General features: G+C 35.9%; 2 protein-coding genes and 2 long non-coding RNA genes across 11 annotated transcripts; all 4 read left to right on the plus strand.

The window, feature by feature from the left end:
- Positions 1-8256: 8256 nt before the first annotated feature.
- LOC130466829 (uncharacterized) lies at positions 8257-10930 on the plus strand. The gene is made up of 4 exons (XR_008926971.1): positions 8257-8656; positions 8765-9750; positions 9842-9968; positions 10693-10930. It is a non-coding gene; the product is annotated as an uncharacterized lncRNA (long non-coding RNA).
- Positions 10931-13684: 2754 nt separating this feature from the next.
- Positions 13685-19828, plus strand: LOC110778544 (translation initiation factor IF3-4, chloroplastic). The gene is made up of 9 exons (XM_021983093.2): positions 13685-14128; positions 14228-14267; positions 14367-14426; positions 17261-17313; positions 17613-17668; positions 17761-17794; positions 17903-17975; positions 18081-18173; positions 19345-19828. The coding sequence occupies exons 1-9, from the start codon at positions 13860-13862 to the stop codon at positions 19591-19593; spliced, it is 927 nt and encodes a 308-aa protein (XP_021838785.1). The 5' UTR covers positions 13685-13859; the 3' UTR covers positions 19594-19828.
- Positions 19829-25963: 6135 nt separating this feature from the next.
- On the plus strand, positions 25964-31643 carry LOC110778545 (uncharacterized). 8 transcript variants are annotated; one of them, XM_056836578.1, is made up of 5 exons: positions 27545-29699; positions 29789-30140; positions 30233-30676; positions 30967-31021; positions 31122-31643. In XM_056836578.1, the coding sequence occupies exon 1, from the start codon at positions 27662-27664 to the stop codon at positions 28892-28894; it is 1233 nt and encodes a 410-aa protein (XP_056692556.1). In that variant the 5' UTR covers positions 27545-27661; the 3' UTR covers positions 28895-29699; positions 29789-30140; positions 30233-30676; positions 30967-31021; positions 31122-31643. The 8 variants fall into 8 exon arrangements, with proteins under 8 accessions (XP_056692560.1, XP_021838787.2, XP_021838786.2 ...); XM_056836581.1 differs by having other exon boundaries at positions 30233-30672; XM_056836582.1 differs by lacking the exons at positions 30967-31021; positions 31122-31643 and adding an exon at positions 25964-26197 and having other exon boundaries at positions 29542-29699; positions 30233-30774.
- A 712-nt stretch (positions 31644-32355) lies between these two features.
- On the plus strand, positions 32356-34823 carry LOC130466830 (uncharacterized). The gene is made up of 3 exons (XR_008926972.1): positions 32356-32625; positions 33580-33696; positions 34419-34823. It is a non-coding gene; the product is annotated as an uncharacterized lncRNA (long non-coding RNA).
- The last annotated feature ends 37266 nt before the right edge of the window (positions 34824-72089 follow it).

Consider the following 72089-nt stretch of genomic DNA (forward strand, 5'->3'; position numbering starts at 1 on the left):
AGACGTATAACCACAATACATGAATAAAATAAACAAGACACTTGACTTGACACTTGACTTCACTTGGCACTTAACTTCATTTTCGTTTAATTAATTTAGTTGGATACCAACGAGGGCTTGATCTATTGGTTAATATTAAGGGTTTGTGCACGATATATAGGCGCGGATAAGACCCTGTGCATCCTGGTCAATAGCATAGGGCCACCGAAAATTAAAGGGCCCATTATTTTGGCAACCCAGTATACATATTATAAAAAAACCCTAAACGCTGCTTTAATGATTCAGTTCATCTCCCCCAAATTAACATAAATTCCCCATATCAATGTCGTTTTCAACGCTCATAGTTTTCCTCTCCCCTAATTACTCCTTGACTCTTTATTTCCAATATTATCTCAATTTCAATAATCTAATTAATATTCAATTCTTCCATGTCCTAATACTCCGTAAGAACTTTCCACCAAACCTCTCTTGAATTTCAACAGAAGAATAGTCTCCGAATTGTTCATCAAATATTCAATTTCAAATGTATTTTCATCAGATTTGCTCATTAATGGAAGAATTATATATCCGATAATCATCTATTTTCATATCAAAGGTTAGATTATTTAGCTTTTAAATATTTCTACCATTTTCTACCAAATTATCAAATTTATTTCTAGGGGAAAAAAAAATCAGATTGGGGAAATTTTTTCTCCAATTCATTATTGTAATTTTCTAAATTTCGAGTGGTGGCTGGTGATTCTCTATTTGCTTAGAGTTGGAAAGGAGTGGGATTTTTTGAAGAACAACAAATCAACAAATATACAGAAGGTAATTTCGTGTTTATGAAATTATTAATTTTGTTCCTATTTTCATTAGTTTTAGGTTGCAAGCCTGCAAATGTTGTATTTTATTGTTGTAATTTCATATGCTTATTTTTTTTTATTGTAATTTTGTTTTTATATTAATTGATTATGGGATGTTATTTAAATTATAAATAAAGTTATTTAGTTTTTTTTGCTTAATTTGTAGGGATAAAATAGTTATACTTTTAAAGTAATATTTTGATTATCGCAATTTTGTTATACTAAGGGCCCCATTTTTAAGATTATGATAAAATAAGAACAGGGCCTCCGAAATATTTAAGACGGCCCACGTTTGAATTTCCCCTCACGACCCCCATTTGTAATTTTGTATTGTTGTTGTGACCCATTCTTACTAAAGATTTATAAGGATTAAGAACGAGTACTCCATCCCCGAGTTTTCGGCATCGCATAGATGATATCATGCACGACTCCAAGCCATAAAGTACTCCATAGTTGAGATCTCAAACTAAGGAAAGAATGCATGTTGATCTTACAACCTCAAGAAAAATCCACGGGCTACCATAATGTACTCAACCCACCTTTGTTCGATGCTCCAGACAACACTTGCCTAAAGCTTATTGCTTAAAGTTTATGTTACTAGTATTCTAATTTAGAAGTCACACTATTAACCAAACCAACATAGAACACAAAAAACTTTTTTTATTCTTTAGTTAACAAGTGATCAATGAACATTTGCGACAATTCGTTTTATTTCATCAGCGGATAAAATCCCTTCTAGCTGAACATGTCAAATAACAATACTGGCCATGAGGGTACCAACTAAAGCTATAAAGATTTAACCTTTCCGTTACTATAACAAGATTAACAAATAATTAATTAAAAAAGTAATAATATAAAATGATCGCAACATGCATGGAATAACTCATAATTAACTTTCACGTGCTTCTCTTTAACCACGTGAAATAATCGATCATACTCGAGTGAGTAATATAAATAAACTCTTTACAGGCAAATTTGCCAAAAAGGACCTTTTATAACTCAAATTTTGCGAGAAAGGACCTTATATAATTTTTTTTGTGAGAACACACCTTAAAGTAATTTTTTTTGCGAGAAAGGACCTAAGGGAAGTTTCCGGCATTGATTTAGCTTTTCCGGCCATTGACTTGCACGTGAGCAGCACGTGTGGCTTACGTTGGCTAAAGACATTGATTTTTCCGAGTCTTGAATTTTCAAGCTTGATTTTATTTCGATTTTTTTTTCAACTTTAAGTTTTAAAGCTTAGAATTTTGGAGGAAAATTGGGTGTGATTAGCAAAATAAAGCCACGCGTGCTTCTCACGTGCAAGTCAATGGCCGAAAAAGCTCAGTCAATGCCGGAAATTTATTTTTGGTTGTCTTTCGCAAAAAAAAAAATTACATTAAGGTGTGATTTCACAAAAAAAAAAATTATATAAGGTCCTTTCTCGCAAAAAAATTTACATTAAGGTATGTTTTCACAAAAAAAATTATATAAGGTCCTTTCTCGCAAAATTTGGGTTATAAAAGGTCCTTTTTAACAAATTTGCCCTCTTTACATGATTGCATCAATAATTCTATACACCTCATATAATAATTCATCAAATGATCCACAAAATCCACATGTAATTAAATCACTTAATCACAATAATGCATTCCAAAATCCACAGTTAATTCCTAGCACAATGCTATTATCATGTTCGTTCCTAAACATGGTACTATGTCTAAGTTCCATAAACATGCGTACCTTGTATAACAATATGAGAATTCACTTTTCTGCACTAATAGTCACCTAAATAGGACCCCCTAGTCTCATGCGAACCAAAAGGAATAAATTATAATGTAATCTTCTCAAAAATCCAGCAACGTTAAAAATATTTCAAACCCGTTTAATCATCATATTACCAAAGTTTAATCTCATATACCTCAAATAATAGTTAGCATAAACCCTAAGAGGTCTAGCTTCTAAATTTATAAAAAATCAATGATTCATGTTTGAAATTCTTTTCAAGTCAAAGTTTAATAAAAAAATCATAAACCCTAAGAGGTCTAACTTCTAAAATTATGAAAATCCAATCATTCATGTTTGAAATTCTTTTCAAATCAAAGTTTCATAAACAAATCAAGTTATGTCACCGTAATATAAAAAAAAAAAAATATGAAATTATATTATCATCATAAATTAAAAATATAATAAAATTAAGGTTTGAAGACAAAATAAAAACAGAAGGGGGGAGAGAAAAAACTACACACAAGCGAAAAATGAGAGTGGTGAAGAGTGGAAAACAAAGGTTGTTGTCACGCGGGTGAGATGCAAAGTTATAGCGGTGGAACACTAAAAATGGTGGTGAGTCAGTGTAGTCGGACATTGCATGTGCATAAGTGTCTATTCGGTGTTTTGGATTGGGTCTTAATCCAATCCAATCTAAATTAAAATTCGTTTTTGAAGTATTAAGTCTAATATATAATCGTATTCCAATTTCTACGAAATCCAAGTCGAACTTCTACCAATCCAATCCGACCCAATCTAAACTTTTGATCCTATCCGAAATCTGAATTAAAATTAACTACAACTCTTAATTCGAGTTTATAATTTGGAAACACAAATGTAAATACTGACCCAACCCGAATGTCTAAGTCCTTCATAAAACTAAATGATTATACTTCCTCCATTTTTTTTAATTGCACCATCTGAGATTTCACGTTTGCCAATGCACTATTTTAACTACTAGTATCTCTCATTATACATTTTAAAAAATTATAAAAATTTGATAATTTGAAAGTATATTTCGAGACGAATCTAACAAGATCCCACATGAGTATATTTTTCCTTACATATAAATCACAAAAAATAACTATATAAGAATAAGAGAATAGTGCTAAAACCAAGATGGTGCAATTATAAAAAAAACGGAGGAAATATAAGATAAACCGACCGATCAAATATAGCGCTACGTAAATCAAAATTATCCTCTGATAATTAAAATTATTCTGTTTTTCACAATAAGCTAAATAAAGTCAAAAGTTATGCGTCTTATATGCTAAACAATTAAGATTTCTTGTATTCGTTAGTAGAGTAATCTGACCCTGAATAACACGATTGCCATATGTACACGAACACCAGTTGAGGGAGATTTTCTAAAATTCAAGTAGTTTGTGACCAAATTGGACACAGGTAACTCAATACAACATTCTCCAGTACCAACAAACAGTATGTCAGATTGTTAGTATCAATAACGCAAATAACTCAACTTAGTAGTGTTTTGATATACAAATACCACCATAATCAGTAACAATACTAAATTAGTAATACCAATAAGAGTTATTGGCGTCCATTTTGGACACAAGCCACTTTTGACAAGACTTCCTCCTAGTCGAGGGGTGATTACAAATCAATAACCGTTATTGATGAATAGTACATATCAAAGAGAATAATCGTAAATAAATAGTCTTTCAAGATATTCACTTAACTAAATTTTATTCATTTAAGCTCAAGTTTTATTCATGTAATCTCAAATTTATTTATTTAATTTCAAATTCTATTTATTTAAGATATTTTTTCGTTTCTTTTTTCATTACCATCTTTTTTCTTACCGATTTAATTACATAAATTTCATGTTATTTGAACTATTCACAAATCCCGGTTATTGATTTTTAATTTCCTCTTAAGTAACTACGGAGTACTCGACTAGGAGAAATTGAAAATAAAAGAAATATAGGTATAAATTGTATAAAATGTATAAAAGCCCAATAAGATTTCTTATGTTCGTTAGTAGATAATCCGACTCTGAATAACCAATATAGAGTTGGCTCAAGTGGTAAGTAGCTTGAGGTCACTTAAGGAAAGTCTCGAGTTCGAGCCTCTCGTATGCAGAAACTCTTGTGGGAGTAGGGATGCCAATGGGGCGAGGCGGATACAGGTCCTCCATCCCCATCTCCACCTAAATTTTCATCCTCATCCCAGCCCCATCAACCATGGCGGGTACAAAATTCCTCCCCATCCCCGCCCAATGGGTATAAGCTAAAATCCATCCCCGCCCTACCACCTGACTGGATATCCATCATCGTTTTATTCCCGCCTCATACCCGCGCCAATACCCCCCTAATTTTTCTTATTTAGCAAACATTTGCTATATATACGGAGTAATGAAAATTTAACTTTAGAAAATAATACCTTATGACTAAAGTAAAATATATAATCGGAAAAAAACACCGCTCATACTATTTTTTTTTTTTAAATCTCACCTAAATTCGTATTATCACCTAAAAAATAAATCCACACCCACCCCATGACCAGTGGCGGGTATAAAGCGGGGCGAGTGGGGATGGGGCGAGGCGTCCACACCCGCCCCATCACCCATGGCTGGTACGATTTTTATACCCATCCCCGCTTCATCACCCGCCAAACCTACCCGCATTCCTGCCTACTTGGGACGAATACGGGTCAAATCTCCCATAAAATCCGCCACACTTACATCCCTATGTGGTAGACTCACCCACCATAAGCAAAATATATCTATACCTAATCTATAAAAAGGATAACCATTGATTATTATATGACAAGTGTCATCTCCATCTTATTGATTATTTTATGACAAGTGTCACCTCCATCTTTCATCCATAAATATATTTTTTTCCAATTTTTTCCTTTTGTGGTTGTTATACGAAGTACTTATTTTACACCTTCAACAACTCTTTCACTCTATCTTGCTCATTCAACATCAATTCACCATTTAATTTATACATTCGATAATTCAACCTCTTCCACTCCATTTCCCGCTTTAACACTCATAATTCACCATCTAATGTATACAGAGTACATTTTTTCGACTTTCAAATTTTACCTCTATATAAATCATATATTCGCACTAAAATCGGAAACCCTCAATAAAATTAGTACTTTAAAAGACGGCTTAATAACCACTACATAAGTGCCCGTTCAATAAGCTAGTTAAGCTTAAATAAACAATTCCACTTGCATGGACCCGGTCCACCATAAGATTACCATGGACCAGGGTAATTAGGTAATTTAACAGTGAGTAAATGATAGAAACTGTAGGTTCTGTAAGTAACTATATCTCCAGAATAATAACTAACATAATAATGATAAGAATAACTATCCTATCCAAAGAGTAACTATATCATATAGAAAAATAATTTTAACTGTAAAACAATTACTACTATATATTCATTATTGCGGACAAAAAGAGTAAATTATAGAAACTATAGGTTCTGCAAATTAACTATATTTTCAGAATAGTAACTATGAAATAAATAATAATAATATAGTAATTTCGATGAGAACAATTATTCTATGCAAAGATTAACTATATTATATAGAAAAATAACTTTAGCTATAAAAAAAATTACTATATTATAAAAATAAACAATATGATATACTACCTCCGTTCCTTAATGTTCTTTACGATTACTATTTGCACGGAATCCAATGCAATATTTAATGACTTATATATCCATTTTCGTATGTGAAAAAATTATAAAAAATTGATATTTTGAAAATACATAACGAGACCAATCTAACAAGATTTTACATGATAACATTTTGATGTATGTAACAGTGGGAATCCACGGTCAAAGTTTTCATACTTTAGACACATATTCCAAAGCGTAAAGAACATTAAGGAACAGAGGTAGTAGATGGTTTAGAGGCCATATAGTAATTTTTTCTATTATATATCACATAATTACTGAAATATAAAAGAGTAACTATATCAAAAGTAACAGTAATTATAACTCTTGAACAATAATAAAGAAAACATTAACTACTTGGTTAGTTGTTTTAGCTACGACATTCTAATTCTTTGCATCTATTAAATAAACCATGTTAAACTCAAATGTTTTTTGAACTAAAAAATACTAATCGACACGTCCACGTGGACCACGTCTCTTTGTTCCACCAACACATCATGTCCTTCCTCTACCACGTTCTTGGTTTCCATTGTTGTCAGGATTTTCTTCTTCTCCTCCTGCTTTTGTTTTCCTTGTAGAATTTATTCTTTGCACGATTTCAATTTTGGGTGCATCATCTTTGTATTTCTGAATCAATAATATTTAAACTAAGTTAATAATTTAACATTTAAATATGAAAAAATAACATAGTAACTATGTAAAACGTGTAGTTTCTATTATGCATCATATAGTAACTCTTACAATAAACGATGGTAAAATACTTGCAGAATTGCATATATAGTTATTGTTATTGTTATAGTCATATAGTTACTGTCAAAATAATATAGTCACTTTTATTAATAATAACATGGAGTACAAAGAGTGATCATAAAAAGAACATAATGATAAGATAATAACTATTAAAAATATATAGTTACTATTATACACGATATAGTAACTCTTAATATTAATGATAGTCATATACGAGCAAGGTTGTAGATATAGTTATTGTTATGATCATATAGTTGTTGTGATCATAACATAGTAACTCTTATTACTAATAACATAGAAGACAACAAAGAACATAAAAAGAACATTATAATATACATAAAAAAACTATACCAAACATATAGTTACTATAATACAAGATATAATACCTATAAATATTATTGATGGTCATTTAGTCACAGAGTTGCAGACATAGTTGATGTGATAATAATATAGTAACTCTATCCATAATACAGTAACTATATCATTAAAAATATAGAATAACATAAAAACATGCACATCTCTATTATATAAGCCAGCTCCTGAGGTCGTTTTTGTAAATTAACTTTTCATGTCCCCCATTAAATTTACAGAATTGTCCACCTTAAAATAATCCATTACACCCTTAAGGCCTTGGTAATTAAAAACAAATTAATTAAAAAAAAACTGCTATCCCAATTCAATTAGTAACCGAAAACACTCTGAACCGAAAACACTCAGAAAATCAAACCCTTCGAATCTCTCTCCAAATATTCAAAAACCCTCATTCAATCACCCCTAAATTGCAGAATTTCGTAATCCTTCCTTCAACCACCCCTAAATTGCTCATTCAATCACCCTTCATTCAATCGTTAATGGATATCCCTCAATCAATCACCCCTAAATGGCAGGATTTTGTAAACCCTACCCGAAAATTTCTGCTTATTCAATTGCATTGCAATGTTTAAATTCCAACTTCAAGAATATCGATTTCAAGCATATTCATCAAATTGCGGTCAAAGATCGGAACTAATAGGGGTTGGAAATTAATTTCTGTATTCGACGGAGAAATTGGAGATGCACCGCTGTTTCTTCACCAACATTGGAAACCGGAAACTCTGATTTTCCGACGACTAGGAAGCTGTGGCGAAATCAATAAATATTGTAAGCTTTATTTTCTGTAATTTGATTGAAACCTTTGAATCTCTCTTCCAAATCACCTGATTTGTTTTCCCCAAATTTGAAATCGAAATTCTTCGGATTTACTTCTTCTGTTGGTTTGTTTGTTCCCCTTTTCTTTATCTTCTTTCATTTCCTAGATTAATGCTTCATTTTGTTTGTTTTTTTGGTTGGAATTTAATCTGATTTTTTATTGGGTTCACTGTTGTTGATTGTGTTTGTTTAGCATTTTTGAGATGTGGTTTTATCATTTTAGGGTTTGAAATCACAAGTTTTAATTTTGAAATTAAGTTACGAATTCTTGAAATCATGGACCTAGCTTCTTCAATTCAATTCGATTTCGATCAAGTTGTGTGATTTCTCAGAATTATCATCGATGCTATGTTTGAATTTTCTGCGTTTTTCTCTCTCTCTTTAGCTGAAGAATCATGCGTTTGAATGGTGCCTGGATTTTCTATAGAACATACGGCCATGGACACGTGAAAGTTCTTCTTATAATTGGTAAATGACTAACTTTTGAGATTTTTAAAATGAAAAATGATTTTCGAAGGGGGGTTTTGTTCAATTTTTCTGCTAAATGTTGAAATTTTGATGATTTTGAACGATCAGGTTTAGCTGGGATACATGATTCATGGGGCCTCAAATCAGAGGGTTGGCTGGGACTGAGGTACCCAATGATGATGAATCAACGGTGGTCGGTTGATGATGCGAATGCAGGGAATGGGAGTATGGAGGTTTGTGCAGGGAACGGGTCTGGAGCTTGGCTCCTATGAAAGGTCCGAGTATACGTAATTTTTTTACAAGAATGGTTATTTTTTTTTTATTGAATTTGATGTTTATTTGTGGAATTGTTGAACAATTTTGAATTATGAGATGAACTCACATTAGGAGGTGGTAGTGGTGTCAAACAACAAACTTCAGGCTTCAGATTCAAAGATAACTTTAAACCGATGTCATATTAGAGCTGATTGTCTGATACAAGTGAATTTGATGCGATTTGAGATCCAATACAACAGAATAGCTGATTGTCTGCTAGGGTTTATGCTCGGACAATGTTTTTAGGTTGAAATAAGCCCTTGATTGAACTGAACTGAATAGTGAGAGAACTGCAATTTTTGCATTGTGTTTTTTTTTTGTTATTGATCACTATTCCAAACTTTGGATTTGTGACTTACACTAATGTGTTTGATGCCAATTTTTATATTTTAGTGTCGGCATTGAACAAAGCTGGGTACCCTGATATGTAAATCATAGTAGGAGAAGTAGGTTGGCCAACTCATGGTGATATACATACCAAATCTTTCTGAATTGTTGGTGGCAGACTGGCAGTTAAATAGGTTCCGAATCCGAATTAGTAAAAACTCGAGTCGGTTCAGTCAGTTTAAGATAATATTTTTTTCTGGGTTTACTTTGTTGCGTTTGTTCTGCTATTCCTCTTCAATTTGACGTCTAATTGGTTGTTGTTTAACCGTGTGCTGCCCCGTTTAAGCTCAACACAGACGCTGCTATCAAGGAGGGAGTGCTTAAAATGGGCGTGCAACAGCAATTTAAAAACTGGATGTTGCAAACAACCAGATACCGAGTTTTTAGCTCAGGTTCAGAACTTCTGAAATCATTTTGAAAATTTATACCTGCTGTATTTATCTGCTTAACGCTCAGCTGCTTATTTGACTTTTCTGTTTGCAGGTTTCTATGGTTTCAAGGCTAAAACATGACAATTTTGTTGAATTGCTTGGTTATTGTGTTGATGGCAACCTACGCATTCTTGCCTATGAGTTTGCATCAAATGGATCTCTGCATAACATCCTTCACGGTAAGCTGGATTCTTTGTTGCGTTGACTTTGGAGCCTAGAGGCCTTCAATATTTTTTGTCCATATTAAATTAGTGGTTTGTTGTATGCCAGAACTTTTGGGCCTTATTTTTGTCTTGAACCTTTTAGCTTTTGGTTCTTACAATTAGTTTTGATGCTAAGTTTGGATGTTTTCTCATGTAAGGAGTGATCATATCAGTTGTGTACTTAATGTGTTTGACCGTTACTCATTAGTTGGTTTAATATCTTGATTTCTAGGATTCATGATTACTATTCAATTAAAAAAAAGCCTAAAATTATATTTATTTCTCCTATTAACAATTCAGGACAATACATGAAGGAAGCATCTAAATGAACTTAAAAATGGGAGTTCTCCTACTGTATTTCACTGTGTATGTTGCAGTAAATCTATCTTGATTAATACTCCTAATTTGGGCATTATTCAAGAAGATTTTAATAGGGTTTTGCTCAAACTTTCATTTTTGGCATTTGATTCTGATTGGATAAAAAAGCTACTGAGTTTTTAGCATCCTCTGGCCTCCACCTAGCTTCATAGGGTTTTTTTTTTGTGCTTGCTCACCTTGACACTCGATCAAGTTTTGGTGACACTTGAAACAATTGAAATCCTAATTTCTAGCTGCTTGAGAGTTTAACATTGTCATATTTTTGACCTGACGTTTTCATTGTTTTGACTTCACAAAATTTGCTACAATCAATCAAATAAAGGTCTACTTAGTTATCTCCAAGGAGCTGAATTGGAAGAAGGAAGGAAGCCAGGATGATATCATTGGATGTTAAACAGCTACTAGAAGGAAGGTAACAAGTTGTCATTAAAGATGGTGCAAGGTGGGGATCAGGGCCTGCAACAATGTAATGCACAAGGGTCTGATGCTGGCCACTAACAGATTTTTTGATTGATGTAATTGTTGTGATTAGTTGAATATGAACTTAGATTGCAAAATTAACCTATAGTATGGCCTTCATGTTTTGGTCTTATGAACTTTGCGAATATTTTCTTGCCTAATATTTGTTGTGGTTTGTTGTAATAATACTATTTTAAGTTTTTTATATAATTTCGCACGCATCGTGTGCATATAAGACTAGTAACATAATAAACTAACATAGTACCTATTTCAAAAATATAGTAACTATATAAAACGTACAATAACTATTAAAGAAAATAAACATATGGTAACAAGTCATGATAAAATAAACATAATATCTATTTCAAACATATATTAACTATTTAAATAATATAGTACCTATATAAATAATATAGTAACTATTGAAGAAAATAAACATATGGTAACAAATCATGATAAAATAAACATAGTACCTATTTCAAACATATAGTAACTATATAAGACAAAGTAACTAATATAATAATATAGTAACTATTGTACACATATAGTAACTATTATAATCACACAACAACTAGCTTAACATATAGTGACTATTATTACAATATAGTAACTATTGTACAAATATAGTAACCATTATAATCATATAGTCACTATCTAAGAAGCAGACAAAAATATATACTCGAAATAACATAGTACATAATGTAATCGTATAGTAACTATTATTTATCAAAAAGTCACTATAAACAGTTCTTAACATAGTAACTATCTTAAACACATAATTATTGTTTCAAATTTATAATAACTTTCTAAAAAATATAGTAACTATTTTAAACACAAAGTTACTGTTTTAAAGTTATAGTAACTTTTTAAAAAATATAGTTACTCTAAAAACTACTACTAACATAAACACAACGAATATTCCAATGACTATTAAAAACATTATTTCGCAACATAAATTAAAGGTAACTATATCATTTATATACTAACTATGTGAAACACTAACCCTAATTTCACCCAAACAACAAACACTATTTCTACCTCTTGTGCTTTGTTGCATCAATTCTTAAAGTTCACAGCCTTTGTCTCTTTTTTCTAAATTTAAGGCATTATTTCTTCTTATACAAATGATATTGTAAAGTATTTTTGGAGATTCGTTACTAGATAGTGCAACTTTAGGACCTGGAATAACAAGTGATTGATACTTCGTATTATTTTCTTATACAAATATCAAATATATAGTAACTATATAAACCATATAGTAACTATATAAAACATATATAGTGACTATTATTAAAATATAGTAACTATTGAACACATATATAGTAACCATTATAATCATATAGTCACTATCTAAGAAGCGGACAAATACATACTCTAAATAACATAGTACATAACGTAATCGTATAGTAACTATTATTTATCTGAAAGTCACTATAAACTGTTCATAACATAATAACTATCTTAAATACATAGTTACTGTTTTAAACTTATAATAACTTTCTAAAAAATATAGTGACTATTTTAAACACATAGTTACTGTTTTAAAGTTATAGTAACTTTAAAAAAAAAAAATAGTTACTCTAAAATCTACTACTAACATAAACACAACGAACATTCCAGTGACTATTAAAAACACTACGGAGTATTTCGCAACATAAATTAAAGGTGACTATATCATTTACTACCTCCGTTCCTAAATGATCTTTACGGTTACTATTTGCACGGTAATTAAGGAATTTTGGTGAACATGTGATGGTGGGGTAACAAATGGAAAATGAGTGGCTATAAATTGTCCAACAATGTGAGTGGGTGAAAACTAATATTAAAGTATTGTGAGTGGGTAAGTTATGGTGGGCCAAATAAGAGTAAAAATGGAATAAAGTAGGAGTGTAAAGAACTTTCAGGAACGGACTAAAACGGAAAGCGTAAAGAACTTTTAGGAACGGAGGTAGTATATACTAACTATGTGAAACACTAACCCTAATTTCAACAAAACAACAAACATTTCGAATCACTCAACAAAATAATAACTATTGTACACATATAGTAACTGTTGTACACATATAGTAACCATTAAAATTATATAGTAACTATTGTACACATATAGTAACCATTAAAATTACATAGTACCTCTTTAAACCATATAGTTACTGTATTACTCATATAGTTACTATTTAAAATCGTGAAGTCACTGATCGAATTCGCGAAGTGAAAACGATACTTCGGTAAAACACAAACATTAATTTCTTCAAAACAACAAATATTTTCAATTTTAAATAAAAATAGACTAAAAATTCTTTAAAAAACAACAAACCGAGATGTGATCTCTAAAAATTCTTGCGAAGATTTGTAGGCGAACGCAAATTCTTCGATTCGATTTCGGCAACGACGAACCTCCTTCTTGATCTACTACTTCCTCCAATTTTTCCTCATCTAATAGATCCAATCATAAGAATTATAAGATAATTACGAATAAAATTGAACAAAACCTAGAAATTTGGGCTAAATTTTGAAAAGTATAGAGAGAAAATGAAGAGAGAGAAAATGAAAGAGAATGAACAGAATGTAGATCTGAAATTTTGAAAAATAAAAATGTTTAAAACGTATATAAAGTGGGCTAGACACAAATCGCATTAAAACTCTTCAAAACACATAGTAACTCTTTAAAACACATCGTTACTGTAATACGCATATAGTTACTATTTAAAATTACAAAATGACTGTCACGTGACAGTTACATATGTTACCCATACAAATTACTCCGTTGCCCTGGTCCACGCTAAGTTAGCATGGACCAGGTTATATTAGTGTAAATATAAATAAAAATCCAACTCTGAATAACCCGATTGCCACATGTCCGCAAACACTGGTCGAGTAGTTACTTAAGTTAGAAGAGTATTTCAATTCCGTAATGCAAGGACAAAGCGGAGGAGAGACGAAGAAGAGACTGTGTGTGTGGATAAGGCCATTTCTGAAGAGAAAGAAAAAGCGCCACACCCAAAAAAAACCGGCGCCTACAAAACGCCTACAATGGCCGCTACTCTAGCTGCTACTGCTGGTGGCAACATCCTAACTCCGCCATTGTTATCCCGTCTCAAGCTCAAACCTCCGCCTACCTCGCTCCTATCTCTCTCCCCTTTCCAGTCAAATCTCTTTTGCCTTCGCCTTTGCATTTCTACTTCCAATTTTCAATCTTTTCCACTTTCTCACTCCTCCTCCTCTCACCTCGTTTCCGCCTCCGGACGATATTCCGGGAAGAGCTCTGATGATGATCAACCTCTCGATATATCTTCCGTTAGGTTTTGCTCTAATTTGTTATTCTTGTGCTTTTTTTTGGTTGTTGTTGAATTTTATTGGTTTATTTTTAGCTGAATTGTTTGATTTTCTTTTGGAAATAGGTCAGATAAAGTTAGGCTAATTGATGAAAAGCAAAATATGGTTAGTTTTCGGACTTTAATTATGATAATTGTATTGTTTAAATTATTTTTACTCTCCGTATATGGTTTTGGTGATTATTGTGAAATTGAATTGAATTAGATTGGAATTGTATCAAGAAATGAAGCAATTCGAAGAGCTGAGGATTTAGAGCTTGATCTGGTATGGTTTTTTTATTGGTTAATTATCGATTTCTACTTATTTTTTTTTAATAGTGTTGTGCTATTTCCGTTCCTGAAAGTTCTTTACGCCTTGGCATATGTGTCTGACCGTAAATTCTCACAATTATATACCGAGTACATCAAAACGTTATTACGTTGTATCTTATAGATTGCCAGATTGGTCTCTCTATTTTAATAATATGAGCTTCTTATATTTTTTTCACATATGGAATTGGATTAGTGGTTAAAATTTGTATTAGAGTCTGTGCAAATAGTAAGTGGAGGTAGTATATGTTAATTTAGTACACTTGTTTGCAATGTTGTGCTCGGATTATGCAACTTACTTTGAAAGAGGAGTATTGGTTTAGAGGTATTTGGGGTGAAATGCATGAGATTCTGCACTACATGTTATTTACTATTGCGCAATTCCCCCTTGCTTCGTGATTGGCTCATATGTTGTAAACTTGAACTAGTATGTATGTCTATATGTTAAAGTTCAGAGTACCGCGAAGTATAATTTCCTAGATGTATTGAATTCGTGCAAAGAAATATACTTCGTACAATACAAGGGGAAGGAAGCTATAACTAAACCTATCACGCGCCTAAACTAAGTAGTTTGCAACTCTGAGGAAACTTTACGAACACAAAATGTTTCCTAAATACACTAGACTTTACAAACTCTAGACTTTCTAATACAGTACCTATTTGTGTTGTTGCACGTGCTTGTATTCGTACTCCCTTCCTCCCAAACAGTTTGTTCATGCTTATGTAAGAAGTGTAGGCGTGTAGCAAATGAGTAGGATTTAACCATAGTGGTGTAGTGTATGGTATAGTGAGAGCAACATAGTTTGATGGGATGAATACATGTTTATTGAATATATTTAAAACGGGACAAGTCAAATAGAAGGATTGACAAGATCTGTGGGAGTGAGGAGTAGTGGAGTACACTCCCTGAAGAACATGTTGACAAGAGATGTTCATCACCAATTTGCTCTGTTTCATGGGTACTAGTTGCCAAAGGTTGCCACAAACTGTTTGTATCTACTTCGGATTGAAGTACGTCGTCTTAATGAGTTTCTGATTGTCTTAAACACTTTGATAGTTATGGTATTTAACTCAGTTTCTGAAAAATTGACCATTAATCTAACGTGGCCTATTATTACGAAGAAGAGAGAGTACTAGGTAATTGTTACTTATATAGCGTGACGATTTAAAATTAAATACAAGGCCCCCCAAGCCTATCCACATACGGAGTAATAGTCTATCTGAAGTTCTGAACCACGAGGTTAGCATAAGTGGGACTTGAAAACACCTAACAACCTTAGAACTTGAATTGTAAAGCTCTAAGGTTGGAGCCTTAAAGTAGGGGTCTTTCTCTAATTTTGTGCTGCTGTAATCCATGTTACACAATCATGTGACTGTAAGACTTGTTTGATGTATCAAATATGGATACATCTTACTTATTGTGTTTTCCTGTTATCTTTTAATGTTCTAACCAAGTATCCTTTATACATTGGAGGTGCCAAGAGTCTGTATAACAATAGATAGGCAAGGTTGTTTAGGAGATTTAACAAAGGGGTAATGTCTAACCTTATTAATGGTTTGAAAACTTATCCCATTAGCTACTACAGGAAAAAATTTGGACCTCATAGGAAAACTGGGGGAAGGAGGGTATTTATGAAAACGTAATAATTATGTGGCCCATAATTGACTGGAGGAGTTTCTGTTGGGACAGATTTCCCAATAGTTACTTTTGGTCTGTTCCTCGGAGCAAAAGTTTCAAGCTAGTGGGAGTTTGCTTGGAGCATCACATCATTTTAGAATCAGTATCAATGTATCATGGTTCTGTTATTGGAGAATTGTCATGTTTCCCCTTGTGTACAGAATGGCAATTTGATGCCCTTCAATGACTCAAAAGTATATTGAATATATAGTTGTATTACTTGTATACGAATATAATTTGGTCCACCTTAGAGATAAATGATTTATAAGGCTAAGCTAGGGCTTTAACCTTTTAAAGATGTCATATATTCTGTGACCTAACTGACCTCCGACCTTTTTTGTTGGAATATCAAATTTAGATGCACTTATGGATTTATTGTGTGACTTTCTGCAGTCTTTCTGCACACATTGAAGTTTTAAGATTGCAATGTGCATGATTGTGCAAGGGAGGGAGATTCAGTTCTCTTTTTCTTTAGAGTGATATATGTTGATGGTGGAGGGTGTTTTATGATTACTCAGCAGACGACGAGAGTGTAGGATTAAAGACATCGAGGTAAAGGGAGGAGATAAAGGGAAAGAACCGGTAGAAAAGAGATAGGAACTGGGAGGGAAAGTAAGGGAGGAGGTGCCATTCTTTTGCCTTTGGGATGCAAGTTGCAACCCTCCTTTTCTTTACCCATTTGGTCATGGGTTTATGAAATCCAGGTTTTAAAGTCATGTAGTCTTAGTTTAGGGTGTTGGAAGGATCAAGAGCACTCCGTATTAGACTAAAGATTTCAAGCATAATATTTACATACGCATATCGATTTAGAAACAGAAAATTTTACTCGTACGTTTTGTCAACTTGATCTTGCATATAATCCAACTGGACTCCCCCATGTTCAAAACAGTGTGGTGTGCCGGTGTTAGGGTTCTACTATATTTTTGATCCTCGACTTGCTTGTCTTCAGCCTCTCAGACCAAATGGGATTTTTCAAGTAAATAATAAACTTTTTTTTCCTTGCTGGATTTGTGTTGATTCTGCTGGCTTAGCCTAATAGCCTTGTTAGCTATTCTATTTGATAATTAGTGCTACATTGATTATGTGGTTAATAATTATTCCAATTTTTGTAGGTGGTGGTCTCACCCGAGGCAGATCCTCCTGTTGTCAGAATAATGAACTATGAGTACGTTTTCTTTTCCTTCATGGTTCCGTTGGTTCCTCCTTCTGAATAAGAAATTCCATTGCTCCATGTAGATCCACTGGCATTATTCCTTCTAAAATATTTTCACAGAAACAGTTCAAGGGCGAATGGAGACTGGCGTTCTGGTTTGGAAGTTTGCATATTAGGCTATTAACAAGAGTTGACATGGAAATGTTTTTTGTTTAATTGTGCTGTACTGCTGTGCATCTTAGCAACCTTGTGTCACCTGTTTATTTTTATTTTTATTTTTTCTTATTCTGTGTCATTTCCTTTTGTTTCAGTAAATTTAGATACGAACAGCAGAAGAAGAAAAGGGAACAACAGAAGAAAAGTGCTGGTGAATGACTTATCTATCTAGCATTTACAGTAGCCTTATTCATATATCTGGTGATCTTAAAGAAACTAACCCAAATTTTCTTTAATTTTTAGCTAGTCGTCAGGACTTAAAAGAACTCAAGATGGGGTAAGAACAACCTGTCTTTCACATCTGTTTCCTCAGACTTCCTTTTGAAAAGCTGTGAGCTGTGCAAAAGCTACTTTATTTAATTGTTTTTTTTCTGTATTTCTTTAGGTACAATATTGATGTCCATGATTATTCTGTGCGCCTTAGAGCTGCACAGAAGTTCATAAAAGATGGTGACAAGGTTACATCGCTTTCCTCCTATGGACTTACCATGTAGGCTCTTTCATTCAGCTTTGTGTAATTGTCACTCACTATATTGAGCATGTTGATTGGTTCTTGTTTACAGGTGAAAGTTATGGTAACTATGAAAGGACGTGAAAAAGCCTTTCTAGACAACGCAATTCAGCTCATCAGAAAGTTCCAAACCGAGCTTGGCGAGGTAATCACTCTAATCCACGCCAACTGGATGATGTGACACTTAGGGGTGTTCATAAATACCCGACCCGCTGACCCGACACAAAAATACCGGGTATTAAATTGTTTTTCAAAACATTTAGCGGGCTGGGTACCCGGCCCGACTTAATTACCGATTTGCGGGTCGGGTCATGGGCCGGTGAATGGTGTAACTGGGTACCTGCAGACCCGTTTGTTAGTTTTTTTCCTTGAAAAAGTTCCGAATTGGTTTGTCATAGATCCGTGTCAAATGAATGAAATAGGGTTTTTACTCCCACTAACCTGTTTTCCTCCCAACACTCCCAGAGAGCCACTTTCCTCTCTCATTTTTTATTTTCTCAAACTCACTCTCTACATCTGATCTATTTGCACGGGCGTTCAGGCACAAGGGTGTGATCTGAATCTCCACTTACCCCTATAGTTTATACTTCGTACATATCACATCAATGAGTACAACGCTTGATGATGGTGGAAAGGGCTTGTTGCATACATCCAAAATATATATTTTTGATCTGTACTTTCTACCTTCCCTCTTATCTTCTCCTTTGCAGAGAATTCTCAAGGATTTTGAGTTGCTGACAACTTGTATGATTGAGTTTGTTCTTATTTCAACTTTTTTTTTGTCAAATTAGAAGTTGAATTAGACTATTTGTATTTCCGGTTTGTTATTATTAAAACAAGATTACTACTAGCCAGTACTTTGAAATTGCCTTTGATTTTATCAATTCGGATAGAAACATAAAATGCAGTTAAAAAAAATAAAAATTCCAGGTACCTGTGACCTGACCCGTGTTAATCGGGTACCCGCTAACCAGGTACCCGTTTTTTACGGGTCGGGTTATGGGCCAACTTTTTGACTACGCGGAAAAGTGGGTATCCGCCTCTTCGGATACCCGATAAGCCGGGTACTCGGTAATGGACACTACACATGAGCTCATAGTTTTAGGCTTCATTCTTTTCACTTCAAAATTTCTTATCTGAACTTATTGAAGCTTATCAAGCCTTACTTCAGTTGTGAATTAAGCTTGAGTAAGCCTTGTTGGAATTTATTTGAACTTTTTTTATTTTCTTAAAATTTTCGATCCTAATTCTCTTTGTTGTTTTTCATGTGCTTTGAATCCATTGAGCTTCCCTATATTGATTGATATGATTTGCAGGTTGCAACTGAGGAGCACAACAATTTTTCGCGCAGGAAGAAAGAAGACATCACAGAGAGATTTATATATGTGATTCTCGTACCAAATAAAGTAGTTGTTCAGAAGGCCCAAGAGGCACCAAAGAAGAAGCGTGATTTAGCTCCTAATGAAGTATCGGCTCCTAATGAAGTCCCGACTCCTAATGAAGTCCCGGCTCCTATTGAAGTCTCAGCTCGGCCAGTGTTTAATTCTACAAAATCGGTTTTGTGAGTTTTAGGTGAGGGATTTGTGGCTGGTAATCGTCATTATGTCCGAGTTTTATAGCAATTACAGCTTCTGTATAGGATTAATGAAAATAGAGTTTGTACGAGTACAACTCACATGCGTTGCTCAAGGTTGTAGAAATAACTTTCGAGTATCCCTAGAATCTGTATAATATTGTCCTTTGAAGTTACATGTAAAACCATTTTTGGAAGGTGAAAATACAAAGAAAGTCTGTTAATGACATCAATTTCTACTTAGAGCGTGATGAAAACTTTGATGAAAAATCTACCTCAACTATACTACTAAACTAAGGTTATGTTTGGCAAAACTAGCGGTAAAAGATAGCTTTTAGCGGTTGAGCAACGAGTAGCGATCCGAATAGCGGATAGCCTCCAACAAGTAGCGGGTAAAAGTTAGTGATAGAAGTAGCGGTTAACAGTATGAGCATTTGACATGAAAGAAGCGGTTGACGTTGTAATTGACCATAAATATCAAAGGTTAAAAAGAAATTTAATTCCAATTTAACTAATTTTCTGTCATATTCAACATTTTCCTTACTATAGTTATCAAAAAAAATACTTTCTCCGTTTTTTATTAAATGACGCAATTTTTTTTGTCACGTTTGCCAATGCAATATTTCAACCATTAATACCTTTAATTATCAATGATTAAAAATTATAAAAATTTGATATTATAAAACTATATGATGAGACGATTATAACAAAACTCCACATGACTATATTTTTTCTTAAGTATAAATCACAAATGATAGTCAAAGTATATTATATGAATAGTGCCAAAAGTACAATTGTGTCATTTAAAAAAGAACAGAGGAGGTATATATACGAATTATATGTTAAGTTGGTTCCCTCAATTAGGGAAATAACAATAAGAGGTTTTTCATGAGGATTGTTTCATGTTTTTGAGGTTTGTATACAAATCTTATTATTGCTAGCCTAAATTTTTTCAAGAGTGATTACTTAAAACAAACCTGTTTGCATCTCATAAAGTAAAAAAACAAAAAATATACTTTATTGTTATTTGAGTTGAATGATATATGTATTGGCCCGTGCATATATCTTTATGTAGGTTTGTCTATGGTTAGCACAAAGTTTGTTGAAAATTGGGTTTATAAAATGATGACATGATATAGAAATAAACCTTGATGAGGCACTATTTCTAATTTGCTATTACCCTTAGTTTAACACATTTTCCCTCTCTCTTCTCTCTCCCCCAAACCCTAGACTCCATTGAGAATTTTAAGGGGCTTCCATCGTTTTCACAGGTATAATGCCCCAATTTCTTTCTTTTCTTATGTTTGTCCTTTAATATATGTTGTTGTAGGTGTAATAATGATTATCTCCTGGAGAGGAATGATTCTCCCTTGAAAGATGGTTTCGCCCCTTTCTTTCAAAGAGGAATTTTGTTTGGGTGTTGGTGTCGAGTCTAGGGGTATGGTACTATGGTTAGTGTATTTTATGGTGGAAATTGTGTTGTTTCTATGAAAAATGCACTTTAATGATCAAGATCAATATGGGTTATGGATCAGATTCAGTTTTCAAGATTACTACAATGTTTATAATGAGTTCCTCCACATGAACAACGAAAATATGTAAATGTGAAGAGCTCATGAAGATTGAAGAGTAGCAAAAGTGAAGGGTTGATCAAGTTTAATTTTCATATGTATGTTGAAGTACACGGTCTGCCTAGGACTAGGTCAAAATAAAACTTGTTACGGTATAAGGAAGACACCTCTTTCGTCCCAAATTAGTTTTAAGCTTATCAGTAAACAAAGTTTTAGAAAATAAGTTTTATTAGTATTATTTTATTGAAAAAGTAGATGTGAAATGATATAGTGTGATATCTATACTAATATATTAAAAGACGTTTTGAAGAACGTATATGTGTCACATATACCTCTCCTTATTACCCCACGTCACCACTAATTAGCATCATAACATGTCATTACAACCAAAAAATATCTAACAAGGATCGAACACCAAACCTCTTTGTTAAAAGTAACACTTCTTACCATCTTAACCAACTACAACTTATGTAGTATCTTTCCATATAAGCCTATATATTTTTTTTACAATAAACAATACATTGAATAAAAGTGAATGCAAAAAAAGGAATGATTACTTAAATCATAAATGTACAATTATTATTTTGAATAAAATGATCCGACTTTATTTAGATTTTTGGATGTGGGGTTTAATCGGAGAGGTTGTTGATCGGCCACTAATCTTATGTCACCAACGTAATTTGATGATGACGCCATCTCTACGTGCATATATTAAAAAAAACCCGAATGAAAGTCAAAACTCGGGGCAACGCCCGGGTTACATACTAGTTATTTTATTGAAAATAGATTGTGATAGAAGATAGTAGAGTATTTTTTAATTGAATGTGAGAGGAATGTGGGACCCTAACTTTTTTTTTTTTTTTTTTTTTGCAGTGTGTAGAGAGATTTATTAAAATAATTGTTGGGGCCTTTTCTAAAACAAAATTGTAAAAAGTAATCTTGGACGGAATCTATGTTAGATACTGAGATGTAAATAGAAAGTGTAAAAAATGATATGGGAAGGAGGCAATATGTTCTTTCGAACTTAATTTTCAGTTTATTTTTCATAGCAGTTTTAATACACTAAAACTATTTCGAAAACATTGGAGAAAACCAATTTTGTTAATCTTTTTATATCAAAATTCAAAAAACCTTAACAAGAGTAGAGTATTCATTATAATGAAAAGTCAACGAATATACTTCGTACTCCCTCCGTTTCGAAATAATGAGGACAATTAACATTTTCACGTTTGACAATGTAATTTTTCGGACATTAATATCTCTAATTATGTATTCATAAAAATTGTAAAAAATTGATATTCCGAAAGTACATATCGAGACAAATCAAACAAAACCTCACACGACTTTATTTTTTCTTATCCATAACTCACAAATGATGGTCAAATTGAAATTTGTGAATAGTGTCAAAAGTCAAAGTGTCCTATTATTTCAACACGGAGGAAGTATTAAACAATGCAAATATAGATTGGGATCGATAATTTCTAACATATCATCTGCCTCTGCGAGGACAAAGAAAGAGAAAGAAAATGAGGGATTATTCTTGGGTGGACCTGGTCCACGATAATATTAGTGTGGATCCAAGACTAATAATTTTCTCTAGCACCCTTTATACATACATAGAGACTATAATAAATTAAACACCAGAATTATTAGATATAGTAACAATTTTTCAATCATAGTAATCCTATGTTTTTAAAAGCGAATCGTGAGTTAAAATCTCATTATTCAAACATAACAGGTAGCAACTACTACAATTTGATTTTTTTTTTTCCATAATAATCTTAATAAACATTCCAAATAAAATTATACACAGATTTTTGACATATTTTTAGACAAGGTCCATAATAAATTTAGTGTGAACCGGATCTATTTAAAAATGGGTGGAAGAGAAGTGGTAGGGTCGGAATCTCACCAACGGTCTTACCTAGGGGTGAAAGTTTGGTAGCAAAAAACCGAAAACCGAATTGATCGAACCAAACCGAATAAGAAATTCGGTTCGTTTTTTTTTTTATCTATTCGGTTCGATTTGGATTGAGATTTTTTTAAAAAATTGGTTTTATGGTTTGGATTGGATTGAAAAGTCTGAAACCGAATAAACCAAACTAAAAACGAATAAGCAGAACTTGGATAAAAAGTATAATAAGGGCCCGAAAATTGGCTAAAAACAGGTATAATATAGGCCCAAAAAAAGGCCAAAGTGAAAGGCCCATGAAAATTCGATTTTATGGTTTGGATTGGAATGAAAAATAAAAATCCGATTTAGTTTGGTTTGGATTAAAAGGTTATTTGGTTTGAATTCGGTTTCAAAAAATGAAAACCGAATTATTTCGATTTGGGCCTTAATCCAAACCGAAAACCGAACTTTCACTTCCCTAATCCTACCCGTAGTCCTGAAGTCACGGGTATGCCTGTAGTAGTGTTGTAAAAAAAAGTGTTGATTTTTTTAAAATTTTCAGTACACTTTGACCGATTGAGTGCCGCTACGAGGCCAGGACTGCAATTGTTTAATACTTCCTCCGTGTTGAATTCAGAAAATTCCGGTCCACCGGTTCAAGCGGTTCCGGTCCGATCCGGTTTTGGACCTGTGCACACCCTTACCCGGTCCTACTCCTCACCAATCCCCATTTTATATTTTCAGCGCTCTTAAATTAGGCTATGTTCTGTTCGACTTATTTTGACTTATTTCAAATAAAATAAGTTCAGATAAGTTCAGATAATATAAGTTCAGCAAACATAAGTTTTTTAAGACATTTTCACACACAAATAAGTTTATTTCAGACAAAATAAGTTTTTTTCAGATAAAATAAATTCAGATAAGTTCAGATAATATAAGTTCAATCAAAATAAGTCTAATAGAAGCCACACTTGCTGCTCACGTGTAAGTCAATGGCCGGAAAATCTTAGTCGATGTTAGAAACTTTCATTTGGTTTGTCTTTCCCAAAAACATTAAGGTGTGATTTTACAAAAAAATTATATAAAGTCCTTTCTCGCAAAATTTGGACTATAAAAAGTCCTTTTTGACAAATTTGCCTAAAGATTGTCATTGTTTTATAAATAATGTAATTGTTGCCGATACTTTGGTTTTTTTGACTTTTCAACATTATTACGCAAATTACAATTTTAGCCCTAGGTATGAGCATTTTGCATTTTTTCCCCACTGTCTAACAGCAGTGTATCACTATTCCTCAAATTATACTCTTAACTTGTTAATCAAGTAATACGAGTAGGTTGTAGGAAACGAGAAACGAGAAACGAGAAACGAAAATGGATACATGAAAAACGGAGAAACGATAATTTTCAAAATGGTAAGATACGGTGACACGGAATTTAAAATATTTAACATGATTTTTTAAAATTTAAAAGTATTAAAAATACAAACATTTTAAAAGAGTTATTACGAAGTAGATCAAGGAGAAAGAGATTTAAAAAAAATTATCACATCCATATTTTGCTGAGTAATAAAGATGGTCGTGGGCCGGACCGATGCTAGACACACATTGTATCGTGCCGGGACGAAAATTTCAAAACATGACCCAGGCTCGGCCCAAGCCCACGAGATTTTGTGCCGGGCCGTCGTGTCTAAGACTAATTTTATCAAATTTAGCGTGCTTTGTCGTGCCGGGTCGAGTCATGCCTTTAAAAAAAAAAATTATGGCTCAGGCCCGATCCACGATTTCGTGCTCGCGCCGAGCTGGGCTTTTTTTGTGCTCGTGCCGGGCTGGGATTTTTTCGTGTTTGGGCCTGGCTGGGCATTTTTCGTGCTTGGTCGGGTCGGGCTTCCGGCTGCCCATCCCACAGCCATCTTTATTGACTAGTCAACTAGTGATTTAATTGGCATTTGTCTACTTGGGCCAGACCCAAATTTGTAGTTTTGTAGCACAGTCTCGTATAGGATATGCAACTGTGAAATACAGAGCAACTACTATCTTCTTCTTCTCCGTGAATGCTTCCTACTTCCCGCTGCCAACCCAAATTATAGTGAATAGGCAAATAGAAAATGACATCGTGGGAAAGGGAAGAAGAGCTGAAGAAAGCAGCAGTGAGAGGAGATGTGGAGTTCCTTAAAAAATGTGTTGCTACCAATAAACCCATCAAATACTACTTGACTTTATTCCGAAGGAGTCAAACCGGTGAACGTCTTAACGGAAACATCTTCCACTTGGCGGCGCGTGAAAACAGAGAAGAGTTCATTAGAGAAGCCATCTCGATCTTACCTCTCGACGCAACAAAACAACTCCTCTTACAAACACGCGACGGAGATTTGTTCACCCCTCTTCACATGGCAGCCGGCATCGGCAATCTCGAGATCGTAAAATTGTTCCTTAGTGTCTACAACACGAACACTAGTTCACCGTCGCAGCAAAAGCCGTGGTTGGTGAGGAATGAAAGCGGACGAACTCCCTGCCACTAGACCTGGTTATTGGACAGGGTAGTCCAATGGATATAGGGTTAGGGTCAAGTTAATAGGGCTTTTATTGGACAGAGCCTTTATTGGATATGGTCATTATAGGGTCAAACTTATACTACAATTATTTTGAAAATTAAAATAGTAATGATACAAAAAATTACGTGTATAGCTTCGTATTTATTTGTACTTGCACATGGCTCTTTTGTTTTTCATTTTTCATTGCTCGTTTATTGACCCGCCCACTAATGACCCGCTAATGACCCGCGATCCGCTTTTGACCCGCCCATTATCGACCCGCTAAAAATGACCCTTTCAATACCCGACCCTCTTTTGACCCGCACCGACCCTGACCCGCCCCGCCCGATAACCAGATTTACCTGCCACGTAGCTATTAATTATGGTAACGAGGAATGTGCGCTGGAGATATTTAAAATGGATATGGACTCGCTTTGCAACATGCCGGATAATAACGGGTTCAGCTTGCTTTATGATGCGATAGCGAGAGGGCTTAACAGATTCGCGTTGGAGATCTTGATCGACAACTTCGACGGAAGTTCGATTTCTTGTACTGGTTCCGATGGATTTACTGCCTTGCACTGCCTCACAAGTTGCTCTGGTGATTTTCGATCATTTACCTTACATTCATCTTTCTATTTTTAGATTTGGTTTTTTTAGTTTTTGTTATTCAACGACCAAACACAATTGGCTAATTCACTAATTGCAAATTTGCAATCATCAAAACTCTAACAACTCTTTTAGAGATGGCCGTGGCCCGGGCCGGGCACACGTCAGGCCCCATGTTGTTTTGTGCCGGGCCGGACCGAAACTTTAAAAAACAGGGCCCAGGCCTGGACCAAGCCCACAAACTTTCGGGTCGGCCCGCACCGTCGAACCTAAACCTAATTTTACTAAATTTAGCGTGCTTTGTCGTGTCGGGTCGAGTTCTAAAATAATTATGTCAAACATATCTTTTTACAATAAAGGCACAATTATTTACTGCCATATAAGCTTAGAGTAATTACAGTTAGAGAAGATTTGAACGGTGGCAGTGTCCGCACATGGGATTCAGCATGATATTATTTACTTCCTCGTCTTTTAATACTCGCAACGTTTGGATTTTTGCCACTATTTATATAATCTACTTTGACTATTCGTAGTGTTTTTTTATATAAGATAAAACATAGTCATGTGGGATTTTGTTAGATTCGTCTCAATGTGTATTTTCAAAATATCAACTTTTTATAATTTTTGCATAAAGAGAATTAAACATTCGTCCGCTTAAGTACAAACATCGACCATAATCAAAGTTGTGCATCGGCATGCGTGAAACTAACAAACGTTGCGAGTATTAAAAGACGGAGGAAGTATTTTTTTGACAGATGAGCTGTAAGTATATATATTTTTTGGGAAATTCTACATGGTGACCTTATAGTATAGTCTTTTCTACTTGGCGGAAATAAATTAATTTGACTTTCTGTAGTGACCTTGTAGTTTTATAAATATCATTAGAGTGCACTAATTACGTATTTAAAAGATGACACATGCTTAAATAAGTGATTTGACTAACCTACCCCTTAATTTAATCTTGAATAACTCCCTCACTATTTTATTAACCCCCTCTAAATTAACTCCTAAACGGCTAAACCCCATAAAACAACTCCTAAACTAATTAACCCTAACCCCGTATTCGTCCTCCATTCGCCCTTTCCAAATTCATCTTTGTGCATCCCTTATTCTCTTTCAAATTCAAACTCAATATTCTCTGGTTTAATTCTCTTTGATATTTCGTTGTTCTAGTATGATTTTTGCAAATTGTCGCAAATACAAACAAAATAAGCGAAGTACAATATGATTGAAATTTAGGATTTTTATTGCGGGTACGTAGTTTCGGTCGAAGATTTTGGGTTTTGAAGGAAATTGGAAAGCAATTACTGTAACTTTAAACAGAAAATCAAGGTTAGTTATACATATTTCTTAATAATCCCTCAAATTCTAAGCACAAATTTAAGTAGGTTAAATTATACTCTGTTTTGTTATACTTGATGAATTAATATAATTGTTAAATTGTTGGTTGAAATTGATGATTCATCCGATGAAATTGATCGTGATAAGTATATATTTTAGTCTCTTTTTTAATTGTGGATTTGTTTGTGGTCGATGTTTGTTGTGTTATTGCAGAATGGATCAATTAGTGTTAAGATTTCACTATGTGGGTCAAGAAAGTGATTTGATAATTGATGATGTTGATAAGGTTATGTGGATTGATTTGATAATAGAGTATGAGGAAGGATTTAGGAAAAAAGGGTATCAAATGCCAAAATTTCCTAGTTTTCACTACTGCTATAATATGAAGGATGTAATGCTTAAAACCGACAGTGACTTAATGTCAATGCTAGACAGGTTAAGTACAAAGAAGGTGATATATGTGTATGTAGGGTCAGTTGATAAGCCCACTGATTGTGTGACTGCTGCTAGGAAACTTAGTGAGACACTAAAATATAAGGATAAGATGCACATTGGGAGTAGTCCACCTAGTAACATAAACATACCGGTTAACAATGAGAGTATCAGACAAGATTTTGATGATGAGGCGATTAACCATGCTATTGAAGAGCATTGGCATGATATTGAGATAAGTAATGAGATAGAAAATCTAATTGAACCTCTTGTGGAAGGTAAAGGACCAAAATCGAAGGCACCACTAAAATCACAAGCAAAGAAACTGCCTGTAAGGAGAAACCCCCCTAATAATGAACCAGATCAATCACAATCAATTTATGTCCCTCTCCCTACATACTCAAATGCACCACCCATTAACCAAGAGATCACTACTCCTTCTAGTTCAAACCTTTCACTTAACGCAGCCCTTGTTTTGCATAAAATACCTAAGAGTACTGCTGCTAGGAGAAGACTATTAGGATCCACCCAACCAATAGCTCAAGTTATTAGAAGAGAGAAATTTCATGAACAGCTTGAGCAAGTCCAATCTACTAATGTTGGTGGGGGAAGTGTGCAAGTGCAATCTAATGATGTTGACGAGGGAAGTGGCCAAGGAAGTGATCAAGTGCAACCTGCTATGGTTGTACAACAACATGATTTTGTAGATAATGATGATTATGTTCATTATGATGAGCAGGATAATGGTGATGATCAGGAGAATGATGATGAATATATTGACATGGTGCATGATAATTATGATCCTTATGAGGATGACTTATGGCAAAGAGATATGAATAATGATGACAGCTATTTTAGTAGAATTTACAAAAATGGAGAATTTGTGGGGATGTACAATTTGGGAGTATTGTGTTGAAGCCTTGGATGATATTTAGTGACAAAGAGCATTTATGGTCGGTATTGAGAGATTACTGTATACAGTGTGGTTTTGGTCTTATTGTTGATAAGTCTAGCCCTAGTAGGTTAACGGCTTCTTGTATGGATTTGCACTGTAATTGGAGAATTCATTCAAGTAGGCTTCCCGATGGGCAGACATGGGCTATTAAGAGCATCATGAACTCTGAACATACTTGTAGAGGGTTAGATGTAATGAATCCATTAGTTAATGTAAAGTGGGCTGCAGAGAAGTTAATGGATGATATTAGGGCAAACAATGACATTCCTGGTAAGTCCCTCAATGAGTTGTTGTGGAAAAGATATGGGGTTCAAATGGCCATCAGCACGTTGTACAAAATGAAGGGTGTTTCACTTAAAGAGATAAATGGAGGTTATGATGAGTCATATGGATATCTTCCTAAGTACTGTGAGATGGTCAAGATTACTAATCCAGGATCAGTAGCCTTTTGTGCATGGACAGTAGAAGAACATCCACAAAGAACGCTCACTTTTTCCAGCATATTCATTTCATTTAAGGGAGCAGTAGATGGTATTAATGTAGGATGCATGAGTCTTGTTGGAGTTGATGGAGCTCATTTGAAGGGAAACTGGTGGTTTTATCCGCAGTTGCCTTAGATGGAAACAATGAGCTCTTTCCATTTGCATGGGCTATAGTGCCGGGAGAAGATGGAGATAGCTGGAAATTCTTCATGTTGCACTTGAAGGAGGTTCTAAAAACCTGTAACAGGGGTAATGATTGGTGCATAATATCTGACAGACAGAAAGTAAGTCGTAGTTTCTTTTTATTTTGTTACTATTTTCTTTATATGCTTGAATTTATACTTATATGCTTGTGTTGTTATCATTTCTTAAGGGAATAGATGTTGCACTAAATGAATTATGGCTAGAGGCAGGGAGGAGATATTGTTGTTTGCACTTGCTTAAGAATTGGAAAACTCCTTTCCCTGGACCGTTAATGTATTCCCTCTTTTGGTTAGCTTGCACTGCAACATCTCCATTTAGTTTCAAAAAAGCTATGGAAAAGATACAAAAAACAAACCATTTGGCGTTACTTTGGTTGTCTAAGTTGGGAGATCAGTCCAGGTGGTCGAGGCACAAGTTTGACCCAAAGATATGCACTGATGAAAATAAGACCAATTTTGTGGAAAGTTTTAATGCAACACTTGGTGTGGATAGATGCAGGCCTATATTGACATTATTAGAAGGTAAAATTGGTTTTTTCATCACACTTTATATTACGAATGCCACAATTTCAATCCCAATATTTTCTTAGCACTTTATATGTTGAACTTGCTAGGAATTAGAAGAATGTGTATGGTGAGGATGTCCACTAGGAGACAGCAATGTCAAGAATGAAATGAAAACGAGCCGTGTCCAAATATTGTCAAAAGAATCCAGAAATTAATTTTTGACTCAAGGACTTGCAAGGCATTTCAGAGCAGAGAAGGTGAATATGAGATTAAAGAAGGGAAGGCTATGCTTACTGTTTCACTAAATAACAAGACTTGCCTTTGTGGTGCTTGGCAAATCAGTGGTCTGCCATGCAGACATGCACTGAGGGCTATCCTTGCTGCTGGCCATAACACATTCAAGTATTGCAGTACCTGGTATTCTGTTCAAGTGTACAAGCAAGCATACGGAGCATCGATTAACTCCGTTCCAGATTATGAGCACTGGCCAGAGATACTTCATGTGTCTTGGAACGGCTGTCTATTAGTGGCGTAATAGTTGTTCTAAGTATGTAAGTTGCAGATATATTGAGCTTTGATTTTTCTACTGTCCTACATTTTGATGTTAACATTCAATGGATTATATATTTAGGATATATTCAGTCGAAAATTTGATACTAAAAACAGAATTTTAACTCGAAAACAAAATTACTGGTAAATTACTGATAACTCAAGTAACTCTGACTTCTTTACTAGCTAAAGCTGCATAACATAAAATGATAATTACTGACTCTAGTCTCTATTACTATATAGCTCCAACTACTACGAACTCGAACATTAATCACACTACGATTACTTCCAGGGACAGAGCTAGAAGTCGCCGCTTTCTGGCTTTTAACTCGAAAACAAAATTACTGGTAAAATTACTGATAACTCAAGTAACTCTGACTTCTTTACTAGCTAAAGCTGCATAACATAAAATGATAATTACTGACTCTAGTCTCTATTACTATATAGCTCCAACTACTACGAACTCGAACATTAATCACACTACGATTACTTCCAGGGACAGAGCTAGAAGTCGCCGCTTTCTGGCTTTGTAAAGTTTGAAGTTGGTACAGGCAGATTTGGAGATTGTGGCATGTGATTGGGAATGATTGATATCATTGTTATCTGCAGACTGTAGTGATGTAATGCAAGGAATGATGGCATAATAAAGGATAGAAGGTAATAGGTTCAGGGAATTGATTATAGGTTGTGGCCTCATAAAATTCCACAGTAACAAGGAATGTTGTACTACCAGCAGCCATACAAAAAGCATGCTTGGCAGATCTGCAATGATCAGAAGCTAAATAAGGGGGATAGAAAACTTAAAAACAATTTCTAAACAATTTGTTTGGGTATGCAATCCCGTTTACAATCTAATGTGTATGTATTGCTGTATTACTATTAGAAGCCACAATATGTATTATTACATGAAAAAAATATCTGTAAACGTAAAAGTAGTTTATGGAACTGTATTGACGCATTTTCAGAATCCCAATTTGGTTCACTATTTTTGTTCTTTTATTGATTAAGAACTAGATAGATATCCATTGTAAAATACTAATACTTCAATGATTTCAAGGAATTGAATAAAGGGTGCCTAATCTTTTACTACCTCTGTCCTAGACTCCCATTAGATGGCAACTTGGCATACTCTGGAATGAGTAAATCAAGGGAACATTTGTTTGTTTCACAATACGAAGTATTTGAGGAGCAAATGCAAGTGAAAAGCAGGGGAGCTTATTTAGGTTTTTGAGGGAATAGATTAACTCATGGGTAGGTTAGTAATTTTTGTTTAACTGGTTATAAAATTAGTCATATATCCATGGGTTAGCTTTTAAATATGTAATTAGTGCACTCTAATGATATTTATAAAACTACAAGGCCACTACAGAAAGTCAAATTAATTTATTTCCGCCAAGTAGAAAAGACTATACTACAAGGTCACCACGTAGAATTTTCCATATTTTTTAATACAATATGAGAATTGTGTTACGGAGTATAAAGAGCAATACAGCATAATAATAAACTGACCAAAGAAATAAATCAAATATTTATCTTTAACCTTTAAAAGTGGGAGCTAAAGTACTGTAGCTTATGAACAGTAGTTGGCTGTGTCAGCTCCCACGTGTGAGTACATTTTATTTTTATTTTTTTCATCCCCAGCTGCCCTTTTGCCGTATCTCTTTACTTTCCCAATCTCTTCTCTCTCAGCTCTCTGTACTATGTAGTCATCACTTCTCTATTTCTTCACTTTTACTCTCATCTAAAAGAAACCGCTTAATCGCATGATGATTTGTTAAGATTTTCTTCCCAGTTCTCTAATCCACACAAATTAATCAAAATAAATTCACATTATTGACAGCTCAAAAATGGCGTTTGCATCTAATTTTAACCTCTTTTTTTAATTTCATTTTATTGTTTTGTTTTGATATTTTCAGGTTTGATTTTGTCATCCATAGCAATTTATTTCCAGGTTAGTAATTTATGGATTGATTAGTATTGTGTTCCACTTTGTTTACGCTTCGATGCCCATCATCTGTTTGTAAAATTGTCTAAGTGGCAAACGAAACATGAATTCTTTTTTTCATAGACATGCAAGTTGGGTTTTTAATTCATCATCTTTAATTAAACAATTTTCTTCTTTGTTAGAATTTAAATTGGGTTTTCTCTCTCCTATAAAAGTGGATATTAGGATTTAATATTGTATGGTGATTAACAAAAACATTTCATATTGCCTGATGCGCTCGATGTTGGTAGATGGTAATGCAGCCATTGTTCCTGATGTCATTAAAGTAGTTGAAATCCCAATAAAGTGTGACATTTTTGTTGTTTGGGTATTAATCAATCTTTTGTTTCTATGAAAATTCTCCATTTTTTTGATGAATTTTACCTATTGTTGTTGATTTACAATAGTCAGAGAAAGTAGCAATTAAGACATAAATCAAAATCATATTTTTGTTTTGATATGAATGGAACAATTTTAGTGAAAGAATGACCTTAAAAAACATATAGGAGTGTGATTTGTATTTGTCCAAATTGTATTTAATCCGATGAATTGACCAATTTTTCTTTGCGACTCAACTTAAGTGATAAAGTAAAGTTTAGGTTTTGGGCGCGACATGATGAGTAGGTAAAGAGACATACGAAGTATTAACTCATCTAGGGGAATGAGTCTCAGATTGCTTGTGGCAATAAACTGAGGTATGCAGTATTAGTTAAAATATTGCTTGCATGTAATGACACACAAAACTAACCATATACCGAGTATTCTTTCTCAATCTTGAGCATCTATTTCTTTTATCATTATTTTTCTTTAGGCTTCCTACAGAAGTACACAAACAACGTTACAACTAGATATTCAATACTAAAAATGTTGATGTTCCATGGAGGAAACCTATTGTATAACTTGATTGAACCACTGGTGCAGATCTTCAAGCGCATGTTGCGACTAGAGTACACTTATGACTAAGAAACAACGATAACTGTCTCACAGGAGGACTATGGAGCTGAGAAGGAGGACGAGAGAAAGCTAATTGAATATAAGGTATCTTTTGATAATTATATTTATCTCTGTAGCAGAAATTTCACTTATTGCATGTTTACTTGGCAACAACTGAAAAGAGGTCAGGGGACTTATTTAGCTAGGCGATATGAACTAGGATATTAATTATATCTTTCAAATGGCGGGTTTGCTTCCCTGGTATGTAGATGATATGCTTTATTCTTTTACTTTGGATCTTCTGATGTCTATTACTGAGTCTTATTGCTGATATCTATGGAACTTGTTGGTTGGTTTTTGTTCAAATTAAGGATAATTGGGTGATTATTATCATCTATGACCAATGTTCTCACTGGAATATAGGATTGGGGTTTTTCAATTAGCTAGGGATTTCATCTAGGTTTGTTAAATAACAAGTTAGAGGGGTAGTTGTGCGCTTAAAGTCTCTAAACTAGATTTTTTTTGGTTCACTTGCATTTGATGATATATTTAAAATGACATTGGTTGTAGTTGTGAGAGAGTGCGCATGAAAGCAGAGGGAAAAAGGCATGAAGACAGTTTTGAAGAACATTAATAAGTACTTAGTCCAAATTTATTGATAGATCTTCAATATGTTGTCAAATAATTGAATGTGTTCATTATCAGGTTGGTTTACATTCTACTTCAAGTGCATTTTTCAAAGTTCGCAAGAAAAAACACCCTTTGATTATTAATTATTCCTTTGGGCTTTCAAGCGTCTGGTTATAATAACTAATTTTTGCATGAAGGCTCAAGGTGAACAAACAATTGTGGCAAGGAGAAGACAATGAGTCCCACAGAGTGAGAAAACATAGTCATGAGGGTGAAGATTAAAGCGCTGCAACTTTGTTAATGTCTTGCGAGGAGGTAGTTGTTATTCTTGGTTCAATACTGAATGAGTGTCAATTTATCAGTGTCAAGAGGCATGGTGAACGATAGAGAAATTAGTAGATCTAGTTCTATATTTATGAATTTCTAGGATAGGTGTTGTTTTGTGATGAAGAGGTGTAAAGGGAATCTATTTACAGAGTGATGTTGAAAGAATGTATTAATTGTTGGGATGTAACTCTCGAATTTATCTACATATTCCTCTAATTTGTATATAAACAACATTTGACAAGAAAATGGCTTGGAACATTATTTACTTATTTATTATTCAAGTTTAAGAGTTGGAAATGATATTTGTTGTTATGTCAAGATACAAAATTAATTGCTCTTTCTACACAGGCAATGAAATACAAATGTTTTTTTTATTGTATGTTAATGTAAACTCTTTAACCTAACAAAGACGATCGACTAATCGAGCATTGTTCTATTTTAACTAAATAGATAACTAAATTCAAATTTTACACCTTTTTTTTCTCCAAAAAACTAATAACATAGCAAACAAATGACATATCATATATTGTGCAGTAATAAATTAATCAAAGTCGATACAACTTGTCACTCTACATATCATTAGTACAAATATATATATATATATATATATATATATATATATATAGCATTAGAACAAAGTTGATACCAACTTTATTATTCCTAAGCATACCGCGCGCATCGCGCGCGGCCCCGCCCACTAGTATACACAAAAACATCAAAACAAAAAAAAAATTGAGAAAAATTAGACAATAAATGAGAGAACATGGGTATCAAATTATCCATCCTTGTATCTTCACATCTTATGGCACTTTAACCAAAAATCAACTTATGTTATGTCAAAAATATATACTTCCTCCGTTTTGAAAATATCGCACCATTTGTTTTTTACACTATTTATACTACGATTTTGGCCAATTTTTTGTGATTCGTACGTAAAAAAATTTTAGTCATTTGAAGTTATGTTAGATTTGTATCGATATATATTTTCTAAATATTAATTTTTTATAATTCTTACTTGAACACGATGTGAGATATTAAGAGTCAAAGTAAGAGTTAGAGGAGTAAAAGTCAACCATGGTGCGATATTTCCGGAACAGAGAAAGTATTAATCTTTTGGATCCTTGGGGTGGGCCAAGTCTTGGATCCGCCGGTGAATGCCAGAAAAGGATTATCTTCTTAAAGGTTTAGAACTTTCAGACATATATAGGTGGTGTTTGGGTATTAGGGGATTGGTAAAAAATTAGAGGATTTGGCTAATTTAGAGGTTGACCAATTTAATCCTCTAATCTAGGTGTTTGAAAGTAAGATGACTGAAATAGAGGATTGGGATGAATCCTCTAATTTCAAAAAAGTTCCTCCTACGAGCTTTTTCTTTTAGAGGATTTTATTAGGTAAGATAAAAAGACATTTTGTCCTCAACTTGCAAAAATTACACCCATATCAATCATGCCCATACATTTATTATTGGATTCATCTATTTGCAATAGCTTAATCAAATAATTACAATGAAGGTAACAACCCTTGGAACAACATAGAATATGAAGCTAAACAATGATAGAACAATACAAAATGTCAAAAATATTTGAGACCGACTCGAACTTTTAAACATCTTGATCGTCCAATGAACCTTCTATTACCGCTTAATAAGTCCTTATATTTGTTAAACTTATCTTATTTTAGTTTAACAACCTTGTTAGATGAATCATGAATGATTTGTAATGCTCAACTTATTTTGACTTATTATAGCCAAAAAATTAATGTGAAGATAAATTCAAATAAGTTCAGATATATTAGACAAAATGCTTTTAGTGTGACTTTAGAGAAATTAAATAAGTGATTTTAGAAAAAAATCATGCACAAAATTATAACACGGTGCTTACCTTTTCTTTATTCACTTTAATACTTAAATTTATTACTTTGTTTACCTTTTATTTTTATATTATTTAACTAGATATTTATTTCTTAAATAGATGATGTATAATATAATAATGAAAAAAATTTGAGTTTCTTAGAAGAGTGTAATGTAAACTCTTTTTTTCTCTTAGTTATTCCTATTTTGCAAATTAGACATTTAATGATTTATTTTCGTAAAAGTTGTTAGTGGGATTAACAAATTTTCAATTTTATATAAATGTTGTTTAATTATTTTCATGTTAGTACATTTTATTCCGATAAAATTCTAACCATACATATCCATATATTTAGCAATTACTAGTTCTCTATAATTAAATAAGTTAATGTCCTTATTTGTAATTTACTAATTTTACACAATCAAACAACTATTATATATCAGCTATTTACCAAACACTTTTACATAACCAGCTAATACAATCATCTAGTCAAACATGCAAGCTAATACCAACGGCTAGTCAAAACTGCTAATACAATCCGCTACAGCTAACAGCTAACCGCTAATAAAATCAAATATGTTAATTTGAAACATTAAAAAAAAGGGTTAAATTTCAATTAGGTTTGACAATAGATCGGAGGTTGATCAGCCTCCACCCATTAGCTATCCATCCATCCACCGTCTGACCTATCCATCACTCTATTTTTCCTCCTTCCATCCATCATTCACGAATAAATAGAGTGGATCACGGGTGCTTAGCGGATGAAAATTAATAGCGCTATTATGAAAAGCCTTTGTAAAACAAAAAGCAAATTGCATCGAATATATACCACTAGTCTTGTATGCACGCGATGCGTGCGGGTATTTAAAAAATAAATATTGTATTAGTACGGAGTAATATATTACATTAAATCACCTAAAAAAAAAATATACCAACAACAACCGTAATGCTAAAGAAGAGATTTCTAGGTTACAATCCACTTTGCTTCTTTGAGCTTTTCCTATTGGATAGGTTGTTATTATATTCTCTATTCTATAAATGTGGAAGGTATTTTAGTAATCCAAAGGGGACACCAAAAGTGGATTTACTAAAATAACCCCAGCTTTTCACTTATATAATAGAGATGAAATGTTTTAACAAGTCGGGTTTTGTATTATTTCCTTTTGTAAGCTTTCATCTATTTGCAATTTAAGTATAAACAAATTCTTATTTATAAATAGTGTATAATATTGTACACCAAAATAAAAGTTAACTCAAAATTCTTAAACTTTACCCTTATATATGTAAAAGTTATCTATTTTTAGTAATACAATTTTTTCATTTTGATAAAAAATATTTCTTTAAAATCACTAATAATGTATAAATTATTCATTTACCCTTTTAAAATGTTTATCTATCAACTATTTTTATATAATATAAAAATTAATCAAAACATATTAAAAGTTACAAAAAACTAGGTAAAAGTTATCTTGGTGTACAGTAAATAGTACACCTTGTGCGCGCAAGACCTTTTGTACAATATATTCTAGTTTGATATCAAAAAAAATAAAATAAAAAAATAAAAGGGTGTTTGGTTAAGAAAGGTTTGAGGAGAACAACTTTTTGAAGTGAATTAGAGGCTTGACTTTTTGAAAAAGCTAACTAGAAGTGCCTGGTTAGGAGAGGTTTTGAAGATAGTTTTCAGGTGAAAGCTATTTCTTATAAATCTCAACATACGAGATTTTTGCAATTAGAGGTTTGGAAAAGTAAAGGTAAAATGACTATTTTGTCATAATATTGACTAAAATTACAACGATTACCAAGTTTAACACCCTACCTTACTTCCCTCTTAAAAACATTGCTCATGCCTTATTTATTTCACCCCATTTGCTACTCGTTTCTTATTGTAATAAATTTTATAAGAAATTTTGTATTTTGATGCACTTGAAAACTATTGCATTCATGTTTTTGTGATATCATTAAATTAAGAGTATGTTTTTTAATTGTTTACTTTTTTGAAGGGAAAATAAATTTATTTTATTTATTCAATGTATATTCAAAAAATAAAGAGAAAATAATTAACATAATAACCTATTTGTCTAATATTAATAAGAAACAAAGTACCCAACCGCAGAGTATGTCATTGTCCTTAATGGTCATTTTATATATTAAACAACTAACAACTGGGTAACAACTAATTTACCAAACACTTTTACACAAGTAGTTAATTCAACTAACTAAGTCAAACCAGCTAATACAAACCACTAACAACTAACCGTTAGTCAAGCCAACTAAGTGCTAACTGCTCCTAACCAAACATGGTCATATTCTAGTATTTATGGAAAACGTATCTTGATTGCAGAAGGAGAAGATATATGTAGACGGTTGCGTAAAAGAAAGCCAGAGCTACTTAAACAAAAATCTAGAGGAGGGGCATCAATACTCCATACATGGTCATTAGAAGGTAAAGTGTGGCCATTTGAATGTATTCTTAACAGCAATGATATTATCCCAGATGTAAAAAGGGTATTAGTCGAGTTACTCTCTGCAACTGATGATCGTGAAAATGGTGATAACCCTCTACATATTCTTGCTGTTAAGTCAAGTGAAGAAGAAGCTATCCAAATAGAAAAAATCCTTATAAATGTTTACAAACAGGAAACAACAACATCAGCATATTTATATCCATCATCTAGAGACTCGGATATGTTTCCATGGTTAGTGCAGAGTAAGCAGGGAGAGACGCCTCAAGGATATGTTTCCTTGGCTATTGGGAAAGGGCATGAAAACTTTGCAATGTATATCTTGTCAGTTGATAACAGTGCTCTTCTCAAGTGTCCTAAAAATGCTCTGCTCCTTGCTATCGACAAGAGATGTTGTTGATTCCTGAGTTTTGATGATGACAAGCTTAAACTATACTCACGACTATTTATCTAAGAATGTCAGGAACAGGTTAGTATAAGGCCACAAGTGCTCGTTGCAAGAATAGCATATGAAGATGCCAGCTGAGAAGTTATGAAGAAAACAAGTCCAAAGTGTGTGACAAGATTAAAACAAGAACCAAGAAGGATGAAGCCTAGCAAGTCTTATAAGTGTCGAAAGGTATAAGACCAGTGTAAATTAAATAGAGCTTAGTATGGGAACAGAGTATGTCGTAGAGTCCAAGTAATATCTTGAAACAAAGTAGATCAGTTTATTTTACAAAAGGTTATGCGTCAAAGTTTAAAACTGATTTTACTATTCTACTTGAGGATATACTCTTGAGAATTTGAGTTGACATACAACTCTTAAACACGTAAAGATTGATTTATTAAAACGCGGTTTTATTGAGTTATTTGCGAAAATCTATCTTTTGAAAAGAGTCCTAAATTGAGTTGGATTAGAATCTAGGGTAAACACTTAAATTCTTATAAATACAACTCAAGTTTTTCACGAAATTTTTTATCAGACTTATTTACATCAACCGGAAGCTTTCAGGTATTGGCCTTAAAGTCTTAATCTTTAGAGAGTCTATTCCTGTTCCCATATAGAGCAGTATTTGTTACTTGGTCTTATATCTTGTGTTAGTATTAGTTTAACATCTATTCGTTTTAATTAAAGTGTTGAGTTTTTGTATGAGAAGCCTGAGTCAGGCTTACTTGAGTAAGAGAGAAGATCTCACGAGAGATCTGTGAGGTGAAGCAGTTGAGGGACTGTTTCCATAAGGGAAGGAACAAAGAGGGTTGTTCCTGGTCATCTGTAAATCAGAGGCGATTAACAGATTGTGGCCCGAGTAGATTAGGCTTGTAAAGAAACTGAGTTGTTTTGCCTAATTAGTGAATGTGTTTAAGTCCCCAAAGGGGCCGTGGTTTTTTCCTCTCTATTTAGCCTAGAGAGTTTTCCACGCTAAATCTTGCTTGCATATTTTACTGTTTCTGTTCCTAGTAGTTTAATTTTTATAAAACCGTAAAATATCAATTCACCCCCCCTCTTGAGGAACTCTGTGAAACTAACAATTGGTATCAGAGCCAGAACCCTTTAAACTGCAGGTAACTCTGTCGGGAAAAACGATTCTGAAGCTATGAACACTACTGAGAAACTAGAAGAGGAATACTCAACACAACGACCTCCAATGTTTAGTGGCAAGTACTATTCGTATTGGAGAAACATGATGGAGATCTTTATTAAGGCTGAGAACTATCAAGTATGGAGAGTTATTGAAGTAGGAGACTTCCAAGTTACTAAGCTAAATACCTCTGGAGAAACTGTTCCTAAGCCGATTGCTGAATTTGACAAAGCCGACTATGAAAAGCTTGAACTTAATGCCATGGCTGTCAAAATTCTGCAATGTGGACTAGGTCCAAACGAGCACAATAGAGTAATGGGCTGCAAGAATGCGAAGCAGATTTGGGATCTGCTCCAGGTCACTCATGAAGGAACAAACGAAGTCAAAAGATCAAAGATTGATCTCTTAATGCACCAGTATGAGCTGTTCACCATGAAGCCCTCTGAAACAATTCAAGACATGATCACTCGCTTCACGAACATCATCAATGAACTGAAGTCTCTTGGAAAAATCATAACTCCTGAGGAACAAGTTAGGAAGGTTCTAAGAAGTCATCCCCAAGATCCCTAGATGGCCAAGGTTACGGCTCTTCAAGAAACCAAAGACTTCACCAAATTTAACCTGGAACAACTGGCTGGATCTCTCTTAACTCATGAACTGCAATTGAATGCACGACCTTCAGAGAATACCAAAAATAGGGCCCTTCCTCTAAAAACTGAAAATGATGAAAACTCTGAAGAAGATGAGGAGACAACTCTATTTGCTAGGAGATTCAGAAGAATGTTTAGGAACTATAAAGATGGAGATCACAGAGGCAAACCAAATCGAAAATTCTCCAAAACCGACACTAGATGCCATAAGTGTGGAAACCTGGAACATCGCATTAGGGAATGTCCTCTCTGGGATCAAGAACGAGGAAAAGGAAAGGAAACAACCAAAGACAGATATAAAGATAACAGGAATTCATTCTCCAAAACAGAGGTAAGAAAAGCCATGATTGCTGCATGGGGAGACACTTCTTCAGATGAGGAACATGAACAACCCAACGAAGAAACAACTCACCTATGCCTTGTAGCTGAACACGAAGAAGATGGATCAGACTTAGAATTCGAAAAATTCCAGGCAAGCCTTGCTCAAATTAAAAATAAACTTGAATCTCTTTCTAAATTAGAACTGTTTGACTTACTTTCCTGTCTCACTAGTGACTATGAGGATCTCCTAAAAGAAAAGCTAGATTCTGATAAGAAACACCAGACCACCATAAAGGAACTCACTGAGGAGCTAGAATGGACTAAAAAGACAAACACAGATATAGACAATCGGTTCTTTAGTCTCTTTGATCAGAACCTCCACATAAAAGAAATCTGTGAAGCCTTGCGAAATGAGAACTCCTGACTAAAGCAAGAATTGATTGACCTAGAAGTAGCCAAGACTAAAACCCTTTATAAAAGAGAACTAGAAAGAACTCAACTGGAACTAGTCAAGATTCACCAAGAAAAGACCAACCTAGAAGATGAATTGGCTAGAAAGACTAGACACATAATAGAAGGAACACCTAAATGGATAGAAGAAGCTAGAACCAAACGCACAGAAGGGTTAGGTTTCAATCATAAGAAACGTCATCCTAAAAAGACCAGAGTAGATCTATACAGTGACATAGTATGCACCTTCTGTGGTCTAATCGATCATTATAGAGTCTCTTGTCCTAAAAACCAAAGGGGCTTGGAAAAGAACATCAATCTCATCAAGACTAAATGGGTAAAGAAAAGTGATTTAATTCCAAGCAAGGAACCCAAGCTATGCTGGGTTCCTAAGAACTCTAACTAAATTTATCATGCAGGTCAAAGTGAGGGGGAACAACACATGGTTCCTAGACAGTGGTTGTTCCAAGCACATGACAGGAGATAAGAACAGATTTCTCTCACTCACGACCTATGAAGGTGGAACTGTGACCTTTAGCGATAATAAGAAAGGTAACATCATTGTCATTGGTAAGGTCGGTAAGTCAAAGTCTCACTCCATCGAAAATGTATTTTTGGTAGAAGGCCTAGGACATAGCTTATTAAGCATTTCTCAATTTTGTGACAAAGGAAATTATGCAAAATTCTTCTCAAATAAATGCCTAATCATCAACAGTAACACTGAAACAGTGATCTTAGAGGGACAGAGGAAAGGGAACACATATGTGGTTAACCTTAACTCTGCTCCTCACTCCAATCCGACCTGTCTCAGTGTTATAGAAGATGATCCATTGTTATGGCACAGAAGGTTTGGTCATGCTAGTTTTTCTCTAATGAACAAGTTGAATTCGAAAAATCTAGTCACAGGTCTTCCGAACACAAAGTTTGCAAAACTATCAGTCTGTGATGCCTGTATCAAAGGAAAGCAAGTAAGAAAGTCTTTTAAGTCAAAAGGAGTAATCAGTACAACAAGACCATTGGAGCTGATCCACATGGATTTATGTGGACCAATGAGAACTCAAAGTAGGAGTGGAAAGAAGTATGTGCTCGTAATTGTAGATGATTTCTCAAGATACACATGGGTAATTTTCCTAGCCAGCAAGGAAGAAACATTTAAAGAATTCTTAGCTTTCGCCACTAGGGTTCAACGACAAAGCAATCACAAACTGGTCCACATCAGATTAGATCATGGTACAGAATTTCAAAATAAAAAGTTTGATGATCTATGTAAAGATTCAGGAATAGACCACAATTTCTCTGCTCCCAGAACACCTCAACAAAATGGTCTTGTAGAAAGAAAGAATCGAACTCTTGAAGACATGACAAGGACAATGCTGATTGCTAGTGGACTTCCAAAAAGTTTCTGGGCAGAAGCTCTAAACACAGCATGATATGTGCTCAATCGAGTATTAATTAGAGCCATAAAAAACAAAACCCCATATGAACTGTACAGAGGAAGAAAACCCTCTATAACACATCTCAGAATCTTTGGATGCAAATGTTTCGTCCACAACAATGGAAAGGATCAACTGGGAAAATTTGATGCACGAAGTGATGAAGCTATATTCTTGGGATATGCCTCAAACATCAAAGCTTATCGAGTATTCAACAAAAGGACCATGTTATGGAAGAGAGCATACATATTATATTTGATGAAACTGACTCCCAAAACTTTGTTGCAGGTACAACCTCTGATGGAAACTTCGAACTAGGACTTACTAGAGAAACAGAAGACGAGGAGATAAGGAAAAATTCTCAAATAGAAGAACGAGCTCAAATTGAAGAGACACCTGAAGATAACATAGTTGAAGAGGAACCGGTACAGACCAAAGATCATACAGAGACAAATGAACAAGTGGAACAGCCTGTTGAAGAAACAACTACACCTTTCCAACCCAGACCTTGGAAACATCAAAGCTCACACCCACTTGACCAAATAATCAGTGATCTCGGACGTGGAACAACAACGAGATCCCAACTCAAAAACTTTTGTGCTTTCTATGCTTATTTATCCATGATTGAACCTAAAAATTATAAAGAGGCACTAACTGACTCTGATTGGATCATTGCCATGCAGGAGGAGCATAATGAATTCGAAAGAAATAAAGTATGGCACTTTGAGCCTACACCATTGAACAATCGAGTAATAGGTCTCAAGTAGGTCTTCCGAAACAAACAAGACAAACATGCTATGATTACCAGGAACAAGGCCAGATTGGTTGTCAAGGGGTACAATCAACAAGAAGGAATAGACTTTGAAGAGACTTTCGCTCCAGTTGCCAGAATGGAAGCAATACGCATACTAATAGCATTTGCATCATATATGGGATTCAAACTCTATCAAATGGATGTAAAATGTGCCTTCCTAAACGGAATTCTCAAGGAAGAGGTTTATGTGGACCAACCGCCAGGATTTGAGGATCCAGAACATCCTGCGCATGTCTACAAACTGGACAAAGCACTATATGGACTGAAACAAGCACCAACAGCCTGGTATGAACGTCTCTCTCATTCCTTACTAGACAATCAATTCAATCGAGGTAAGGTTGACAGTGTTAGGTTATGATACATATGAATAAACATAAATCATGCGGAAAAACCATAAAGCCAGGAAACATATTATTTACACATAATCATTTAGCATAATTCAGATGCATACACTTTGTAGCGTTCCCTCCCTAGCTGCGCCCGAACCGAACAAGAACAAGTCTTTAGGACTCCAAGTGTCGTCCCTCCGTAGATAGTCCACATCACGTCCGGATCCGCCTTAAGATTGACCAACTAGAATCTCCCTTAAGGTACTATATATTTTCGGCTAACAGGGCAAGAATATGGCTGATTTTTCTACTTAAAAATCTTAGCTTTTTATTGTTTGAATACTTGAAATTATCTTGTATAAATTATGAGCCCTTAACCCATATTTATAGGCCATGGAATAAGTAATCGAATCCTACTAGGATACAAATTAATTAAATTAGAATCCTAGTAGAACTCTTATTTAATTAATTTATCTTTTAGGATTAGGAATTTAATCATTAAACAAATCCTATACACTTTAGGTTTCGTATGTGAACACAAACTCTACACGAGCATGACCCGCAAGCATGCAGGCCATGCCCGCGCACAGCCCACACGGCCGCTCGGCCCACGCGAGCTACAAGCCCACGCGAGCAGTAGCCGTGCTGGCAGCCCACTGCTCCCAGCTGCGCTCGCTGCCACGGCCTGCTGGGCCTGGCCTTGCGCTGGGCCTGGCGTGGCCTTGGCTGTTTGTGTGGCGCGCTGGCTTGCTGGGCGATGGCCCGGCTTCGTGTTGGGCCTTCGTCTGGCAGGCCTCGTCCGATGCTAATTCGTACGATACGCTTCGATTAAATTCCCGATTCCGGAATTTATTTCCGATACGAACAATATTTAATATTTTCGATTCCGGAATTAATTTCCGTTTCGAACAAATATTTAATATTTCCGTTTCCAGAATTATTTTCCGATTCCGATAATATTTCCGATTCTGACAATATTTCCGTTTTCGGCAATATTTCCGATTCCGGAAATATTTCCATTTCTGATAATATTTTCCGATACGTACCATGTTTCCGTTTCCGGCAACATCTATGACTTGGATAATATTTATATTTCCGATGCGATCCATATTTCCGTTTCCGGCAATATCATCGTTTCCGGAGTATTCATTTCTTGCCTTTGACGATCTCAGCTCCCACTGGAACCAATATCCGTCGATTCCGAATATCCATAGATGGAGTATTTAATGCCATTAAATACTTGATCCGTTTACGTACTATTTGTGTGACCCTAAGGGTTCAGTCAAGAGTAAGCTGTGGATTAATATAATTAATTCCACTTGAACTGAAGCGACCTCTAGCTAGGCATTCAGCTCACTTGATCTCACTGAATTATTAACTTGTTAATTAATACTGAACCGTATTTATTAGACTTAATATTATATGCATACTTGGACCAAGGGCATTATTTCCTTCAGTCTCCCACTTGCCCTTAGGGACAAGTGTGCATTTCCTAATTCCTTTGTCGCTTGATGCTTGCTCTTGAACATAAGGTAAGAGTTGTCATCCTTATTATGTCCAGAGGTGTTTCTCGGTTTCAGAGTTCAACTGATCAAATAAACAGATAATCATAGCCTATGATTCATCTGAGCACGGCCATGCATTTTACAGTTTCTAGCTCTCCGAGTGGCCTTGTACAACTTTTAAGCATCTCATCCCGATTTATGGGAGGACAATCCCAATCTTGCGATCTTCATAATAGACTTCGTTTGATAGGTGATTACCTGAGCGTTGCCTTTATAGCCTCCTTTTACGGTGCGACGGTTGGTCAACGTCAAAGTAACCAATTCTCAAACAAGTAATCTCAAATCACTCAGGTATTGAGGATTTAGTGTCTAATAACTTTAATGAAATTTACTTATGACAGATTTTCATCTCTTACAGTAAAGTTTCATAGGTCTGTCCGATACTAGTCTTCCCAAAGTAAGTATCTATGCAAATGATTACGACATTGCCATGTCCACATAGTTCAAGAAACAGAACTACTAGTCATCTTGCATTCTAGTCGTCTAACGTTTTCTATGCGTCCATCTTTATAGAAAACTCCGACTAGGGACCATTTTCAACTTTTGACATTCAAGTTCACTTGATAGACATTTCTTAGTCACAGGACTGGTCCTGATAGTCTATCTTGAATATTTCGTCAAATTGAAGGGACTCATCATTTAATAAACCACAAATTAAATGGAAAAATGAATTCTATTCATTTATTGTGAATGATTAACCAATAATGTTTTACAAAGTATTAAACTCTAAAACTTTAAAACATTAAACAAGGACATCAAAGCCATTCTCCAATATGCTTGATTCCCATAGCTGCAGTGTGCGAGTTGTGCTTCGCCTGCGGCAGAGGTTTAGTCAATGGATCTGATATGTTGTCATCAGTTCCAATCTTGCTTATCTCGATTTCTTTTCTTTCAACGAACTCTCGTAGAAGGTGAAATCTACGAAGTACATGCTTGACTCTTTGGTGGTGTCTAGGCTCCTATTAGCCTGTGCAATAGCTCCGTTATTATCACAATACAGGGCTATTGGTCCTTTAATGGAGGGGACTACACCAAGTTCACCTATGACCTTCCTTAGCCATATAGCTTCCTTTTCTGCTTCATGTGCAGCAATGTACTCCGCTTCAGTTGTAGAATCCGCAATGGTGCTTTGCTTAGCACTTTTCCAGCTTACTGCTCCTCCGTTGAGGCAGAAGACAAACCCAGACTGTGATCTGAAATCATCTTTGTCGGTTTGGAAACTTGCGTCCGTATAACCTTTAACAATTAATTGATCATCTCCACCATAGACCAGGAAGTCATCTTTGTGCCTTTTCAGGTACTTCAGAATACTCTTGGCAGCAGTCCAATGTGCCTCTCTTGGGTCTGACTAGTATCTGCTCGTAGCACTGAGTGCGTACGCAACATCCGGGCGTGTACATATCATAGCATACATTATTGAACCAATAAATGATGCATATGGAATCCCATTCATTCGTCTACGCTCATCAAGTGTTTTTGGGCACTGAGTCTTGCTTAGAGTCATTCCATGAGACATGGGTAGGTAGCCTCGCTTAGAGTCTGCCATCTTGAACCTATCAAGCACCTTATTGATATAAGTGCTTTGACTAAGTCCAATCATCTTTTTAGATCTATCTCTGTAAATCTTGATGCCCAATATGTACTGTGCTTCTCTTAGATCCTTCATCGAAAAACATTTCCCAAGCAAAATCTTGACAGAGTTCAACATAGGAATGTCGTTTCCGATAAGTAATATGTCGTCGACATATAATACTAGAAAAGCAATTTTGCTCCCACTGACCTTCTTGTATACACAAGATTTGTCTGCGTTCTTGATGAGACCAAAGTCACTGACTGCTTCATCAAAACATATATTCCAGCTCCTGGATGCCTGCTTCAATCCGTAGATTGATTTCTTTAGCTTGCATACCTTTTTAGCATTCTTTGGATCCTCAAAACCCTCAGGCTGTGTCATAAACACAGTTTCTGTTAAAACGCCGTTTAAGAAAGCGGTTTTGACATCCATCTGCCTTATTTCGTAATCGTAATATGCAGCGATTGCTAACATTATCCGAATAGACTTTAGTATTGCAACTGGTGAAAAGGTTTCATCGTAATCCACACCGTGGACTTGCCTGAAACCTTTTGCAACCAATCTAGCTTTGAAAACTTCAAGTTTCCCATCCTTGTCCTTTTTCAGTTTGAAAACCCATTTGCTTCCAATGGCTTGGTAGCCATCTGGCAAATCGACCAAATCCCAAACTTGGTTTTCAGACATGGAGTCTAATTCAGATTGCATGGCTTCTTGCCATTGCTTGGAGCTAGGGCTCGTCATATCTTGTTTGTAAGTCGCAGGTTCATCACTTTCAAGTAATAGAACATCATAGCTCTCGTTCGCCAAAATACCTAAGTACCTTTCCGGTTGAGATCTATATCTCTGCGATCTACGCGGGGTTACATCTCTAGATTGTCAATGATTCTCACCAGAAACTTCTAAAGATCTCTGAGTTTCATCCTGAATGTCATCTTGAGCATTCTCTAGAGTTTGTTGTTCGACTCGAATTTCTTCGAGGTCTACTTTTCTCCCACTTGTCATTTTGGAAATGTGATCCTTTTCCAAAAAGATACCATCTCGAGCAACAAACACCTTGTTCTCAGATGTATTGTAGAAGTAATACCCCTTTGTTTCCTTTGGATAGCCCACAAGGATACATTTGTCAGATTTTGGATGAAGTTTGTCTGAAATTAATCGTTTGCCGTATACTTCACATCCCCGAATCTTAAGAAAAGACACTTTTGGAGGCTTTCCAAACCATAACTCATATGGAGTCTTTTCAACAGCTTTAGACGGAGCTCTATTTATAGTGAGTGCGGCTGTATTTAGTGCATGTCCCCAAAATTCTATTGGAAGTTCGGCATGACCCATCATTGATCTAACCATGTCTAGCAAGGTTCTGTTCCTCCGTTCCGACACACCGTTCATTGTGGTGTTCCAGGAGGAGTCAATTCTGATAGAATTCCACATTCTTTCAGATGGTCATCAAATTCATAGCTCAGATATTCACCGCCTCTATCAGACCGCAGTGCCTTAATCTTCTTGCCTAATTGATTCTCTACTTCACTCTGAAATTCCTTGAATTTGTCAAAGGATTCAGACTTATGCTTCATTAGGTAGACATAACCATATCTACTGAAGTCATCAGTGAAAGTGATAAAGTAGCTGAAACCACCCCTAGCATTTGTACTCATTGGTCCACATACATCTGTATGGATTAAACCCAATAGTTCAGTTGCTCTTTCTCCAACTTTAGAGAATGGTTGCTTTGTCATTTTGCCAAGTAAACATGATTCGCACTTACCATAATCCTCTAAGTCAAATGGTTCTAGAATTCCTTCCTTTTGAAGTCTTTCTATGCGTTTCAAGTTAATATGGCCTAATCGACAATGCCACAGATAGGTGAGATCTGAATCATCCTTTTTGGCCTTTTAGGTATTTATGTTATAAACTTGTTTGTCGTGATCTAATAAATAAAGTCCATTGACTAATCTAGCAGATCCATAAAACATCTCTTTAAAATAAAACGAACAACTATTTTCTTTTATTAAAAAGGAAAATCCCTTAGAATCTAAGCAAGAAACAGAAATGATGTTTTTAGTAAGACTTGGAACATGGAAACACTATTCCAGTTCCAAAACTAGCCCAGAGGGCAACGACAAATAATAAGTTCCTACAGCTAATGCAGCAATCCGTGCTCCATTTCCCACTCGTAGGTCGAATTCACCCTTGCTTAACTTTCTACTTCTTCTTAGTCCCTGTGAATTGGAACATAAGTGTGAGCCACAACCAGTATCTAATACCCAAGAAGTTGAATTAACAAGTGTACAGTCTATAACGAAAATACCTGAAGATGGAACAATTGTTCCGTTCTTCTGATCTTCCTTTAGCTTCAAGCAATCTCTCTTCCAATGCCCCTTCTTCTTGCGATAGAAGCATTCGGATTCAGAAGTGGGTTGACTGACCTTCCTCTTTTCAGACTTGGCGCCAGTTTGCTTAGTTGGGCTGGCATTCTTGCCACCTTTCTTAGCATTCCTCTTCTTTCCAGATTTCTTGAACTTGCCCCCACGCACCATAAGCACATCTTGCTTATCACTTTTGAGCGTCTTTTCAGCGGTCTTCAGCATACCGTGAAGCTCAGTGAGCGTTTTGTCCAGACTATTCATACTGTGGTTCAGCTTGAACTGATCATACCCGTTATGAAGAGAATGGAGGATGGTGTCTACAGCCATTTCCTGAGAGAATTGCTGATCCAGCCGACTCATATTCTCAATGAGTCCAATCATTTTGAGAACATGTGGAGTTACGGGCTCGCCTTTCTTAAGCTTGGTCTCAAGAATTTGCCTATGAGTCTCGAATATGTCGACCCAAGCCAAATCTTGGAACACTAATTGATGATCGTGAAAGCATCTGAGTTGATGAACGTTTTCTGTAGATATGCACTCATGGTTGCAAGCATTAGACATTTCACATCCTTGTTGGCATCAATCCAACGATTGAGGGCTGCCTGAGTGACCCCTTCGCCTGCGGCTTCGGGCATCGCCTCTTCCAGGACATACTCCTTTTCTTCCTGCATAAGAACTATTTGCAAGTTCCTTTGCCAGTCAAGGAAGTTTTTCCCGCTCAACTTCTCCTTTTCGAGAATTGATCGAATGTTGAATGAATTGTTGTTTTCCATAATTAAAACTACAATTGAAAAAGAATAAACAAATAAATAATCATTCACAGTTTCTCTTAATAAACTTAAATTCTAGCATACATGCATAATTCAATGTTCATTAAGCAGTTTATTCAAGTTTTGTGTTCCGGCAGGTGTGAATAAAATGATTCAAGATCCTAAAACCCATTGAAGAATTAAGCACATTATGTATTTAGACCTAATTCTAAAATCTTTTAGGTAAGCAAAAGTCTTTTGATAATAGTCTAGAAACTACTCTTGGTTGATAGGTACGTCTAAGAACTTTTTAGGTAAACCTATCGATTTTGCCACGACATAAAAGGACCCCTTACTTATATCGTTGAGTTTCACCAAAACTTAACATGTACTCACAATTATTTGTATACCTTACCCCTTTATTATCGATAAGTAACACCTCGCTATGGCGGAAAACTATTACTAAGATCGATGGAAAAAGGATATCCAAGTAAGTGTTATTTTGGCATGGCACCTTTTAACTCAATTTTAAATTTGGAACTTAAGGCTCTTACTATGTTGGTTAGATTTTAAGTGAACTAAAATCCTTAATCATGCAACATAATCAAGCTTCGATCTCATGCATATTTAAGACATATTTAAAAGCAATAAATAACTTAAAGCATGCATAAGATAAATGTGATCTAGTATGGCCCGACTTCATCTTGAAGCTTCAACTTCAAAGTCCGTCTTGAAAATCTCCGTGGGAGGCGCCATTTTCTTCAAATAGGATAAGCTATAATTAAACTAATTACAACTATTTGATGGTACGCAGACCATATTTGAATTGAAAAACAAATTTGGTGCTTTAGACCAATTACATTCAAATTAATGGTACGCAGACCATATTTTCTATCCTATTTGGGCCATACTAGTCACTTCATAACCTGCAAAACAGTACATATACAATATATACCATTCACCCATTCATTATCATGAATGGCCCACATAGCTGGTTAGTAAAACACGTTATGCATCACATAAATATTTGCAGCAATTAATCAAGGGCACCAATAATCTACCAATTATTCAGTCCTTATTAATTCTAATCAAGTTGTTTAACCTTAAAGGATTTGTAGACCTAATCAAGAGTTTATGACTAAAATTGCTCCCACTTAAACCAATAACTTTATATGCTTTACTAATTTTAAACATAAAAATGTATTTCTAGTCCAACCGGAAACATACAAGTTTAATTAAAATTTAAAGCTCATATAAAATTATAATCGAATCCATCAATTTAATTTGTTTCAGTTCAATTAAACGAATTTAAATTAATGCAAGGTTTAATTTTAGTAAAATAATTAGTATAAATTTAAAATAGATAATAATTATAATATTCAAAATCAAAATCCAAGAAAACAATTTAAATGATTAGTTTTAAAGTTAATTAAAATTATTTCCGAACTGAAAATTCAAAATTAAAATCAAAACGTACCAATCGTCGCAAGACGAGGCACTTGGGCTTGTGCCCAAGCCCCATCAAGCCACGAGGCAGCGCGCCCCGCTCGATTGATCGTTGCACAAGGCACACACAGCCACACGCCACAGGCAGCCACATGCCACACGCACATGGAGCCATTGCTGGCCACGCTGCGCGCAGCCTTGTGCTGTGTCGCGTCTGCTGCTGCGCAGGCCAGCGCGCACCGAGCGAGGGATCGCTCCCTGCTTGCGCGTTCTGCTTGCTTGCTGGGCGAGCCAGGCGCACTGTGGCGCAGCACCATCGCTGCCCACACGCGTCTTGCTCGTCGCTCGTGCCTTGCATCGTCGCCCTTGCCCAACGCATAGCACACACGACCAACACCTTTGCCTCGCGCGCGCGCCATGCTATGTTGCTCGCTGCATTCGTACCGCACGGGCGACGAGCTCCCTTGCTCGTCGTCGCGTGCCCACACTATACAACACCCCTTAAGGGTAACACGTAGCTTCCATTGCTTTGTGCGTGCAACATTCATGAGCGTTTTCATAAATATTTAAAAATTTTAATTCAAAATTAATGACAAATTAATAAATCATATTAATTTCATAATTTTAGGGCGAAAAATCGAAAATTTATTAATCAATTAATTTCCGATTAACATGGATTCAAATCTAGGTCATAAAAATTAAAAATTTAACATAAATTAACAATTTTTATGGTGGATTTTAATCATTGGATACCTAATTAAATTATTAATTAATTATGAAAAACAAATCAATTCCAAATTATTCGAATTTCAACAAATTAATCATAATTACAAATTAGGTTGTATAATTAACAAGTCTAGGCATTCATAATTGTTAAACATATACAGTAGGTCAATCAAAAACTCAAGATTTATCAACAAGAATCGCAAATATTCAATTTAACATCTTAAATTTACAAACTTTTTGCGTTCGAAAAACTAAAACCTCCGAAAAGTCATAGTTAGGCTTCGAATTTGGGAATTCTGGGTTCGGCCGAAAAATATTAATTTTGTCAAAATTTTAGAATGCCTTTTACATGCGGAATTGACACAAAAATTACTCGATTTGGATGAGTAACGAAGAAACTGCCGAAAAACTGCGTACATATAATTAAATAAACGCAATTTGCAATTAATTACGAAAATTAATCACCCCTTTAATTTTTGTAAAATTTAACCATGTTCATGCAATTTAGATTATGAAAATAATAAGAGGCTCGTGATACCACTGTTAGGTTATGATACATATGAATAAACATAAATCATGCGGAAAAACCATAAAGCCAGGAAACATATTATTTACACATAATCATTTAGCATAATTCAGATGCATACACTTTGTAGCGTGCCCTCCCTAGCTGCGCCCGAACCGAACAAGAACAAGTCTTTAGGACTCCAAGTGTCGTCCCTCCGTAGATAGTCCATAGTGAAGGAAATAATGCCCTTGGTCCAAGTATGCATTCTATGTTAAGTCTAATAAATGCGGTTCAGTATTAATTAACAAGTTAATAATTCAGTGAGATCAAGTGAGCTGAATGCCTAGCTAGAGGCCGCTTCAGTTCAAGTGGAATTAATGATATTAATCCACAGCTTACTCTTGACTGAACCCGTAGGGTCACACAAATAGTACGTAAACGGATCAAGTATTTAATAGCATTAAATACTCCATCTATGAATATTCGGAACCGACGGATCTTGGTTTCAGTGGGAGCTAAGATCGTCACAGGCAAGGAATGAATACTCCGGAAACGATGATATTGCCGGAAACGGAAATATGGATCGTATCGGAAACATAAATATTATCCAAGTCGTAGATGTTGCCGGAAACGGAAACATGGTACGTGTCGGAAAATATTATCGGAAATGGAAATATTGCCAGAATCGGAAATATTGCCGGAAACGGAAATATTGTCAGAATCGGAAATATTACCGGAATCGGAAAATAATTCCGGAAACGGAAATATTAAATATTTGTTCGAAACGGAAATTAATTCCGGAATCGGAAATATTAAATATTGTTCGTATCGGAAATGAATTCCGGAATCGGAAAATTTAATCGGAAGCGCATCGTACGAATAAGCATCGGACGAGGCCTGCCGGACGAGGCCCAGCACGAAGCCAGGCCATCGCCCAGCAAGCCAAGCGCGCCGCACAAACAGCCACGCCAGGCCCTGCGCAAGGCCAGGCCCAGCAGGCTGCGCGCAGCGCGCAGCGCGCACAGCGCGCGCAGCACGCGCAGCGCACAGCGCGCACAGCGCGCACAGCACGCGCAGCGCGCAGCGCGCGCGGGCGCTGAGTGGGCTGCTGCTCGCGCGCACGCATGGGGCCCATCGTGGCTGCCGTGCGTGTGTGTGCAAGTGTTTGTGTTCGTGCACGTTTCCTAAAACATGCAGAGTTCGGTTAATAATTAAATTCCTAATTCTATTTGATAAATTAATTAAATTAGAGTTCTTGTAGGATTCTAGGTTTAATTAATTTGTATCTGAATAGGATTTCGATTCCCTTTCCATACCGCTATAAATATGAGGCTAGGGCTCACAATTTATAACACAAGTTTCAAAGTATTCAAAGTGAGTTTTTGAGAGAAAAATTCAGTCACACATTTGCCTATAAAGTGCCGAAAATAATAGTACCTTAAGGGCGATTCTAGTTGGTCAATCTTAAGGCGGATCCGGACGTGCTGTGGACTATCTACCGAGGGACGACACTTGGAGTCCTTAAGACTTGTTCTTGTTCGGTTCGGGCGCAGCTAGGGAAGGCATGCAACAAAGAGTATGCATCTAATCTATGCTAAATGATTATGTGTAAATAATATGTTTTCCTGGGTTTATGGTTTTTCCGCATGATTTATGAATTGTCATATGTATCATAACCTAACAGTGGTATCACGAGCCCCTTATTATTTTCATAATCTAAATTGCATGAACATGGTTAAATATTACAAATTTGCAAGAATTAAAAGGGGTGATTAATTTTCGTAATTGTTAATTAATTGCAAATTGCGTTTATTTAATTATACGTACGCAGTTTTTCGGCAGTTTCTTCGTTACTCATCCGAATTGAGTGATATTTGTGTCAATTCCGCATGTAAAAGGCATTCTAAAATTTTGACAAAAATAGTATTTTTCTGCCGAACCCAGAATTCTCAAATTCGAAGCCTAACTATGACTTTTCGAAGGTTTTAGTTTTTCGAATGCAAAATTTCGTAAATTTAAGATGTTAAATTAAATATTTGCGATTCTTGTTGATAAATCTTGAATTTTTGATTGACCTACTGCATATGTTTAACAAGTTTGAATGCCTAGTCTTGTTAATTATGCAATCTAATTTGTAATTATGATTAATTTGTTGAAAATTAGAATAATTTAGAATTAATTTGATTTTCATAATTAATTGTAATTTAATTAGAAACCTATGATTAAAAACCACCATAAAAATTGTAAATTTACGATAAATTTTAAATTTTTATGACCTAGACTTGAATCCATAACAATCGGAAATCAATTGGATAATAAATTTTCGATTTTTCGCCCTAAAATTATGAAATTAATATTATTTATTAATTTGTCATTAATTTTAAATATAAATTTTAAATTTTTATGCGATTCGTTCATATAACTTGCACGCACGAAGCAATGGACGCTTCGTGTTACCCTTAAGGGGTGTTGTATAATGCGGGCATGCGACGACGAGCAAGGGAGCTCGTCGCCCATGCGGCACGAATGCAATGAGCAAGGGCGTAGTGCACGAGCACAAGGCAGCATCCCTGCCTTGTGTCGTGTGCCATGACCAATGGACGAATGGGCATGGGCGTAGGGCGAGCCAAGGCAGTCGCGTGTGGGCAGCAAGCGAGCTGCGCCACAACGCGCGCTGCCTCGCACAAGAGCGCGCAGCCTCGCGCGCAGCGAGCGCAAGCTCGCGTGCCACGAGCGCTGCGCCTAGCATTGCTCGCGCGCACAGCGAGCGATGTCGCCCGCCCAGCGAGCGATGGCTCGCGCGCCCAGCGAGCGATGTCGCGCGCCCAGCGAGCGATGTCGCGCGCGCACTGCGAGCGATAGCCCGCGTGCGATGAGCGCTGGCGCGCGCAGCGAGCACCAATGCGTGCGGAGGCTTGCGATAGGGATGCAGCAGCTATGCGACGAGCGCATGGGCTGCGCGCACATGGCCAGCAATGGCTGTGTGCGTGCGGCCCATGGGCGTGCAACGCGTAGGATGTTTGCGTTACGATTAGATCGTTTTGAATGTTTAATTTGAAAATTTTCAGTTCACGTAATTTTAATTAATTTTAAAATTAATAATTTAAATTATTTTCTTGGATTTTAATTTTGAATATTATAATTATAATAAATGTTATTTATTCTAATTATTTTACTAAAATTAAAATCATGAATTAATTTAAATACGACTGAAATTAAATTAAACTTTTTGGATTCAATTATAAATTTATATGTGCTTTAAATTTTAATTAAATTTGTATGTTTCCGGTTAGACTAGAAATACATTTTTATGTTTAAAATTGGTAAAGCATATGAATTTATTGGTTTAAGTGGGAGCGCTTTTTAGTCATAAACTCTTGATTAGGTCTACAAATCCTTAAGGTTAAAACAACTTGATTAGAATTAATAAGGACTGAATAATTGGTAGATTATTGGTGCCCTTGATTAATTGCTGCAAATGTTTACGTGATGCATAATGTGTTTTACTAACCAGCTATGTGGGCCATTCATGATAATGAATGGGTGAATGGTATATATTGTATATGTACTGTTTTGCAGGTTATGAAGTGACTAGTATGGCCCAAATAGGATAGAAAATATGGTCTGCGTACCATTAATTTGAATGTAATTGGTCTAAAGTACCAAAGTTATTTTTCAATTCAAATATGGTCTGCGAACCATCAAATAGTTGTAATTAGTTATAGCTTATCCTATTTGAAGAAAATGGTGCCTCCCACGGAGATTTTCAAGACGGACTTTGAAGTCAAAGCTTCAAGATGAAGTCGGGCCATACTAGATCACAAATATCTTATGCATGTTTTAAGTTATTTATTGTTTTAAATATGTCTTAAAATGCATGAGATCAAAAGCTTGATTATGTTGCATGATTAAGGATTTTAGTTCACTTAAAATCTAACCAACATAGTAAGAGCCTTAAGTTCCAAACTTAAAAATTGAGTTAAAAGGTGCCATGCCAAAATATACACTTGCTTGGATATCCTTTACATCAATCTAGTAATAGTTTTCGCTCAGCGAGGTGTTACTTATTGGTCCTAAAGGGGCAAGGTACACAAATAATTGTGAGTACATGTTAGTTTTGGTGAAACTCAACGATATAAGTAAGGAGTCCTTTTATGTCGTGGCAAATTCGATAGGTTTACCTAATAAGTTCTTAGACGTACCTATCAACCAAGAATAGTTTCTAGACTATTAGCAAAAGGCTTTTGCTTACCTAAGATGTTCTAGGATTAAGTCGACAAACTGTGCTTAGTTCTTCAATGATTTTAGGATCTTGGAATCATTTTATTCACACCTGCCGGAACACATAATTTGAATAAAATGCTTAATAAACATTGAATTATGCATGTATGCTAGAATTTAAGTTTATTAAGAGAAACTGTGAATGGTTATTTATTTGTTTATTCTTTTCAATTGTAGTTTTTAATATGGCAAACAACAATTCATTCAACATTCGATCAATTCTCGAAAAGGAGAAGTTGAACGGGAAAAACTTCCTTGACTGGCAAAGGAACTTGCAAATAGTTCTTATGCAGGAAGAAAAGGAGTATGTCCTAGATGAGGCGATGCCCGAAGCTGCAGGCGACGGGGTCACTCAGGCAGCCCTCAATCGTTGGATTGATGCCAACAAGGATGTGAAATGTCTAATGCTCGCCACCATGAGTGCGGATCTGCAGAAAACGTTCATCAACTCAGATGCTTTCACAATCATCAGTGAGTTGAAGAACATGTTCCAAGATCTGGCTCGAGTCGAAAGATTCGAGACTCATAGGCAAATTCTTGAGACCAAGCTTAAGAAAGGCGAGCCCGTAAGTCCACATGTTCTCAAAATGATTGGACTCATTGAGAATATGAGTCGGCTGGATCAGCAATTTTCTCAGGAAATGGCTATAGACACCATCCTCCATTCTCTTCATAGCGGGTATGATCAGTTCAAACTGAACTACAGTATGAATAGTCTGGACAAAACGCTCACTGAGCTTCACGGTATGCTGAAGACCGCTGAAAAGACGCTCAAAAGTGATAAGCAGGATGTGCTTATGGTGCGTGGGGGCAAGTTCAAGAAATCTGGAAAGAAGAGGAATGCTAAGAAAGGTGGCAACAAAGCCAGCCCAACTAAGCAAACTGGCGCCAAATCTGCAAAGAGAAAGGTCAGTCAACCCACTTCTGAATCCGAATGCTTCTACTGCAAGAAGAAGGGGCATTGGAAGAGAGATTGCTTGAAGCTAAAGGAAGATCAGAAGAACGGAACAGTCGTTCCATCTTCAGGTATTTTCGTTATAGACTGTATACTTGCTAATTCAACTTCTTGGGTATTAGATACAGGTTGTGGCTCACACTTATGTTCCAATCCACAGGGACTAAGAAGAAGTAGAAAGTTAAGCAAGGGTGAAGTCGACCTACGAGTGGGAAATGGAGCACGGGTTGCTGCATTAGCTGTAGGAACTTACTATTTGTCGTTGCCCTCCGGGCTAGTTTTGGAACTGGAAGAATGTTTCCATGTTCCAAGTCTTACTAAAAACATCATTTCAGTTTCTTGCTTAGATGCTAAGGGATTTTCCTTTATAATAAAAGACAATAGTTGTTCGTTTTATTTTAAAGAGATGTTTTATGGATCTGCTAGATTAGTCAATGGACTTTATTTATTAGATCACGACAAACAAGTATATAACATAAATACCAAAAAGGCCAAAAAGGATGATTCAGATCTCACCTATCTGTGGCATTGTCGATTAGGCCATATAAACTTGAAACGCTTAGAAAGACTTCAAAGAGAAGGAATTCTAGAACTATTTGACTTAGAGGATTATGGTAAATGCGAATCGTGTTTACTTGGCAAAATGACGAAGCAACCTTTCTCTAAAGTTGGAGAAAGAGAAAATGAACTATTGGGTTTAATCCATACAGATGTATGTGGACCAATGAGTACAAATGCTAGAGGTGGTTTCAGCTACTTTATCACTTTCACTGATGACTTCAGTAGGTATGGTTATGTCTACCTAATGAAGCATAAGTCTGAATCCTTTGACAAATTCAAGGAATTTCAGAGTGAAGTAGAGAATCAATTAGGCAAGAAGATTAAGGCACTGCGGTCTGATAGAGGCGGTGAATATCTGAGCTATGAATTTGATGACCATCTGAAAGAATGTGGAATTCTATCAGAATTGACTCCTCCTGGAACACCACAATGGAACGGTGTGTCAGAACGGAGGAACAGAACCTTGCTAGACATGGTCAGGTCAATGATGGGTCAGGCCGAACTTCCATTAGAATTTTGGGGACATGCACTAAATACAGCTGCACTCACTATAAATAGAGCTCCGTCTAAAGCTGTCGAAAAGACTCCATACGAATTATGGTTTGGAAAGCCTCCAAATGTGTCTTTTCTTAAGATTTGGGGATGTGAAGTATACGTCAAACGATTAATTTCAGACAAACTTCATCCAAAATCTGACAAATGTATCCTTGTGGGCTATCCAAAGGAAACAAAGGGGTATTACTTCTACAATACATCTGAGAACAAAGTGTTTGTTGCTCGAGATGGTGTCTTTTTGGAGAAGGATCACATTTCCAAAATGACAAGTGGGAGAAAAGTAGACCTCGAAGAAATTCGAGTCGAACAACAAACTCTAGAGAATGCTCAAGATGACATTCAGGATGAAACTCAGAGATCTTTAGAAGAATCTGGTGAGAATCATGGTCAATCTAGAAATGTTACCCCGCGTAGATCGCAAAGATATAGATCTCAACCGGAAAGGTACTTAGGTATTTTAACGAACGAGAGCTATGACGTTCTATTACTTGAAAGTGATGAACCTGCGACTTACAAGCAAGCTATGACGAGCCCTAGCTCCAAGCAATGGCAAGAAGCCATGCAATCTGAATTAGACTCCATGTCTGAAAACCAAGTATGGGATTTGGTCGATTTGCCAGATGGCTACCAAGCCATTGGAAGCAAATGGGTTTTCAAACTGAAAAAGGACAAGGATGGGAAACTTGAAGTTTTCAAAGCTAGATTGGTTGCAAAAGGTTACAGGCAAGTCCACGGTGGGGATTACGATGAAACCTTTTCACCAGTTGCACTGCTAAAGTCTATTCGAATAATGTTAGCAATCGCTGCATATTACGATTACGAAATATGGCAGATGGATGTCAAAACTGCTTTCTTAAACGGCGTTTTAACAGAAACTGTGTTTATGACACAGCCTGAAGGCTTTGAGGATCCAAAGAATGCTAAAAAGGTATGCAAGCTAAAGAAGTCAATCTACGGATTGAAGCAGGCATCCAGGAGCTGGAATATACGTTTTGATGAAGCAGTCAGTGACTTTGGTTTCATCAAGAACGCGGACGAATCTTGTGTATACAAGAAGGTCAGTGGGAGCAAAATTGCTTTCCTAGTATTATATGTCGACGACATATTGCTTATCGGAAATGACATTCCTATGTTGAACTCTGTCAAGATTTGGCTTGGGAAATGTTTTTCGATGAAGGATCTAGGAGAAGCACAGTACATATTGGGCATCAAGATTTACAGAGATAGATCTAAAAAGATGATTGGACTTAGTCAAAGCACATATATCAATAAGGTGCTTGATAGGTTCAAGATGGCGGACTCCAAGCGAGGCTACCTACCCATGTCTCATGGAATGACTCTAAGCAAGACTCAGTGCCCAAAACACTTGATGAGCGTAGACGAATGAATGGGATTCCATATGCATCATTGATTGGTTCAATAATGTATGCTATGATATGTACACGCCCGGATGTTGCGTACGCACTCAGTGCTACGAGCAGATACCAGTCAGACCCAGGAGAGGCGCATTGGACTGCTGCCAAGAATATTCTGAAGTACCTGAAAAGGCACAAAGATGACTTCCTGGTCTATGGTGGAGATGATGAATTAATTGTTAAAGGCTATACGGACGCAAGTTTCCAAACCGACAAAGATGATTTTAGATCACAGTCTGGGTTTGTCTTCTGCCTCAACGGAGGAGCAGTAAGCTGGAAAAGTGCTAAGCAAAGCACCATTGCGGATTCTACAACTGAAGCGGAGTACATTGCTGCACATGAAGCAGCAAAGGAAGCTATATGGCTAAGGAAGTTCATAGGAGAACTTGGTGTAGTCCCCTCCATTAAAGGACCAATAGCCCTGTATTGTGATAATAACGGAGCTATTGCACAGGCAAAAGAGCCTAGACACCACCAGAGAGTCAAGCATGTACTTCGTAGATTTCACCTTCTACGAGAATTCGTTGAAAGAAAAGAAGTCGAGATAAGCAAAATTGGAACTGATGACAACATATCAGATCCATTAACTAAACCTCTGCCGCAGGCGAAGCACAACTCGCACACTGCAGCTATGGGAATCAAGCATATTGGAGAATGGCTTTGATGTCTCTGTTTAATGTTTTAAAGTTTTAGAGTTTAAATCTTTGTAAAACATTATTGGTTAATCATTCACAATAAATGAAAAGAATTCATTTTTCCATTTAATTTGTGGTTTATTAAATGATGAGTCCCTTCAATTTGACGATATATTCAAGATAGACTGTCAGGACCAGTCCTGTGACTAAGAAATGTCTATCAAGTGAACTTGAATGTCAAAGGTTGAAAATGGTCCCTAATCGGAGTTTTCTATAAAATTGGACGCATAGAAAACGTTAGACGATTAGAATGCAAGATGACTAGTAGTTCTGTTTCTTGAACTATGTGGACATGGCAATGTCATAATCATTTGCATAGATACTTACTTTGGGAAGACTAGTATCGGACGAGACCTATGAAACTTTACTGTAAGAGATGAAAGTCTGTCATAAGTAAATTTCATTAAATTATTAGACACTAAATCCTCAATACCTGAGTGATTTGAAGATTACTTGTTTGAGAACTGGCTGCTTTGACGTTGACCAACCGTCGCACCGTAAAAGGAGGCTATAAAGGCAACGCTCATGTAATCACCTATCAAACGAAGTCTAATCTCAAGATCGCAAGATTGGGATTTGTTGTTCCTAAGTTTTGGTTGATGACACACACATATTGCAAACTTCCTGATTATGGTTGCTAAATGACTTTGAACAGGCATATGCCCAAGTTTCTATTAGGATAGGAACTTGAATAAACTGGTGAAGTTCCTGAGGTACACTTGGAACAGTCAATGGAGTTTCAGAGCTGGAAGTTGTATCTGTTCCAGTTTGAAGTCACAAGAGGAGCAACACAGTTACATATCAAGAGTTCCGAATATCCACAAGAACTATTACAGACTCATAGCCAAGAGTTCCTGTGTTAGCTAGAGAGGAACTCATCAATGTTCCTTGACTGGAACGTCTGAAGCTTCTGAGTTGCAAGTTCCAGACAAAGGGAAGACATAAAGTCTAGGTAGTCCACTGTACTTAGAATTTTATGTAAATATTAATTATGCTAATGGTATATAGAGTACCCAAGGAACTTATGATTTAATTAGGTCATTTATTTTATTGGAAGCGATTTTTATGGAAAACATTTTCATAAATAAAAACAAGTTTTGCATATTTAATATAAAATAGATTTACGTTTTATTTTATTTAAACAAAACTTATTTTCCTAAAAATTCTCCTAAGTTTTTGTAGATAAATAAAATCTGTTTTAGAGAAATATTTTAGGGTTTGATTGAGTCAAATCACTAACTGCTTTATGGCTGAACGTGGGAAGTGGTCTTCCCCTTGTTCCTCAAGTCAAGGGACGTGGAGACCAAAGTGCTGGCAGTTAGCAGTTGAGGTTTTGAAGGGAACTAACCCTAAGGATAAACACTATAAAAGGGAAATCGTTTTTGGTTTAAAGTACACAAACATTCTGAGAGTTCTTGCTTTCCTAAAAACGTTTTGTCTAAGATTTTCTAAAACAGTTTGTGTCCTAGTTAATTCAAAGTTCCTAAGTTCCTTATATCCACACAAAAGCATTATTAATATCTAGAGTTATCCAAACACGAATTATATTTTGTATTAGTAAGGATAGAGTTATCCTGTTTAGACTTAGAGTTTAAGTCTGAGAGAGAGAAGTTAAGGAGTTGTAATCGAAGTAGATTACTGTGAGGAACACGAGTTTGAGAGGAACTTGTGTTGGAGAGATTATTGTAATCGAGGCATTACCATAATAAAAGAATTCTCTTCTTGATTAGTATCAAGAAGTTTTCACAATTGTTGTTATTGTCTTCTCTATTCTCAGTTTCTTGATTGTTTCTTAAGTTCCGCAAGAAACTTTATCAAAGTTCTAATTACAATTCACCCCCCCCTCTTGTGCGTGTTCCTACTGGAATAACAGTTGGTATCAGAGCCAGTACTCACTAAAACACAGGAAACCCTGTTTGAGTCAAGTTCCTGAAAGTATGAACTCACAAGAGAAACTGGAAGAAGGTTACTCGACACAAAGGCCACCTATGTTCAATGGCAAGTTCTACTCATACTGGAAGAATAGAATGGAGATATTCATCAAAGCTGAAAATTACCAAGTTTGGCGTGTAATTGAAGTTGGAGACTTCGAGGTAACAAAGACCAATGCTGAAAACGAGGTAGTTCCTAAACCAATGTCTGAATTTTCTAAAGAAGACTTTGATAAATATGAGATGAATGCCATGGCTGTCAAAATCTTGCATTGCGGGCTTGGACCTCATGAACACAACAGAGTCATGGGGTGCAAGAACGCAAAACAGATTTGGGAACTACTTCAAGTAACCCACGAAGGAACTAATGAAGTTAAGCGTTCCAAAATTGACCTTTTGATGTCTAAATATGAAAGATTTGAGATGCTTCCAAAAGAAACTATTCAAGAAATGTTCACTAGATTTACTAACATAACCAATGAATTAGTTTCTCTTGGTAGAATCATTCCCACAGATGAACAGGTAAGAAAAATACTAAGAAGCATGCCACAAGATGATCGCTGGAGAACAAAGGTCACTGCACTGTTTGAGACCAAGGACTTCACCAAGTTCAACATTGAACAACTTGCTGGTTCCTTGATGACACACGAACTGCATCTTGGAGCTGCTGTTCCCGAGAGCTCAAGAAGTCGAGGACTTGCTCTAAAGGCTGAGGAACTCGATGAATCTGAACCAGATGAAGAAGAGGCTGCCATGCTGGTCAGAAGAATGAGAAAGCTCTATAGGAACTTCAAACCAGGAAACCAGAAAGGAAGGAACTTTGCCAAGAAAATCACTAGTTCCAAAACTGAGCAAGGTTGCTTCAAATGTGGAGAAACTGATCATCAAATTCGTGAATGCCCTCTGTGGGAGAACGACAAGACCAGAGGAAAAGGGAAGGAACAGGTCAAAGATCGCTTTAACAAGTCTACCTTCAACAGACCAAACTTCAAGAAGGCCATGATAGCTGCATGGGGCGAAGCAACAGACTCAGAAGACGATGAGGAACAACCAAATGAAGAAACTGCAAATCTCTGCCTTATGGCTAGAACAGAAGGAACTGATCAAGTTCCATCAGAAGAAGTAAGTTCCTCCACTCTTCAGTGTCTCTCAAAGTCAAAACTAATTGAACTGTTGCTAGAAACTCTAGATGATTACAAAAAGCTAAGTATATTAAAAGCACAAAGTGATAGAGCCTTGGAACTCAGTAAAGACCACATAAATTATCTGAACAATATTAGATCTGATGTCCAAGGCAGGTTCTTTGAATTACTAGATAGAAATACCTCTATTAATGAGTCATTCGAAAAAATTAGAAATGAAAACATCCTTCTACAAGTTCAACTCAGTCAATATAAGATGTTTAATTTAAGTTTAGATCCTACAAAATCCTTGGAAATCAACATGGGAATTTTTAACATCGACTTAGAAAATTTAAACAAAGATCTGATCACCACAAAGGAACAAAAAGAGAAACTGGAAAGGGAACTATCCATGGCCAGGGCACAGAGACAACCACCTAAAGTTCCTCCCAAATGGATTGAGAATGCTCAATCTAAGAGAACAGAAGGATTGGGCTTTAACCATAAAAATAGTCATAAGAAGAAGTATGTGGATCTTCCTAGTGTAAAAGTCTGCTTCTCATGTGGAAGTGGAAGTCACATAAGTACTGAGTGTTCCAAGATGAAGGAACAGGATCAAAGAAACATAAATTATGTAAAGCAAAAATGGGTTAAGAAGTCTGAAGTTATAGTTGAAAAGGAACTCGAGGAAACCCGAGTTCCTGTAACTAACCTTTGATCTCTTTACAGATTCTAGTGAAGGGGAACAGCTCGTGGTATCTCGACAGCGGGTGTTCCAAACACATGACAGGAGACAAATCTAAATTCCTCTCACTAGAAGCCTACAATGGAGGAACTGTGACCTTTGGAGACAACATGAAAGGAGAAATTATTGGAATTGGAAAAGTTGGAAGGTCAAGTTCCTACGCCATTGAAAATGTATTTTTAGTCGAGGGTTTGATGCACAGTCTACTAAGCATCTCTCAATTCTGTGACAAAGGAAACTCTGTAAGTTTTACTTCTGAAAACTGTCAAATCATAAACAATAACACTGGGAAGGTTATTTTGGAAGGAACTCGTAAAGGGAACACATATTCTGTGGATCTCAATACAGTTCCCAGGAACAATCTAACCTGCCTCAGTGCCCTTGAAGAAAATTCCCTACTATGGCACAGGAGGTTCGGACATGCTAGTTTCTCGCTGCTTGACAAACTAAGATCAAAGGAACTGGTTCGAGGACTCCCCTCAATCAAGTTCCTAACTGATAAAGTGTGTGATGCATGTGCAAAAGGCAAGCATGTCCGAAGTTCCTTTAAATCTAAGAAATTGGTAAGCACCACAAAACCATTGGAACTCATCCATATGGACTTATGTGGACCAATGAGAATTCAAAGCAGAAGTGGGAAAAAATATGTATTAGTTATTGTTGATGATTACTCTCGCTTTACTTGGGTCATATTTCTAACAAGCAAGGATGAAACGTTTGATGAGTTTGTTACATTTTCAAAGAAAATCCAGAAAACCACAGGTCACCAACTGATCCATATAAGATCAGATCATGGAACAGAATTTGAAAACTACAAATTCGATGAATACTGCAAGGAACAAGGTATGGACCACAATTTCTCAGCTCCCAGAACTCCACAACAAAATGGAGTTGTTGAGAGGAAAAATAGAACCCTAGAGGACATGGCAAGAACCATGCTAATAGCCAGTTCCTTGCCTAGGAACTTCTGGGCTGAAGCAGTCAATACTGCTTGTTACATTATAAATAGAGTTATGATTCGAGCAATCCTAAACAAAACCCCCTATGAGCTACTAAAAGGTATAAAACCCAACATCTCTTACTTTAGAGCCTTTGGGAGCAAATGTTTTGTCCACAACAATGGAAAAAGGAACTTGGGGAAGTTTGATGAAAGAAGCGACGAGGCAGTGTTCCTAGGATATGCCTTAAATAGCAAGGCTTATAGAGTTTATAACAAAAGATCTATGTGTGTTGAGGAAAGTGTACATATAATATTTGATGAATCTAACAAAACTGACATAGTACAGGAACAAGAATTTTTCGAGATTGGTTTATCTCGTGCTGCAGAAAATGATGAGGAGTTCCAAATAAGCAAACACACAGCAAGAGGAACTGCTCAACAAAATCAAGAAGTTCCCGTACTAGAGGAACAAGCAGAAAACCAAGAAGATCCAGAAACAACACCAGAGGAACCCCAACAGGGAACTCAGGTCATAGAAGGAACTGACGAAAATGCCACAACACCAGTAGCTCAATTTCAACCTAAACCTTGGAAGCATCTAAAGTCCCACCCAATGGAACTCATTGTGAGTGACATCAGAAAAGGAACTCAGACAAGGTCACAACTAAGGAACTTTTGCGCATTCCACGCGTTCCTCTCCATATTTGAGCCAAGAAATCACACTGAGGCTCTGGAAGATGCTGACTGGATCATTGCCATGCAAGAAGAATTAAATGAATTCAAAAGAAACAAGGTATGGCACTTGGAACCCAAACCAAAGCACCAGAAGGTGATAGGGCTAAAATGGGTGTTCCGGAACAAGAAAGATGAACATGCAACAATCATAAGGAACAAAGCAAGGTTAGTGGTCAAAGGTTATAATCAACAGGAAGGCATTGACTTTGAAGAAACATTTGCACCTGTTGCTAGATTAGAAGCCATTAGAATCTTAATTGCTTTTGCTGCTTTCATGGGTTTTAAACTTTATCAAATGGATGTTAAATGTGCTTTCTTAAACGGTTTCTTAGAGGAAGATGTTTATGTGGAACAGCCCCCTGGATTTGAAAATCCCGAATTTCCAAATCACATTTACAAATTAGATAAGGCTCTCTATGGACTAAAACAAGCCCCTAGATCTTGGTACGAGAGATTATCAAAGTTCCTCCTTCAAAATGATTTTAAAAGAGGTAGAATAGACAAAACCTTATTCTTAAAATCTAGAGGAACTGACTTGTTAGTAGTTCAAATTTATGTTGATGATATATTATTTGGAGCAACTAATGAAAATTTGTGCAAGGATTTTGCAAGCTTGATGAGCAGTGAATTTGAAATGAGTATGATGGGGGAACTCAACTTCTTCCTTGGTTTACAAATCAAGCAAACCGAGGAGGGAATCATGATACACCAACAAAAGTATGTGAAGGAACTCCTAAAGAAATATGAGCTAGAATCAGCCAAAGTAAATCACACTCCCATGGGAACTGCTACCAGATTAGACACTGATCCAAATGGGAAAAGTGTGAATCAAACAAAATACAGAGGTATGATTGGATCTCTATTATATTTAACAGCCAGTAGACCTGACATTTCTTTTAGTGTAGGACTATGTGCAAGATTTCAATCAAATCCAAAAGAGTCCCATCTAACTGCGGTGAAAAGAATACTAAGATATCTCAAAGGAACTGATGACCTATGCCTTTACTATCCAAGAAGTGGATCCTTCGAGCTAAGAGGATATGCAGATGCTGATTATGCAGGTGACTTAGTGAATAGAAAAAGCACATCAGGTATGGTACAGTTCCTAGGTCCATGCATGGTTTCTTGGGGTTCCAAGAAACAGAATACTGTTGCTCTATCCACAGCTGAAGCTGAGTATGTAGCTGCTGCAGCTTGTTGCTCACAAATTCTATGGATAAAACAACAGCTAAGAGATTTTGGTATTATCTATGATTGTGTTCCTATCTATTGTGATAACACTAGTGCTATTTGTATTTCAAAAGATCCGGTTCATCATTCCCGAGTCAAACACATCCACATCAGACACCATTTCCTTAAAGATAATGTTGAGAAAGGTTTGATCAAATTAGATTTTTGCCAAACTGATCACCAAATTGCTGATATTTTAACTAAGCCTTTGAACAGAGAGAAACATGAGAAAATGAGAATGGAACTCGGAATGATCAAGCTAAGGTAATTGCCAAATTGGAGTTCCTCTAAGGCAAAAGCAAAAATCATGGTACATATAGACTATTACAAACACAAAATCTTGTGTGCAAACATAGTTGAAGCTTACCATCGTGGAAAATTCACTCACACTTCAAATGAGCAAGGTAAGCAGTTCCTTTCAAACTAGTTAAGTCAGAGATACGAAATTAAGCAAGTCAAAGTCAAACACAATTTTTTTTCATTTTCCTTTTATTTTTATCTATTTATTTTTTTTAATTAAAAACCGAATACCCATATTCAAAGAATGTTTGGAACGGTTCCATTGGCAATAAATAGGAGAAACTCTTCACTTTCCACAATCAATCCATGCAACCCCCTTTCTCTCTCTCACACGCCTTCTCCACTGACATCACCTCTCCTTCCACCTATAAAAACCTCCACCATGGTTCTCACAAGCAACAACACTGATCTCACATCCCTCAAACGAAAGAGAAACCCTTCATCTCCTGTTCCCATGGATACCTCACCCATTCAATCGCCAATTCCTCTTCGATCCCACAATCCAATGCTCGCAATCACTCAGGGGGAACAAACCAACACTGACATCGAAATGAAATCCCCAATCTCAAACCCTAGATCCTCCACAAGAAAATCCAAAAAACGACGAGTGGAAGCTTCTGGTGAAAACATCGAGGAAACAGAGGAGAATGCTCAAACTCAGGGGGAAGCAAAAGGGTCCAAGAAACTCACTGCAAAGGAAAACAATCTGGTCGAGGGGTTCGCAATCAACTCAACATGGTGTGAAGCCACGAAATTTAAAGAGTTGATGGAAATCCTTGAACAACAAAAGTGGGTAAGTCTGTTGAGTACCTATGCCAAATCCCCCTTAATTCCTGAAGCTATGAAAGAATTCTGCAAGAACTTTGCATGTGTTGATAATGTATGTTCAAGTAAAGTGAATGGAACTCGCATCGAATTTGATGCCTCTTATCTGGAACAGCTGTTTGGTACACCCAATAGGGGTTTTGATATGTGGCTCAAAGGTCAAATCACAGTGACCATAGATAATGTAGATGAGAAAGATATAGTTGGTTCCATTGGAGGAGATTCTAAAGTATCCACCTCCACCTCACACAACTGCTTTTCACCTCTTCAAAAATTACTGTTTAATATTGTGTGGAGAGGTGTAGTTCCTCGAACTCAGAAAAGGAACATAGCAAGTCTGTTTGATGCATGTCTCATGTATTGTCTTGAAAGGAAAATTCCCATAAACTTTCCTGCAATCATGATCAAACACTTATCCACCTGTATCCCCAAATTCAAAATTCCATACTCCTCCCTTCTTACAGAAATCTTCAAAAGCTTCTCAGTTGACCTTAGCCCATACTTTGTGATTCCCTTAAAATCCACCCAAATCCTTCAACTTGAAATGCTCCATCTATTAAATCTTAAAGTGGTTCAGGGTAAAGTCATTAGGGCTGGAAAGGAAGAGAAACAAGATGAGGAAGATCAGGAAGGAATTGCAGTTAAAGAAGAAGTGGAGGAGGAGGAGGAACTCGAACAAATAGAGGTCCCTTTACCTCGATGGAACAGGAAGAGTGTAGGAAAAAGAAAGAGCATGAGGGTAGCAATGAAGGAGAACAAGAAAAGAGGGCCTGTCTTCATGGAAATAAATGAGGAAGGGGATGTCAAGGAGATGCCCATAGAGGAGGATGCTGTTCCACTGAATCAAGAGGAACTGCCTGAAACTGTTAGGCCAAGAAAAAGGACACCCAGATCCTCCAAAAAGTCCAAAGCTCGTCGTGTTCCATCTGAACAGGAACATGTTCAAGACCATGGGGGTGCCTGGAACACAAAGGATGATCAGATATTGGAGCTAAAGGCAACAGTTGCTCGTCTGGTGGAACTACAGGAGGGAACAGATCACAGGATTAGCTCAATGCAGGCCCACATAGGTGCATTGGTTACAAGTGTCAAGACTCTCCAAAACGATCTTCACCACTACTCAGAACAAGCCAATGCAACTCGTGCCACAATCCTCACCAAGATCAACAATCTGGAATCTTTTGAGGAGACTGTGATAGAAGAAACTGCTGGTTCTGGTTCCCCATCCCAAGCCTAAATCACCCTATCCCATGTTTCTTTTATCTTTTGCCATGGAACAATCTTTTTAATTTGCTTTCGGTTTGTATAATTTTTAAACTTGGGTATTTGTTCCATCTTATTTTGACTTGCTTGGTTACACATATCTATGCTTTCTAGTCTTGATCATTACTGCTTGCTTTCAATTTATTGTATGAGTTAGTTTAATACTTTGAGGCTAGCTTAACTTGCCAAACGTTGATCGTGGGGCACTGTGTTTGGAATGGCTATATTTCGTGCTATGCTTTTTGTTGATGTCAACAGGGGGAAGTCATGGGTGCAAACTTCCAAGGCACACTCAATCCAGTTCCTGAATCAATCTCTCTGAATCTCTCTGTAAGCCAAGGGTGCTCCTCTTTCTTCTCTCTAATCTTTCTCTTTTGTTTTTCAATTTTTATGTTCTGTTTCACAATAGTCTGTATAAGTTCTTGTTTGTTTGTACTTACTCTCTTTGTAAAAAGTTTGCAAGTGTTGTCATCACCAAAAAGGGGGAATATTGTTGTTCCTAAGTTTTGGTTGATGACACACACATATTGCAAACTTCCTGATTATGGTTGCTAAATGACTTTGAACAGGCATATGCCCAAGTTTCTATTAGGATAGGAACTTGAATAAACTGGTGAAGTTCCTGAGGTACACTTGGAACAGTCAATGGAGTTTCAGAGCTGGAAGTTGTATCTGTTCCAGTTTGAAGTCACAAGAGGAGCAACACAGTTACATATCAAGAGTTCCGAATATCCACAAGAACTATTACAGACTCATAGCCAAGAGTTCCTGTGTTAGCTAGAGAGGAACTCATCAATGTTCCTTGACTGGAACGTCTGAAGCTTCTGAGTTGCAAGTTCCAGACAAAGGGAAGACATAAAGTCTAGGTAGTCCACTGTACTTAGAATTTTATGTAAATATTAATTATGCTAATGGTATATAGAGTACCCAAGGAACTTATGATTTAATTAGGTCATTTATTTTATTGGAAGCGATTTTTATGGAAAACATTTTCATAAATAAAAACAAGTTTTGCATATTTAATATAAAATAGATTTACGTTTTATTTTATTTAAACAAAACTTATTTTCCTAAAAATTCTCCTAAGTTTTTGTAGATAAATAAAATCTGTTTTAGAGAAATATTTTAGGGTTTGATTGAGTCAAATCACTAACTGCTTTATGGCTGAACGTGGGAAGTGGTCTT

Source organism: Spinacia oleracea, chromosome 2, assembly GCF_020520425.1.
Source record: "Spinacia oleracea cultivar Varoflay chromosome 2, BTI_SOV_V1, whole genome shotgun sequence".
NCBI classification, from domain to species: Eukaryota; Viridiplantae; Streptophyta; class Magnoliopsida; order Caryophyllales; family Amaranthaceae; genus Spinacia; species Spinacia oleracea.

Excerpts from the sequence above, each read along its gene's own strand:
- LOC110778545 (XM_056836578.1), top strand. The coding sequence starts at position 27,662 with ATGATTCATCCGATGAAATTGATCGTGATAAGTATATATTTTAGTCTC.
- LOC110778544 (XM_021983093.2), top strand. The coding sequence starts at position 13,860 with ATGGCCGCTACTCTAGCTGCTACTGCTGGTGGCAACATCCTAACTCCG. Across the intron at positions 14,129-14,227 it reads CTCGATATATCTTCCGTTAG|GTCAGATAAAGTTAGGCTAA; the intron begins GTTTTGCTCTAA and ends TTTTGGAAATAG. Across the intron at positions 14,268-14,366 it reads TTGATGAAAAGCAAAATATG|ATTGGAATTGTATCAAGAAA; the intron begins GTTAGTTTTCGG and ends GAATTGAATTAG.